Source organism: Pecten maximus, chromosome 8 (assembly GCF_902652985.1).
Source record: "Pecten maximus chromosome 8, xPecMax1.1, whole genome shotgun sequence".
NCBI classification, from domain to species: domain Eukaryota; kingdom Metazoa; phylum Mollusca; class Bivalvia; order Pectinida; family Pectinidae; genus Pecten; species Pecten maximus.
In genome coordinates, this window is record NC_047022.1 from 16,517,613 (window position 1) to 16,589,701 (window position 72,089).

A 72,089-nucleotide genomic window follows, 5' to 3' on the forward strand; every position below is an offset into this window, starting at 1 on the left:
CATTTTAGTCCATGGAACTTGTTAATTGTATATAACGGATGTTACCATGATCTATTGCTATTTCTAAAAAAAAAATCATTTAAAGTTAAAATTTCTTTTCAGTGTAATACTTCCAAGGCTGAAAAGAAAATTAACTTTAAATGAAAATAGTCTGCTGTAAAAATCAGCTCCTTTCGATTTATAACAGTGTTTGCTTGGTTGTAAATTTATTACTCGATGGAAAACGGAATTTGACAATGTAATATTTCGTCAGATGATATGCTTTATAAACCGCCGAAATGAAACATGATGTACAGCAGGCTTAGTAAGTTACTTTAGTACGGAGAAATGTTAATTATCTCCCCTGAAAATTATTCATTCGGATTCCCTCTGGCACGTACATGTGTACAATATAAATTCTGTAGCACATGGAGGGAAATTGCGCTTTCCACCGATAACATAGAACTGTTGACAAATATAACTGTTCAATGAAAGTGTATTTGTTGAAGTTATAGGTAAGTGTTGAAACTTCGATGCGTACGTATATTTTTTCTTATTATTTTTCACAACTAAAATTCAGTTAAGCGTCAGTTCTTCAGTCAGGCTTAATAATATCGTATGACCCTCTCAAATTTTAGCATTTTTTTTCACAGCAAATTTAAACATTGAAGTCATCTTTGACAGCACATATCTTAATCCTTGACCTTATGTCTGCTTATAATTATAGTTGCAAATGAAAGGTGAATTAAGCGATATTGCAGCATTCTTATGTCATTTTCATTTAGACTCTTATTGGTTAGATATAACCAGAGACCTATATATTATAGCACGAGTTTCCTTTCGTTTTTGCGATCCAAACGGTTGGTCCATTGGACCGGTGTTGTTCTTTATGAAATGAAGACGGGCCTGGCGATTTTATATTGTTTTCAGACGAGTCTTTACAAAGACTCTCAAGGCATGTATTGATATTTGCAGGTCCGTCAAGATATATGTTTGAAATATTACATTTAATAAACGAACAGGCCCGGCATGTCTGGTGTAGGGCACCTAGAACGAATATTCATACCCGGCCTACACTGCTCTCCGGCAGTTGATGACGACCATCTGTCAGAAATTGTCCGTCCGTCATCCAGAGCTACGTTATCGCAGCTATAGGGCCCCTACACCAGCCATGGTGTCAGGGCCAGAGGAAACTCGGGCTATATAACTGAGTATATATCAATGCAAGTTTTTTTGACGATTTTGATAATATAGCCAGCAATATATTCAACTTTAACATTCATGAAGTATATTGATTTTTTTTTTATTATTTTTTTTAGTAAAATTACAAGAATTAAGGTATTTTTGTGGCGTTTGGTTTTAAATTATCTTTGTCAGAGAGAATTTAAGGAGACATGCAATTTTTATGTAAAGAAAAAAATATCATTTGATAATATTCCACAAGAACACAGACTTTATTGGAGTACAGTAAATGAAGTGAAATGAGATATCTTATATTATTTATTAATTGCATATAATAGTGCTTAAAAGTTCCTAGCCTGAGTTTCCTCTGGCCCTGACACCATGAAATGTCTGGAGTAGGCCAGATTGCACTACTAAAACGTAAAATTCTCTGACACCGTTTGGTGTCGCTTAGATTTTGGTGCAAACACAATAAAATTGGACGTGACATAACACGTACCTTACATATATGGATAAATGATATATTTACTTCAAAATACCCATTTAGTTCCATATCAGTGTTATATTCCGTCCGTGAGAGACCCTTGATTTATGCTGGTCAAAATTTCACACTTGACTTGATGCCATAAGGTCGCAGGTGGCCAAATCAGCCTTAACAGTTCACAATGGAGCAAAAAGAAAAAAAATACTACATTTATTTCTATTTAGTTTACCGCTTATAACTTGTAACTATATGGACAGAATTTGGGACTAAATGGGGTTTTTGGGGTAAATAAATATCTCATTTATTTGCTCCTTCCTCTCATAATATTTGTATAATTGTCCATAGCCATTTTCAAAAAATATTGCAGGTTACATTTTAAAAAATGTAGCAATGTCATTAAAAAATAAGAAAAATTTCTCTCGTTCTTCTTACAGATCAGGTTGAATTGAGGAAAAGAGTTATGATGACTAAGTAATATCATCCAAAAATAGCTATGAAGAAGAACTACAAACTTTCTTGGTTTTATCAAAACTCTACCGCTTTATCAAAAGGTGTGGTACAGCCTGAAGAAGTACATGTACGGCCTTCAGCTTTTACAGTTTTGAATAAAAGTAAAGAAGATGGGTTATCAGTTCCTTCAAGATATTGTGTTTTGGGGTCAAAAAACAGGACTACAACATCTCCTGTCACTAGTAGAACAGATTTAGGACAATTTAATCCACTATCACAGTTTTCTCCAGCTAAGTTGCCACCGACTTGGTCAATCCTCCGATACTATCTTCTGAAGTACAGAAAATATGCACAGAATGGCCATCATGATCAGTTCCAGAATATTTCAAAAAGTTTGTGTCCATATGTATTTGCCAATGTGAACTCAGAAATCCAAGTCTACAGTGATGTATATGCAAGTGTTGGGAGGAGAATTTCAAATTTCAAATGGCGATGTATTTCTTCAGCACAGACAGGTTATAGAGAAAGAGGTTTACTTGATCTGGTGCCCTACAACAGACCATCAGTATCTGTTAATTCATCCATGTGTTTCCACACATCTTGCCACTTAACCAAATCTGATGATGCTGACATTGCTACTTGCACAGTGGACCATGTGACTAGTGAAGGCGATTATACCTGTACGTCGGAACATATGGATAGCTCTGTTCCAGGAAACACAGAAGCGATGGGATGTAGATGCATCAACTTCGTCCAGACAGGAACGGAAGCATACTTTAACAGACAGAATAAGTCCAGCGGAAAGTCTCATGTCTACAGGACATGAGTTCGATCATCCTAAAAACCAATCATCTAATCTAGTCTCGGAGATGTCTCATCCGTTGAACAAACCATTGCACGAAGTACAAAATGAAACAGTAAAAGAAATAATTGATGTTTCCTCTGTGTTGCCTGAAAGTGAAAATACCGATATTGGAAAAGGAAGGAGTGAACCAGCATCAAATTTAGAATGGAGTGAGATTGGGACTGTTGAAAAAGAGAAGAAAAACATTGGCAAGGTATTGGAAGATATAGACAAAGTGAACACAGAAAATGGCAGGAGCAAATCAATATGGGGGAAATCAGCCTTTTTACCACCAGGAAATAAGAAAACAGCATTTCACAAAAATGAAGATAGTAGTCTACTGACAGAAAGAATAAGGAAAAGAAACAAACAAAACATTGAACAAATTTCAGAATTTGAAAAAAATAATGATCTTCCAAACCTAGATGAGAACTTAGGTGAGATGGAAGTGAAGAAACAGCAGAAGTGTATGGATGAAAATGAAGTGAATTATGATGGCCGTGTTAAAGGCCAGCCATATGATAATGGTTCAGATGTATTTAAGATGGTGGAGAAAATACCATCCAATGTTGCTGAGACCATAGCTAAATACGGTATTAAATCTGTGATTGAAGGCTACACTTGTCTTGTTGCCCGCTGTCCCAAGCTGCCAAGGTCAAGGTCAAAGAAAGGCAACAGCAGCCAAACATATGGTAGCCTGTACATCAATGCTACTTCAGGTTAGTATTACCAAACATGTACAGTACAGACATGATGAAGTTCAAGTTAATCAAAACCAGACAAGAAGACACCTTAACCTCATAAACCTGTTAGGTCAAAGGTCAAGGTGCAAGTGAAAGGTAAAGGTCAATTTGGTTTCTTCAACTGATCATGATCATATATATACAGGCTATTATTTAATGACATGGTTTGGATGACTTTGTCAAAATCGACAGAATAATCATAAAAAATATCAAGGTAATCAGACCAGAGTTCAAGGTAGTATAAATTAGTTTTTAACCCCAAATTAAATTTAAAGATGGTTGTGTAGTTTCTGGTTGATGATTATGGGCATTGGGGGATCAATTATAAGTACAGGGTCGCTAAATAGAGTTAAAATATATAGCGAAAACGCTTGGGAGGGATTGAAATGGTTTCTTAGAACAGAGTCGTTTATATTAATAGAGATGGTCGTTTGGACAGATTTGACTATTACAAATTAAAACGAACCATGTTATGGTGACAGGATATATGACCTACATAATTTTGTTATGCTTGATTGATCATATATCACAACCCAGCGTTTAATTCCAATGTTGTGGCCATGCATGTGAGCTACAATATCTTTGTAACTTCTCCCAATTCACAACAATATCATATGTATAGCAGTAAATCCACAAATTTTGTATTTAAACCTTTTTTTTCTCTACTTTCTCACTATAATGATATTGAGATAAAAAAATATTTTTGATTAGAAGTATATAGTACTTGTGTTGAATCACAAGTCAGAGTACATATATGTACACCACTATATGTGTATTTTAAATGGCACCTGCTTTGTTTTATAAGAATTCATGAAGATACAAATGTTTAAGAATCCATTTATCACAAGCTTTGGATATTTTCTTCTTTCTAAGATCATCAATGTACATATAGGTACATATTGGCCCTCAAAGTTTTAATATAAATTCTTTAGTGTTTATTTTCTTGTACATGTGCTGATCATGAAATGCTCTGGGAAAACAACAGAGTCAGGAACCAGTGTTGTAAACATATATATTTTAGCATTAATCTTATTTGAGCTCTGGAAGCCTTGGTTTTAATTAGGATAGTGCTAATTAATCATTGTATATTGTTACCATGGCCAATAATATTGGTTTGCTTTCATCATGGCACTATTTCTGAGTATAATCTGTTTAAATTTGATAGCAAAAATTGAGTGTGCCACAAAAACATAGTACGTTTACAAATCTAATAATATGCTAGCTACCAGACAGACATATTAACTTATCTGAATAGAATTGAGAAATATACATGTCTGTTTTTTCTTCAAATTTTTCAGGTCATTTTCAGTGTGACGAATGTCAGCGATATGGCACATGGACTGCTCTCCAACTCAACGTTGAAAACATACGTGCTATCAAGAAACCTTCCAAGTACAGTATATACTATATATTTCCAGCTTGACATCCCATCTGGAACAGGGAACATGGGCTCACCTACAGGGTGGTGTGTCATGTGTCAAATATTAGTCACTCTGACCTACATTTTGACCTTTGACCTACATCTGAGAAACTATTTTTCCGGGCTCTATCTCCTACATTGGAGCTTCATATTTGGGGCCTGGGTTCATCTTTCTATTACAAATTTATCGTCTATGCATTCTTAGATTCATTTCACATCTGTAGAGGGATTAATTCACCCACTTGTCTTGTTAAAAGTTAACATAAATAAAATTAGCATTGTTATCTGAGAATGATCTATGACTGGTATATATTAGGCCCACCCATATCTATTGCAGTTAAACAAAAATTTGAAATGGTAGCAAATGGTTTTTCATTGTCATGGAATTTGAAGTAGCTGCACTATACAATGTGCTTATTTATTGAGTCTTAAGTTTGTGTTGGCCCCGTATATGCATATAAATGATTATCAGATTAATATATATTTATGAACAACTTGCTACTTATATAAACAATTACATTTCTGTCAGATGTATTACAGGCAGTTGGCCAGGATACATTAACTTTTACCTTAAAGATAAAAGTTCAAGATATATTTTTCTCTTCCCAAGTTGGAGTTTTACATGTTTAATAAACTCCTGCATATCCAAAACAACAAGGCTTTTTAAAATCAATTTCACTGTACAGCTGTATTTAATGGTTGCAGACTCATAATTGAAGATTAATTGTGAAAACCTTTTTCCTTTGAATTGCTCTAGATCTGGATGATGGCCTATGATAATAGTATAAGGGCTGGTCACACAGGAATTAATCTATAGTGGATATATAAACCTAACCATTTTAGGAATTTACCACCTGGCAGAGATTGGGAAATTTTATGCAACGAAAGTGTGTGTAAAATAAGGAGAAAATGGGGAACACAAATTGCTTGATTTCGTGTTCTCACATAAGGAACTCCAATCTATATCAGACCCAAACATATAGGCAAGAAAAATTATCCAATTCCCAATTAATAGAAGCAATAAGGGATTAATGAGGTGTCAATACTGTATGTATGAAATCAGTGGTTTGTCATGAATTTATAGAAATATTTCCTCCGAAAGACTAGACCTTACACTCAATCTTATGATGCAAGTTAGGTTGAAAATGAACTCCGATGGAAAACTGCCAATTATAGTTACGAAATTAAGCATAGTCAGTTTGCTTATTTCCAGGCTTGATTATCTGTGTATGGCAGAAGTGCGAGGGGCATCACTCCTAACACAGGGAGCCGATGAGGCGGAGATCTACATGAAGGAAGGGATACAACTGAATCAGGTGGACACAAACGATCTGCAATTGGTTCTAGAGAAGTTTGAATGTGATGTAAGTTGTCCTGATTTTCTGAGGAATTTTTGGGTGAATCGCTGCAATCCTAAAGTAATGTGAAATATTCACCCAAAATTTGCAGTTTACTTCCCAAATGTCACAATTCCCTAATTTCCTTTCCAAAACTGAGGAAAAAAAGCCTCATTGTGTAGAAATTCAAATTTGTTCTTGTATGCACAAATATTCTGGTAATAAGCTTTAAGCCCATGCCTGGTAATACGTTCATGCCAAGTAATAAGCTCTTGTCCCGTAAAAAGCTCTTGTCCAGTGATGAGTCCATGTCTGGTAATAAGCCCATGATCAATGATGAGTCCCAAGTCTGGCAATGAGTCCATGTCCAGTATTGAGGCCATGTTTGGTAATGATTCCATGTCTGGTTATAAGCCCACGTTCTGTAAGAAGTTCATGCCTGATTGATTAATGATTGATGTTGCTTTCTTTTGTAGAATCTGTCTTTGTCAACTTTGATGAAGTATAATGTACGATACCATAGTGAGGATGATGCCCTTTTGTTGCCATTCTACCTGCCAGATGAGACCCTGATCAGTACAAAAAAACTCACCTGTCAGTCCCAGGATTACTCGGACAGCTGTGATGTTTTAAAGGAATTTATATCCCCGTAAGAATATCTTGTTTTCGCCAAAATTGACAAAAATTCTACATTTTTAGTTTTTGTGGAATTAGGTATTCAGCTCTGCCCATTTATGGTGAGACATGATGGTATGGGATGGTGTAACTATTTACTGGTTGAAATATGTAAATCAGATTGAGTCAAGACCTTATTTCATATTACATATCAAGATTTATCTGAAGCAAAATTTGATAGCTGTATCACCTGTGTTTACCATTGGTTCTTGAGGGATTAAGTTAGACCTATTTTACTCCCTATATAGGATAGTATTCCCCATGGCTGTTATCCTCCTGTGCTTCAAAAATATTTTGCATTGAAGAAAAATTTCAAAACAGAAGAATATTTTTCAAAGTAGGAAAAAGGAAATGCTGTTGTAAAAAAACTAAAATAATATTTTATGTTATGTTATTTTATGTAGTAACAAATTCTGCAAGACAAGAAGAAATACCCAGGTTGCTTGTTTGTCATTGATCCAAAATTTGTTAGAGTTTTCAAATATATTGTATATAAGATTGAGCCAAATTTGGTGATTTTATTTTTAGCTCACCCGGTCCGAAGGACCAAGGTGAGCTTATGCCATACTGTGGCGTCTGTCATCCGTCGTCCGTTGTCCGGCCGTCTGGCGTCAACTTTTTCATTGAAACAACTTCTTCTCAATAACCAAGAGGCCCAGGGAATTCATATTAGGCCTGTAGCATTCTGGGCTAAAGGGCTACAAAGTTTATTAAAATGAATGACCTTGACCTTCATTCAAGGGCACTTGGGTCAAATAGGCTATGATCTTCAAACAACTTCTTCTCAATAACCAAGAGGCCAAGGGATTTTATATTGGGCCTGTAGCATGCTGAGGGGAAGGGCTACCACGTTTGTTCAAATGAATGACCTTGACCTTCATTCAAGGTCACATGGGTCAAATAGGCTATTATCTTCAAATGACTTCTTCTCAATAACCAAGAGGCCCAGTGACTTGATATTGGGCCTGTAGCATGCTGAGGAGAAGGGCTACCAAGTTTGTTCAAATAAATGACCTTGACCTTCATTCAAGGTCACTTGGGTCAAATAGGCTATGATCTTCAAACAACTTCTTTTCAATAACCAAGAGGCCCAGTGACTTGATATTGGGCCTGTAGCATGCTGGGGAGAAGGGCTACCAAGTTTGTCCAAATACATGACCTTGACCTTCATTCAAGGTCACATGGGTCAAATAGGCTATCATCTTCAAACAACTTCTTCTCAATAACCAAGAGGTCCAGGGACTTGATATTGGGCCTGTAGCATGCTGGGGTGAAGGGATACAAAGTTTGTTCAAATGAATGACCTTGACTTACATTCAAGGTCACAGAGGTGAAATTAGCTTAAATCTGTAAACAATAATTTTGCGATAGCCAAGAGTGTTTGAGACCTGATACTGTAATATGCCACCAGTATGCTGGAATGAAGGACTAGAAAATTTATTGATATGAATAAACCTAGCCTACTCTAATATTTGAATAAAGAGGTAATCAGTATAGGTTCTGTAGAAATGACCTCAATAAACTTCAAAGTTGCTGTAGAGCCAGGTGAGCGATACAGGCCCATTGGGCCTCTTGTTATACTTACAATAAAACCAATGTACATGTATCCATATGAAATGCTTATGATATATTAACATAGCAATACCAGCGACAAATATACTTTAGCATTATTCTTGTTTCATATCTCATGAAACCAGGTGAGCAATACAGGCCCCCTGGGCCTCTTGTTCAATAAGTAAAAATTTATATTGACTTGTCTTCAATAAGGACGTTTTGCTGTATATATGCTCTCCCTGGATGTTGCCATCATGATCAGCTGTCATTTAGAGGCCTATGACTGCCTTGTCAAGGTTTTATTCCAAAACTCACCTAATTTCACAAAATAAGAAACCTCTAGCTGTTTAGTGTATGGTGAAGAGTGGGCAGTGGTGCATTCTGAACAGTTTCATGCAAATGGCAAGTGTATATTATTGTATCCTTACTATTTGTGCTCATTTTATAATTAACTATTATAAAACTAGATGTTTCCATCTTCAGAATCGGAAAGTCTCACCTGTTTGGTTGGGATCAGATTTCAAAGGACGACGATTCAATAATTCTCACTGCCAGTGAATTTGATGCCATGGCAATAGCAGAGGCCACAAATTATAAAGCTTTGTCTCTCCCTATGGGAACTTCCTCTATACCTATTCAGGTAAGACAAATGTATTGTTTTTCATCACAATCACAAAAAAAACCCCATTTATATCTATCTACATAGATAAACGCTGTTACAGTAAAATACCTACCAGTGAGAGAACTCCAGGTTAATCTAACAAGGATCACAAAAAATGAATTATTTTCAGTGATTCAATTTAATAAAACAATGTCGTATAATCAGACATTTTTTCTTATGTGCAAGATATATAGAATTTCCTTGTTTCTGGAGTCGTTCCAAAGGATATATTTCACTGGAATAGCTCTAGAGTTCTCAGAATAATCTGAGAATATACTTCAGATGTTACTATGAATATTTCCTAGTGGTGTATCGATGAATAATAATTGAAAATTAGTTGAAAAAGAATAAAACCGATTATCGATGACGATTTTGAAAAAGCAATTAATTGGAAATTTCTGAAAGTGTTTATAAGTCTTTGGCTTCACATATTTCTGTAATGTTAGTGAACCAAGAAGTGGTTGATCTTATAGTTTACTAATATGTTCATTAGTTGTTAACAAGTGATTAAGGATATTTAAATATATCAACAACCATTAAATGCTTTGCTTTCAGTATTAAAACTATTGTTAAGAAAAGCTTAGATGTGTAATAAATGTACTTTAGGAGTACATACATTTTCCACAAACGGGCATTTCTGTGCTAAATTTAGAAAACTGATTATAATTGATAATTGATCAATTTCAACTTCTAAATTCTGAAAGTGAAAGTGATTCCCATCACTAATATTTCTTATACAGTTTTAAAATAACTATTGCTACTGGATTAACAAAGTATTTGTATCTGTAGTCCTTACCTGCCCTCGAAAGGTTCAAGAAGATCCTGTTGTGGTTTGAAAATGACCTGTTATCTTGGAAAGCTGCAAAAGCATTTGCCAGGAAGCTGAATGATTCTAGATGCTTCGTAATCAGGTATGTATATAGATTACAGGGCTAAAAGTGGCATCTATTTTGGTGGCCATATTAAATTCACCATTGGTACTCATGTGCCCTATTACCATGCCATAAACACTTCTCTGATCACAATCAAAAACATGCTTTGCCAAATGGCTTTTATTATGTTGTGATTTCATCAAACTGTGATAGAAAAACCAAATCGCAAACTGCATAAATGTGTTTACATTTGCAATTCGGTTATTATTCTTTCAAAGGTTGCCATCAATGCTTGAATGACATTTACAATCGAAAAGTTACAATTGGACATTTGGATGGGCAACCCAACTTTTCCGACTGGCACTTGGATTTAATGACCTGGCAGTCTAATAGGCAAAGATATCCACTTTGAGCTCTGACTTACGAACATCATTCATTTATTTTATGGCCCCAATTTTATGAAACAAGGGAGATAACTGTAAATATTAATCTGTATCAGATTCCAAAGTTATTTGATTACCATACAGACATATTAGCCAAAGTTTACTGGTTTATTAGACAACAATTACTCATACAATGTATATTCACCTTGACTGTAAGTTTTAAAGAACCGAGGTATGTTTGACACTCTCTACCCATGGCAGTTTGTGTTTCTCGGGAAGCTGTGAAACGGACCTGACTGTGCTGACTTGGTTATGTCCTTGGGTTAGACACTTTACCCTGATTGCTCTGGATTGCATGTAACAGGCCTCCCATATTTTGTTCTAAGAGGTAGTCACCAGCTACTACAAAATTAGCATGAACAAACAAAAAAAACTTCTTAAATATGTCTTCACTCTGTATCACTCTTCGCTTCAAATCTGAAATGAACTTTTGTGTCTACAGGCCAAGTGTTGATAACCCTGGTCCATATAGAGCACTACAACAGGGCCTGTCTTTGAAGAAGATTATCAAGAATGCTCACCAGATCATACATGAATCCATCGTTGGATATTCCCATATGAAAAGCGAGGTTTACTCTGAGCTGGCGAATCTTAAGTTGGTAGCTGGAACAGAGGTATTTAAAAGACAAAAAACTTGTTAATATAATATTTAGCTCACCTGCCCAAAGGGCAAGTGAGCTTATGTCGTGGTGTGGCGTCCGTCGTCCATCCATCCAGCGTCAACTTTTTCATTTAAACAACTTCTTCTCAATAACCAAGAGACCCAGGGACTTGATATTGGTCCTGTAGCATGCTGGGACGAAGGGCTACCAAGTTTGTTCAAATGAATGACATTGACCTTCATTCAAGGTCACATGAGTCAAATAGGCTATTATCTTCAACAACTTCTTTTCAAAAACCAAGAGGCTCAGGTACTTGAGGTTGGGCCTGTCTGTAGCATGCTGGGATGTAGGGCTACCAAGTTTGTTCAAATGAATGACATTGACCTACATTCAAGGTCACAGGGGTGAACTATTTTTAAATCTTGCGATAGTCAAGAGTCACCAAGACTCGATATTAGGCCAATAGTATGCTGGAATGAAGGACTAGAAAATTTATTGACATTAATAAACCTAGCTTACTCTGATATTTGAATAAATTGGTTATCAGCATAGTATCTATAGAAATGACCTCAATCAACTGCAAATTTGCTGTAGAGCCAGGTGAGCGATATAGTCCCATTGGGCCTCTTGTTTAGATTTGGTTTACATACCTGTTTCACAATTCTCAATTTGGAATAATCAGGATGACCTAGAGTCTTGTGTGAACTTTTCACATTTCAAACTTCTTCTCAAGTTCCTCCAGTGAGACTCAGGTATGTTAAGGAAGCTGACAAAGTGTTTATTTTTGGCCTTGTCAAAAGATCAATGTGGCAGCCATGACAGCCATTTTGTCACATGATTGTGCAGTCATGGTTTTCTTGAACAACACATATTTTAAACTTCTCAAATTCCATCAGTTGCTACACTAGTACATGGTGTTTTATAGTTAGATGACCAGTGAGCCTCTTGTTTCTTCTTTGGGTCAAGTTGAATATAAGAGTAAAACTTGCATTATCACACTTTGGTCAAGCCAGTTACAGTACAAACTACCAAAATTATCCTACAATAAGTCATGGAGCAAATACATAATAATCCTCACTTGATATCAGAAATATATCGCTAAAATAGAGGCAATCATATCTTAAACAGGTAAGGTTTGTTTGACCTCCAGGTACTAAGAGAAGGGGCCATGAAAGAAGTAATTAGCTCAACTTCAGTTTTAAATGCTTGTCAATTGCTATACTGATAAGTAATTGCCCACTCTTGACCAAAACTGTTGTCATGGAAACAGAATTTTTGTGTGATTTTAAAGAAAGTTGTAAGAATAATAGTTTATCATTGCTGTAAGTCTTTGTATTCAGGTGACTGTTTTGGCCATTGGACCTCTTGTTTCAAAATCGCCATGGTGTTTTTGAAGAGACTATATTCTACAACACTCTGGTTTAATTGGTTGACTATGTTTTCTGTTGTGTTTCAGTGGAAGAGGTACACACCTCTTAATAACATATTGAAAGGTCATCGCCGTGGGGAACTGACTGTAGTCACAGGCCCAACAGGATCTGGCAAGACGACTTTCATGAGCGAGTATTCACTTGACCTTTGTGAATCAGGGGTGAGAAACTGTTATGTGGTTGTTCTGGCTATTTCTTGTACATATGTACTGATAAACTATCTTGAAGTAGACTGGCCAAGTAAACTGAATCATTGAGGTCATTAAAAGACTTAAAGATATCCCGACTATTCAAGGTAACCGAATATATCATATAAAATTGTTCCTGTCAGAACTGAATTTTTACTTCCAAGTTAAACAGAATCTTTGAGGTATCATAGTATGAGATAGTAAAGTTTGACTGTACCATGATGGGCCCTTGAAATGTGTGTAATTATCTTGAATACATTTGATTGCTTTCTCTATTCGAAGGTGAGGACATTGTGGGGAAGTTTTGAGATACCGAATGTAAAACTGGCCAAAGTGATGCTCACACAGTTTGCAAAGTAAGTTTGGTTCAAATGTTCACTTGAATATATATCACAGCAAGCAACTTTTGTAAGAAATTGATTCCTGAAGCAACTTTGTGGAAAAGAAACTGTTGCATACAGTTATGTAAGATTGTATGTTCAATATTTTTTCTCTAAAAGGACATCTTCATTTGCATATTAAGATATACATATCAGTATTACCCAGATGTCTGCAATAGTTCTTTACAACTAAGCTTCTGCAGATTGTTTGACATATTTTCATTTGTGTGCAGGGATTTTTCTGGGTTTATTGTATACCAATTGGAAATAATTTCATGTTTAAGCCAAATTTCTAAAATCTCCTGAAAATTTTCCTTTCTTGAAACAGTTTTAATCAAATGCTGTTTGATAACAGTTTTGTATGTAAAATGTAATGGGCAACAACAGAAAATGCTGAAATTGTGATGCGTTGCTTATTTGAAATGGCACGTCATTAGGATACCACATAAACTTTATGCTATGTTTTTCTTGTTTTTGTGTTTAAAGAAAGAGAAACAAATGGAAAGTTTCTTGTTAAGTATATTTTCAATTTTTGAGAAAATATGCTGAGCTGTACTCATTGATTACTGATTTATTGTAGAAAGAACCTGTCAAGCCATTTAGATGAGTTTGACTTTTGGTCCAAACGGTTTGAACATCTGCCACTGTTTTTTATGACGTTTCATGGTCACCAGGCAATTCAGAGCGTCGTTGATGTGAGTTTATATTCTAGTGTTGATTTGGATGCAGTACAGTTAAGTTATAGCCGTATTTGTTGATTTTGTTAGCTCACCTGGCCCGAAGGGCCGGTGAGCTTATGCCATGGTGCAGCGTCCGGCGTCCGGCTTCCGGCGTCCGGCGTCCGTCAACTTTTTCTTTAAATCGCTACTAGTCATAAAGTATTGAATGGATTTTCACCAAATTTGGTCAGGAACATCCTTGGGGGAAGGGGAACAGAGTTTGTATACAGTTTTACTCTGAACCCCCAGGGGCCTGAGGGGCGGGGCCAAATAGGGGAAATAGGGTTAATCCTTTAAATCGCTACTTGTCATAAAGTTATGAATGAATTTGAACCAAATTTGGTCAGGAACATCCTTGGCAGAAGGTGAACAGAGTTTGTATAAATTTTTACTCTGAACCCCCAGGGGCCTGAGGGGCGGGGCCAAATAGGGGAAATAGGGTTACTCCTTTAAATCTCTACTAGTCATAAAGTTATGAATGAATTTGAACCAAATTTGGTCAGTAACATCCTTGGCAGAAAGGGAACAGAGTTTGTATAAATTTTTACTCTGAACCCCCAGGGGCCTGAGGGGCGGGGCCAAATAGGGGAAATAGGGTTACCCCTTTAAATCGCTACTAGTCATAAAGTTATGAATGAATTTGAACCAAATTTGGTCAGGAACATCCTTGGCAGAAGGGGAACAGAGTTTGTATAAATTTTTACTCTGAACCCCTAGGGACCTGAGAGGCGGGGCCAAATAGGGGAAATAGGGTTACTCCTTTAAATCGCTACTAGTCATAAAGTTATGAATGAATTTGAACCAAATTTGGTCAGGAACATCCTTGGCAGAAGGGGAACAGAGTTTGCATAAATTTTTACTCTGAACCCCTAGGGACCTGAGGGGCGGGGCCAAATAGGGGAAATAGGGTTACTCCTTTAAATCGCTACAAGTCATAAAGTTATGAATGAATTTGAACCAAATTTGGTCAGGAACATCCTTGGTAGAAGGGGAACCTAGTTTGTATAAATTTTTACTCTTAACCCCTAGGGACCTGAGGGGCGGGGCCAAATAGGGAAATAGGGGTTTATCCTTTAAATCGCTATTATTCATAAAGTTATTAATGGATTTGAACCAAATTTGGTCTGGAATATTCTTAGGGGAAGGGGGAAAGAGAGTTTATATAAATATTGACTCTGACCACCAAGGGGCCTGAAGGGAGGGGCCAAATAGGGGAAATAGAGATTTGAGTTTTAAATGGATTTGAACCCAATTTGGTCAGAAACATCCGTGGTGATGGGGGAACAGATTTTGCATAAATGGTTACTGTGACCCTCAATCCCATAACTATGTATAGTAACGCTGGACATTAAGGGATAAACACAATTCTTATGTAAACATAGGCCAAAGGGTTTTCCCCACCCTAAGGGACTTAGTTTCTTTAAACACCATTATGTTGTAAAAAATAATCCATATGGTCTTTCAGAGAGTACATTTTTGTATAATGTATTAACAAATTGAACATGAACATTATTTTGACATTTTGTCAAATCCAACCAGGTGAGCGATGCAGGCCCCATGGGCCTCTTGTTAAGTTTCACTGGTGGGATTTACTTGAAACTTGACAGCAAATATCCTGAGATAGTTTCAACCAAGCATATTTACTTTAAAGTTATCAGTCCCCTACTGGTGAAACCAAGGAAACCATAAGTTTCTTCCCTATTCGTCCATCCGTCTGTCCATTCAGTTTTTCTCACTTTCCTCAGCCATGCTTCCAAGGTATTATGGTAAAATTTGGTTTGTAACTTCAGTATAAGTAGCTACAGATCAAGTTTGAGTTTCGGGTTTTTTTGGTCAAGGTCAAGATCAGTGTTACTATTTTTAGCGGGGGCCGGTAGGGGTCATATATATTGCTTTAGCAAGACCATCGTCTTAAAAAAAATTTGATCTTCTCTGGTGGGATTTAGTGAAAAATTACCTAAGATAGTTGTGATGAAGTGTCTCTCAGAAAACTATGATGGATGCCATGGCTGGCATCATAAAATGACATTTTGAGACTTCCAGTGAATTTGCTGGGAAGATCCTGAGATGGTCTTGATCAAATGTTGTTTCTCACACTGGTTCAAAATCCACCATTTTAAATATATTGCAGTCATTTTCTACCATAGTTGTGCAATCATGATTTTCGTAAATAACATATATTTTGAACTTTTGATTTTGATCAACAGCTTTGGATTTTATTAGCTTAAGCAATGATATTGTGATCCCTGCTGAAATTATTGGACAGTGTACACACTCGTGTATTTACCAGATATTTTGCAAAAATCTGTGTTCCAGTGACTCTTCAGTTCCAGATGCCTGAATGGTCTATTTCTATATTTTTGGGGGAATTTCTACCCAATTTCTCTTGTCCGAACTGACCGGAGGATAGATATTTTGGTGCTAAAAAGTTTTAAAAGTCATTTGACAGAGTTCTCAAAATGTGCAGAACAGCCAGAAATTTTCCAATTTATGCAGATTATACCTTATAATACATACAGTTTGTAATAAATCATTCAGAGGTTTTACTAATGAGTTAATTCCTTTACAGGCAATGACCCATGCTGTGTATGTCCACGATATTGAACACATCATTGTGGACAACCTCCAGTTCATGATGGGAGCAATGGATGCCGACAAGTTTTATGTGCAAGATCGTATTATCAGCAGTTTCAGAAACTTTGCCACCACTTTGAACTGTCATATCACTGTCGTTATCCACCCACGAAAGGTCAGTGTTCTGAATCGTGATGTTTCCTTTTGTGTTATGTCAGATTCCTGATCTAAACATGAATCAGTTGTTTGTTTGGTTGATACGTACTCCTTTAAACTTTCAGGGTTATTTGGAGGTGGATGTTTAGTGAGGTAGCACTATAAAGTTGAAATCGGTTTTGCAGTATCAAAAGGAGAATACATGCACATACCATAGCCTACCAAATTTAAAACACACACACGCAACCTACATGCATGCATTTTTAGGTCACCTGAGACAAAGTCTCAAGTGACCTAATCTAATCGCCATTTGGTGGTCGTCTGGCGTCCGTCCGTAAACAATTTACATTTTCAACTTCTTCTCCAAAACTGCTGAACCAAATTCAATGAAATTTGGGAGGGAGTTTCTATGGCTAAAGGTCAACTAAAATTGTGAATGATAATGGTCCCCACCCCACAGGGGCCTGAGGGGCGGGGCCAAAAATGGTCAAATTGACTAAAACTTCAAAAATCTTCTTCTCTACTCTCAGATATTGTGGAATCAAATGCTTTTCATAGATGGAGTGGTCTTGGGTGCTTTACTAAAATTGTGAATTTCATGACCCTGAGGTCTCATGTTTGCCCCTGGGGAGGTGGTAAACTTTACTATAGTTTATATAGGGAAATAACATTTGTGACTTTTATTTGTTGGATTTGTATTGGAATTCATTCTAATTTGGTTAATATTATCAGCTTGGGATGACAGTTTGATGGTATGTACATGTTGGCCCTGATTGGCCCCCATGGGCTGATGGGCCAGGCCAAAAAGGGTCAAATTGACTAATTTCAAAAATCTTCTTCTCTACTCTCGGGGCTAAAAAGGGTCAAATTGACTGAAATTTCAAAAATCTTCTTCTCTACTCTCATATTTGGTAGAATCAAAAACTTTCCATAGATGGAAGGGTCTTATGGTGCTTTACTTAAACTGTGAATTTAATGACCCTTGGGTCTCACGTTTGCCCCTGGGGAGGGGGTAAACTTTAGCATAGTTCATATAGGGAAATCACATTTTTGACCATTATTTGTTGGATTTGTACTGGAACTCATTCTAACCTGGTCAACATTATCAGCATTGGATAACAGTTTGATGGTATGCATATTTTGGCCCTGACTGACCCCCAGGGGCTGAAAGGCGTGGCTAAAAAGGGTCAAATCGACTGAAATTTCAAAAATCTTCTTCTCAATACCTATATAAAATAGAATCAAATACTTTTCATAGAAGGAAGGGTTTCATGGTGTTTTATTTAAATTGTGAATTTCATGACCCTGGGGTCTCACGTTTGCCCCTAGGGAGAGGGTAAACTTTCCTATAGTTTATATAGGGAATTCATATTTTTGACAATCATTTGTTTTATTTCTATTGGAATTCATTCTAACTTTCTTAAAATTATCAGCATGGGATGACTGCTTAATGATATGCACATATTGGCCCTGACTGACCCCAAGGACTAATGGGTGGGGCCAAAAAGGGTCAATTAAATTAACTGAAATATTTCAAATCTCAGGTGACCGTTAAGGCCCTTTGGGCCTCTTGTTGACAATTATTTGTTTGATTTCTATTGGAATTCATTCTAACTTGGTTAACATTATCAGCATGGGATAAAAGCTTAATGGTTTGTACATGTTGGCCCTGACTGACCCCTTAAGCTGATGGGTTGGGCCAAAAAGTGTGAATTAAATTAACTGAAATATTTCAAATCTCAGGTGACCGTTAAGGTCCATGCCCATGGGCCTCTTGTGTAAACAATGGATGCTATCCTTAAATGATCAAAACTGTTGATAGAATGTTAGACAATTCAAACCCATATCAAATCCAAATCATTGGGAGGTTAGGGTTTGTAGTAGCTGGTGGTTACCTCAGCAGATCACTTATGTAAACTTGTCAGTACTGTATATCTCGCTGTGTAAATCTCCGACATTGTTGGAATATCTTAATGCTTTATTTTCACTCTCAGGAGAAGGAAGAAGAACTCTCTACAGCATCAGTGTTTGGTTCAGCGAAGGCCACTCAAGAGGCTGATAACATACTTATCCTTCAGGACCGAAGGAAGACCAATCCACGAGCTGGTAAATATATACAGGTAAGAACTACAACAATTTCTCCAGGATTTTATATATAGATTTTTTCGGGATCATATTTATCAGCTTATTTTATGGTTAAAGTACAACATAAATATTTTCATATAGGTCACTCCCTTGAATTTTTGCTATAGCTCCAAGTAGGGAGGGAATTAGATGTACTTTCATTTTCACTGACTCATTAATTATATTGCAACTCTTAATTGATGTTGATCATATTGGACATGAACAGGATGTAATGGTATGTCAAGGAATTCTTGGAAGGGGACAATATTCATATACATATAGACTTTGAAAATGCGGAAATTATGTCTATAGATATTGAGGGCGAGATAGGGATACAATGGAAATACTTTAAGTGTTTTTAATTTCAGGTTGTGAAGAACAGATTTGATGGAGACTTGGGAAAGATGTTGCTGAAGTTTGATAAAGAAAGTTACACCTTTGCTAACAAGGAGCTGGATTCAGTGATGACAAAGAAACTGTCCCGTCGTCAGGATCCTGTTGTTGAAGAGGTCAGGGAGATAGGTGATGACCGCAGTTTCCAAACTAGACATTCACAGGATGGAAATGATACTGAACAAAGAAGGACAAATTTTCCTTCTGATCCCGAGGTGAAAATGTTCGAATATGTTTCATTAAATCAGTTACAAGATCGGGATGAACAAGAGATGGAATTGGCGGAGGATAATGATACTGCAGAGCGTTTATTGTATTGATAAGGAACAATTCTACTATGTGGAATGTTTTCGTAGAAATATGGAGAATTCTCTATTGATTATGTTTAGGTCGAGTGGTAACCATCGAGTGGTAACCCCAAAAATGGAAATGAATGTAGAATTGTTACATGAAAGTGAAGGTCAGAGTGTTTTAAATATCATTTTTCAGCATTAAACTTTTTTTATTAACTTTACCATATGAAATCTCAAGTGAGGCCTAAAAAGAAAATAAATGTTTTCGCTAACACTACCAACCCTGTATTTTTGTGCTTACCCTGAAGTTTTTTTGACCATTTTTAAGGAAGGACTATTTAAGCTGTCTATATAACCTTAGTAAAAACTATTAAAAAATGAAAAGATTCCTGCACCAACCTTCCTACCCTATTTTCTTGCATGTTAGCAGAAACACATATTATTTTTATAAGCCTGACCTGTTCTCATCACCTTTTTGTCCATTATTGTGTCTATAAACAGTTTACATTTATCGACACATATCCATTTGAAATCAATTTTGATGAAACCTTTGGCCTAAGATGAATCAAAATTGTAAATTTGAATCTAGATAATTGGTTAGATTGTTCAAATGTTTTTTGACAGTTGACAATAATGTGTTTGGCATTTATAATATGAGAGATCTTGCTATGTTTACATATTTGTCGGACCATGTTTTTTGACAGTTGACAATAATGTGTTTGGCATTTATAATATGAGAGATCTTGCTATGGTTACATATTTGTCGGACCATGTTTTTTGACAGTTGACAATAATGTGTTTGGCATTTATAATATGAGAGATCTTGCTATGTTTACATATTTGTGGGACCAAAACAAAAAATGAAAATTATTAACAGGTTTACCAGAATTAAGGTGACTGTTAAGGCTTCAGGGCCTTTTATTAGTCCTCTACTGGTGAATTCCAGAGGACTATAGGTTTCCTCTGTCTGTCTTGTTTGTACATATGCTTGTCAGCACTTTGGTGGATTTGTCCCATCGATCTTCACACAGGGATAAAGGACCACAAATCTCGCACAAGTTTGAGTTTCAGGGTTTTTTGGGTCAAGGTCAAAGTCATTGTTACTATTTTTAGTGAGGGCCAGTAGTGGATATGTATTGCTTTACAAATATCCAATATGCTTGTTTATGCCATAATTGAAAGAATGGAAACCTACCAGGAAACACAGCTAAGCTAGTTATTACACGTGTGCATAACATTATATTTGTAACCATATGGTATTGATAATAGTGTACTCTTTGATAGCCTTTTTGATTGATGCATGTTATTGATACACTTGCCTTGTTTGAACGGTGGAAATTATTTTCAGACTGACATCTGCTACCTACTGTAAATTGAGCAGATAGATGGATAGAGTCACTGGTTGTTAAATAGGTTTCATGTCTCCTATTATTGCCATCAGGGTGGGTCCGAGTCATTTGGACAGATACTCCTATAACTTATAAGGTCGCTGGTAGGCCAATTTATCATAAGATTTTATGATGCTGAATGTGACTTCTTATTAGGTCATTCGAAGTCTTAATTGACCTATTGCGATCACTTTTTGTCCGGCGTCGTCTGGCGTGCGTCGTAAACAATTTACATTTTCAACTTCTTCTCAATTACCAAAAGGCCCAGAGACCTGATATTGGGTCTGTAGCATGCTGGGATGAAGGGCTACCAAGTTTATTTAATGGATGACCTTGATCTTCATTCAAGGTCACAGGGCTAAATATGCTAAAATATATCAAAACTCAGGTGACAGCTAAGGCCCATGAGCCTCTTGTTTCCAAAGCACTATGCCTTTGATACATATTCTGCCTGAAGTCTGGGTGGGAAGAAAGTTTTGATCGTTTAGCTCTAAATTTGAAGACAAAGATGTGTTCTTGCAGTTTATATATTCGGGCATTATATCTAATTTGAATATTTCAGTCACTAATACACAATGTTTAGCTGTTCTGACACAACCAGTAAGAGTTTACATGACCTCTGTTATACACAGGGACTTGACATGTTATGTTGACCCAGAATGAAAAATTAAAGCCGGATTCTGACCCCTAGATGACTTATTTATGACAATAGTAAGTGATCTGGGGGTTAGATTGTGGGATTAATTAAAAAAAATAATGTAAGTGAACAAGGGGTTAGATCCTGGGGTTAATTTTTCATTTAGGATCATAGGAACGTGTCAAGTTCCTGTGCTGTTACAAGTTTGTTGTTGTGTAGTCACTGAACATTGTTTGGAGTAATAAGAGCGTGGTTATACAATAAATGCTGTTATTTGGTTGTCTTAATTGTTATCTGACTTAGGCTGTTAAGTTTAGAATTCTGTTAGTTTGACCTATGAAAGGCAAACAAAAAAATTTATGTTGCATGTTTGAGAATGGAATAGGTAGGAAAGTTTTTGGAAAGTTGTTTATAAAGTTTTTATAGACAGATGATCATGACTTCAAGATTATTCTTGGAAAGCTATTGTAAATGATTGTACCTGATAAGATAGGTAGATCAGAAGTATATGTGTTTGGCCAAATATCTTTAATGAATATAAATATTTTAGTTGCAAAAGAAGTGTTAATATTCATTTCTTTACCAATTTGTATTCAGGGGAAAAGCATTGAAAATATATGTAAGTTTTTAGCCCACCATCATCAGATGGTGGGCTATTCAAATCGCCCTGCGTCCGTGGTCCGTGGTCCGTCCCTCCGTCCGTCCGTCCGTCCGTAAACAATTCTTGTTATCGCTAATCCTCAGAAAGTACTGAAGGGAACTTTCTCAAATTTCATTTGTAGGTTCCCCTTGGTGCCTAGTTATGCATATTGCATTTTGAGACCAATCGGAAAACAACATGGCCGACAGGCAGCCATCTTGGATTTTGACAATTGAAGTTTGTTATCGCTATTTCTCAGAAAGTACTGAAGGGATCTTTCTCAAATTTCGTATGTAGGTTCCCCTTGGTGCCTAGTTATGCATATTTCATTTTGAGACCAATCGGAAAACAACATGGCCGACAGGCAGCCATCTTGGATTTTGACAATTGAAGTTTGTTATCGCTATTTCTGTGAACGTACTGAAGGGATCGTTTTCAAATTTCATATGTAGGTTCCCCTTGATGCCTTGTTATGCATATTGCATTTTGAGACCAATCAGAAAACAACATGGATGACAGGCAGCCATCTTGGATTTTGACAATTGAAGTTTGTTATCGCTATTTCTCAGAAAGCACTGAAGGGATCTTTCTGAAATTTCATATGTAGGTTTCCCTCAGTGCCTACTTATGCATATTGCATTTTGAGACCAATCGGAAAACAACATGGCCGACAGGCAGCCATCTTGGATTTTGACAATTAAAGTTTGTTATCGCTATTTCTCAGAAAGGAATGAAGGGATCTTTCTGTAATTTCATATGCAGGTTCCCCTCGGTGCCTAGTTATGCATATTGTATTTTGAGACTAATCAGAAAACAACATGGCCGACAGGCAACCATCTTGGATTTTGACGATTGAAGTTTGTTATCGCTATTTCTGTGAAAGTACTGAAGGGATCTTTTTCAAATTTCATATGTAGGTTCCCCTCAGTGCCTAGTTTTGCATATTGGGAACCAATTGAAAACAACATGGCTGACAGACAGCCATTATCGCTAAATCTTAAATTTCATATATAGGTTCCCCTTGTTTGAAAAGTACTAGAGGGCTGTTTCTGAATTTACACAGATTAGTAAGACTTAGAGGAAGGGAAAAGTAGAGAAAAGATCAATCTGACATGGAACCTATAAAGATCATTCAATGGTGGGCGCCAAGATCCCTCTGGGATCTCTTGTTTCTTGAGTTATGTGTACGAATTGATAAGAACATAACACTTGTAATACATCTAGTATTGATTTGATGAGAGACCTATTTAGTTTTGTGAATTTATGAAACTTGTGTACAATTTCTCATGAACATAGCTGAAGTTGAAGATGAGATCAATAAGTTCACGATAAGACATGACGTCTCAGGTGACCTATTCTAAATCACCTTTTGTCTGTCATCGTCCGTTCGTAAATATTTTTACATTTTCGACTTCTTCCAAATAACCTAGAGGCCTGATATTCGGTCTATATATATAATATGCAGATCATGAGGTGAAGAGCTGTCCAGATTGTGGAGATGAATTATTTTGACCTTCATTCAAGGTAAAGCAGTTAAAATGTGCTAAAATATTTCAAATGTCTTTATGAAAACCAACATACATAGCTGATATTTACCTTTCTGCAGGCCTAAGTAACAGTACTAGCCAATCTAGGTCACAGACCATACTGTGATACAGTAAAGGCCCAAGTTCCTGCCTTTATAAAATTACATTTGAGGCACAAAATGTCAACCAAATAACTTTGCAGATATCTCATTGAACCATTGAATTAATAGAAGATTTTATAAGCACAAAATGTAGAGAGAAAACACCTGACATTTGATAAGCATAAGTCTATCATGGTCTAACCACGTGCACGCAACATGGTGGACACCCTAAGGTCAGGCCTGTTTTTTATTGTTGACCGATAGATAACCTACATGGTGAAATAAACATGAATTTAAGACAATACATAAGAAATATAGTATAGCTGACAACAACATTTAAATAGACAAACACTTATCATGTTTTAAAACAATCTGCTTCTGCGTACAGCTGTAGACTAGCACATGTATACCTCCAAATATACAACTTATTAAAAGATATCTGAATAACACCCATCTTATCGACGACTTGTTTCTGATCATAACATTAGTTTTTGCAGTAATTTTATTGTTCTATGGGAACTAGTGACATGTCCTAGATTTATTACTAAGCAGGTTATTTTGGGAGGGGAGGGGTCCTATACATGTGTATTTTCAAAATTTCATGATTAGTGCAAACATTTTTGAAATAAAAAAAAAAAATCTCAAGTTGCATTTCATGTAGATATTCCTACTGTACAACATTAACATTTCTTCAGCACTTCAAATCTGTGCTAGCAAGAGTTGTCAATATATATATTTATATAAAACTTGTTTCATGAGTGTTGTAAGAAAAATAAAATTTGATTTTTCAACAATTTGTGTTAATTTAGAGCACCTTTGTAACTGGATACATATATTTTCACATGTTTTGTTTCGAGACCATGTTTTTGAAAATTCCCAGAGACGTTTTACCTGTACTCTGTAATTGACATCAATCAACAAACATCAACTGTCATAGGCATGGCAATCTGGTGTATATTACAACACTAAAACTTTAGGTTGAATTTTGATTTTGTTTTTATTTTTATTTTTCATACTTTTAAAGATTATAATATAATTTATACCCGAGTAAGACAAAGTTAAATTGATCCAATAATATTCGTTATGAACATGCAAAAGATTTAAAATAAGTTGACAGATACAGCAGACTTGTGTGAAGTTTTTCTATAACAGTGTTGTGTAATATGAAAAACGACTCCGGATAAAATATCAAAGCATGTTTGTAAAAGATATGTTTGCTTTTTTTTTTTTTTTTTTAATAGCGAATAAATGTATTGAGGTTAAGTATGTCACATTTCTAATAAACTTACAATTTAATCAAAATATTGATATTTTAAAGTTGTTTTTGATAAATTTAAATGACTATTTCTATTGAATCCGTAGTGACTTCAGATAAGAGGTAATATTTCACCTAGTGCTATGTTCAGTCGTTTGTAAGAAACATTATTTTTGATGAGTCAAATTGTCGATAAATACCGGTAAACACAATAGAATTTTTAAAAATGCAGAAACCTGATATTTGGCCTGTAACATATCTGGAATAAATGATATTGTCTTCAAATTCAAGGTAACTGGAATCAAATCTGCCAAATTATATATATATATATATATGTATATCAAAACTCGTGTGACTGGTTATGGTCCTCAAATTATATATATATATATATATACATGTATATCAAAACTCGTGTGACTGGTTATGGTCCTCTTGTTTGGTGCTGTTTTATATCCTATTCTATGATAGGTATATCATATTTACATATACGTATATTATACATATTAGTAAAACCTTCCCACCTCTCTTTTAGTAGCCTTACCTACAGGGGCTAGACACATTTCTATAAAGTTCTAGGTCATTGGAATAAATCAAACCTGATAGCTTTACCTTGGTCCATGTTTTTTTGCCATTGAATCCTTGAAAACTAATTATCTGATCTCAAAAATTATGTTAATGGACATTTTTAAACAAAAATATGTTTTAGGATAAAAATCTATTCTCTGTATAATACATGTATAGATATCAACATCGTCACCAGTTTGATTTCAAACTGTTTGTAATGAACCAGAATAATATTTGCATTATGATCATATCTAGATCTGGCCTTTGTTATGTTTGAATAAAGATTACTTAACAAAATGTCTGAAGATATTTTTATCATTTATACACTTTTCTTCTTGTTTTCATTTGAAGTAAAGCTAGACTACTGAAGTCCAGAATAGGGGAATGTATTTTGACCTAATTTGAAATGAACCAGAGCTGTCCTGACCTGTCCTAGATCTGTAAGCAACATGAACATGAACTGTAGGGACCCTGTGTCAAGGTCCCTATGATTCCAAGTTGTGCCCTGATCAATTTTGAGATCGATAGAAAAAAACAAAATGGCCGACAGACGACTATCTTTCGATTTTGACAGGTTAAGAGTTTTTCATTATTTCTGAGGAAGTGTTTCAATCATCTTATGCAGTTCTACTTGGTCACCTGATAAGGGAAAAACGAAGTTTATTATAGCTATTTCTCTTTAGATCTTGAATTTATTTTATTAGCCTTCCTTTGTAGTACATGTATTTGGGTCAGAGGTTATATGTTTTCATTTCCTTACACACCTATTAATTATTATCGATGAATTATTGAAACAAAGGGATACAAATCTACTGAAAAAAGAAGCAATGGTATGGCGCGGGAAGGATGTCATAATTAAATATTTTTGCCTAGGCAAAAATCGAATATTGCTTAGGCAAAAATATTTCAGCCTAGGCAATATTCGATTTATGCTTAGGCAAAATTATTTCTGCCGAGGCAAAAATCGAATTTTGCCTAGGCAATATTATTTTTGCCTAGGCAATATTATTTTTGCCTAGGCAAAAATATTTAATTATGACATCATTCCCGCGCCATACAATGGTGCATAGCATAATTTCTCTCGGGTCTCAGCTCTCTTCATCACCGTTCTCTTAACTAGTCCAGAACGGCACTGAAGGATTTAAAGAAAATTAAATCCGGCACATGCTGTTACAGTGTCTGCTGTGGCTGTATAGGCCAATCCTTGAGCAGCAAGATCTGCCGAAGATGAACATGTGAATGTTGGCAACATTTGACACTGACTGCATTATTTGCTGCCTCATTAGCCGCTGTTCTTTCCACCTAGTTTGTCTATTCAGCTCTGCTTCGTTGGTGCCAGACCTCGCGATTGTTGTTGCGGTTGGATATTGCTGCTTCCAGCTCTCGATCTCGATTGATAACGTGGTACAGAGCGTCCTAAACGTCGAGGTCTCAGCCAATTCACGGTACAGAACACCTTTGTAATCTGGCAATCATCGTTGCTAAACACATGGCCAAGCCCGCGCATGCAGGTGTCTCCGGGCGAGCATGGTGGCCATGCCGGACAGTCAGAACCAGGTATCATCATTAATGATGGTGCGATTTTGCCATGTAATACCAGGAAGTCTTCTATGGCAGCGCAGGTGGAAGCATTCAGACTGCGTTCTTGACTAAAGTACAAACTATTTTACTGTCGTAGAGAAGGATATTCATCACACAAGCTTGGTACACCTTCATGTAAGTATTGGTTGTCAGCTTGGTGTTATTCCATACTCTCTTTGACATAAGTCATGTTCAGTTCGGCATCTAGGGAGAGGTTGCTGGATATTGTGGAGCCCATGCAGATCAAGTTTGCGACAACTTCAATGATGGAAATATTTTGGGTGCGGCCAAGCATGTTGGTGTTTTTCGGGCTGATGGTGAAGCGGGTGATGAGACTATGTTGAGCTTCCTCAGTTTGAGCGATGGAGTTCCAATCACACCATAATTTCACCAATTCATTAAGTGAACATGAAATACACGTGTATATTCTGAACCGGTTTCACTCTTGGCATGCAGGGTAAAATATATTGAAAAAACGTCAAATGTCCATGCACATTCAAATTAAGGGTTTAGTTATCGGGAACAAATGAAATCAAACAGAAAAGAGAAAATAAAATATCTTTTCTTTGTTTTGAAGGTAAATCTACTAAATTGCATCTTTTTAACATGTTTGAAATTATGCAAAAGATTAATTTTAAACAGATTCAAAATCTTCAACATTTTTAGCGTACTCAATGATAATCAACAAAATTGCACTGCATGCCATGAGTACAGCCAGGCCTTGGAGGACCGATACAGCAAATTATTGCATGTTCAAAAGTTAGATAGGAAGTCTCCTCGTGTGTTCATGACGTTTATTTTGTTCATGTTATAAAACTTTTTGTCTTTGACTCTGGTATACTGTTTGTTCTTTTGAGTTGACACGTACATATATTTTTTTCTAGTAAGTGGCCACACGTATTTCTTCACCGTAGTGTTTACATTATAATAGATTCCCTTCTCGAGAAAGAAGCACCGAACACTTTGCAACATATCATCATTATTTAGATATAGGGTTACTGATCTCGCCTTCTACATTCTTATATCTATCTAGCAGGCTATATACCTGACTTCCCTGCTCGGGTTCAATATCTTTTTCCATACCATCACTGCCAAGATGGTCATTTGCAGAAAGACAATGTAACTGTATGATAAAAACAGTAGCGTTTACTGTACAAAATTATGATTATAAAAGTATTAATCAGTCATAACGTTATTGTGATATATATACACGATACAGTAATTTTATCGAGTAAGCATTTTATAGATGGAGCGTTAAAAAGTTCTCACGAATCTGTTTGAAATCGGAGTACTGAATTAGAAAAATACGTGTGCGTCTTTCGCATAAGCCTTAGTACCAAACAAACAAAAACAATAATTTGCAAAAGGTTTATTTACTCGCTTTGATACACAAAAAGAGTCAAAGATGGTCTTCATTTGCGTTTCAGTGGGGATGTCGACCTAAAACAGTAATAAGGTAACAAGCGCGTTATGAACCGATATACAATATGGAAACAAGATACAACAGAAGGGAATTGATAATAGACTGAAATAAAATCCTTAAATTGAGAACTGATAAAGATATAGACTCAAAGCTTGGCCAGTACAGAATAACTATTATGGCTTAACACTACTTCGATACAAAGTGTACGGAGAGCGAAAGTGAACGCAAAATCTTGAAATATGCTGAAAAAGTGCTAAAAACATACCAGCTTCAACTTCAGAGTCCTTAATTACCGAGATTGTAGGTATTTCTACTAAATAAATTACCTTCTAAGACACTATTTCTTTTATTCGCAAAGTTGTTGTCAGTCAATGAATAGAATAACAATTAATTTGTATTTATCTACATAAACAAATTAAGATGTTTACAGTATTACTCTTAAAGTTTAAGATAATATCAAAATTAATTGACATTTAAACTTACAGTGGCAGTGGCTGTGTTTGCAGATTCCTTCAAATCCCGAGTCGCATTGACAGTCGCTGCTAGCAGAACAGGAATGGTCGGTACGGCAGTGACAATTACCTTCATGACAGATATTCACGGATGGTAAGTGACCGTGGCTATGGCATGAGTCGGTACAATCAGCCTCGGTAGTACAAGCCACGTCTTGGGTAGTAGCTGTATAGACTATAATGTAATACAAATTCGATTCTATTAATAATCACCCTTTATTGTTCACAGGAAATATATGGTCATCCAAAATATGAATATATTGAAATGTTTTACATTAAAAGCAAAGCATATAATTATGTACTGTATATCTATAGCATATCTTAATTGAACTGTTGTCCTGTATGTAGTCATAATTTGTTAAATTGAAATTATATATGTTTTGTCGCAAGAATAGCACTGCAGTGCTAATGTTATTATGTGACATAAATTCGACGTTTAAGAAAGCTTCCTGACTCTTTACTCTTTACTTTTGAAATCAAACACAATGTAAGCTAACACCCTATATACTGTAACCCTTTACATATATGTTGTGATATAGGCTGTTAATGTTAGTTTATAATTCGTAATTTCTCTAATCTGTGTAGATTAAATTAAAATAAGTAATTTTACAGTAATTCTAACGTCGTAAATGATACACGTGATTCACGTAACGATAGTGTCATCTATTGTGTTTTTAAAACCTATTGTGTATCGGAGAAATTAACCAGAAGAACCGAGAGAATAAAATCTAGATGTACAGCCGTCATAAAGTATCTCAAGAACCTTTCAATCTGTGAAGAACACGTTAGCATGGAGCAAATGTTAAGCAAAACGTATGTTTTGTAATTTCTACAACACTTTGAAAAATAAAATATCATCGTTTCATCAATACCTTTTTATAATGACGATGCGTCTCCGTTTAAACAATACAACCCTTTTATAACGATGATGCTGACTCCGTATAAAGAATTCGACTTTTTAAAATTATGATGACTCCCTTTTATCAATACACCATTTTAATGATAATGATAATTTCGTTTATAAGCATACAACCTTTTCATAATGATGATGACTCCGTTTGGAAGAATACAACCATTTTTTCATGATTATGACTCCTTTTGGAAGAATACAACATTTTTTTAATGATTATGACTCCCTTTGGAAGAATACAACCTTTTTTTAATGATTGTGACTCCTTTTGGAAGAATACAACCTTTTTTTTAATGATTATGACTCCTTTTGGAAGAATACAACCTTTTGATAATGGTGATAACGACTCCGTTTCAAGAATTTGACTTCTTTATAATGATTATGACTCCATTTCAAGCACTCCATTATCAAATAAACTTAAACGTATATAAATGCATTGTGATATATCTGTATGCACTTTCTATTGTTTAAGGAAAACAGTACTTACATGTTGATATGACCAGGGCGCAAGCGACAAGGATAAGAGCGGTCTTCATGGTGAGTGATAGTTAGTCAAACAGCCACAGATTAGTGAAGACACATGGGCTTTCTTGTCTTTTAAATATTATTTGAAGCAAGCAAGGTCGTCTGTTTCGTGTCTGACTGATTATTTAATAACAATATACTCTATCCATGTATATATTTATATCTTTGTTTCATGATGACCGTGTCCTTCAAACATCATGAACGCTATTCCGATTAGAGCTATGACCCAAATTCAGACACGCTCTTCACTAGCAGGTGCCGAGAAGGCATGTCAGTGGAACAGGAGAGGTTTTCTAGTCGTTCATATCAATTTTTTTTAAATTTTTATAATTATGATTATAGTAAAATTTGAAATAATAAGATAAAGAGTAGCTGTATTCTGTATACAAGATACTTTTAGCGTAATGAAATGCCAATTAGCCCAGCGGTAAAGAATAAAAAGGACACGTAGGGTTTTATTTAAAGAATGAAATTAATTTTTTCAACATTCATGAGGTCATAACAACATTGACTTTCTGATATATTTACCATGAATCGCTTATCAGTAACTCTGTACATTATGAATATTTTTTATTTTATCTGTTCAAGCACACAATAATGATAATAACGCATTTTTTCATGTTTATACCTTGAAGTGACGTCAATGAGAGAACAGCCGTTTTCGGGGTAAAGTAACAGACACTTATTTGCACGGTCTTAGCAACCGTCTTAACACAAACAAAATGCAGTTCTATCTACAGCATTTATTCTGTGAGATTTTCGGGGTGATTTTTATGTTTTTAACATTTAGGAGACCGTAGCAACATAGGATGTACATATGTACATATAACATGAAAATATAAAATTAATTAATTAATTAATTAAAAAATAAAAAAATATATAAAAAAATCCGATAGCTTTATGGCGGAGAGTACTGGCCGTGGTAACGCGGAAGCTAGCGCTGTTATGAAAAATGAGTACAATTTTCGCTAATGCTTTCAAACATACTGAATATAAATATCTAAACATAAATTCCATTGTCTCATAAAACAAACGGTTTGGGCACACGTTTTTCAACACTATGAATATCCCCTCCACAATATATTTACATGTTTATATAGATCAAGAGATAGCACAATATTATCACAGCGAAAACTATTTTACACAATAGGGTATATTGATACGAAAATTCACGATGACAAGCTGAATTAGATGAACTATTTTAACCATTTAAGCATATTTCTGAAAATTATCATGTTTATGTCTACTGACAGATTTTCATTTCCAAGAAGCAAAAAATGTGTATCAATAACAACTTCCAGATTAAAAGCATTATCATATGAGCGTCTAAATATTAAAAATTATAACAAGGATATATGAAACAAAAGAAGGAGTTCTACAAAGGTCTCTAGAATCCTTACCAAGGTTTACCTGCGAAGGTACTAATTCAAAGATATGGCAAGCCAACTTAGCCTCTATTCAAGGGGCACTGTCGATCCCTATTTTCATATAGCGATATGGGATATCTTATGCAGTATATGATATATATACTATATGAGATATCTGACATAATATATGAAACATATTATATAGTATATATATATGTTATATATAAGATATATAATTTGAGCATACAGGCTAGTTCCGTCTTCATATAAATGTGTTATACGAACTTTGAGAAATAAATGCATAGTTAAATATATATGTATAAAAAGTATATTTAACAGTTAATTTGGAATGGTTTAGCTTCTTATTTAAAAAACAAGTATTAGATAAAAACTATTAAGCAATTAACCACTTACCCTGCAGCTATGGCGCAGAGGTTCCCTAAACATGGGTCATACCATATCATTGTGTAGTGCTCATATATACGTACTAACTCTTGGAAGTCTCGGTTAGAAGTGCCCAGGTAAATTTGCCGGGTACCCAGGTAAGAAACAGTCAAAGGTCATATCCTACGACTAGTCATTGGTCAGTCTACAGTCATGTGTCATAACATGCATACTAATTACATTTACGTAACACACAACACACAAATACAGAACGTAAACCACGTTATACATACATTAAGGTGGCTTGACTCAAAAATATAAAAGAATTTAAAACAATTACATTTATCCTAACCTTATTTAATATCGACAGGATATATTATTCTTATATTACTAAATAACATATATAAGAGCATAAAGTATACCCTGTAACATATATACATGTTATATATAAGATATAAAATTTGAGTTATTTTATATACTACCGATATATGATACATAAGTATCTTACATAGAAAATTAAATGATTTCTATATAAGATATCTTCTTTGTTATGCTACATATCTCGTACGCTATATATATACATATACGATATTTCCTTTAGGTAGCATTGTAGAGTAAAAATGCTTAATCCTGAAAAATAGGGCACAAGTTTTAGATATGTAAACATTGCCAGTTGTACATTAAGTTTTTCCGCAATCTTGCTTCCACCGTGAGTCACCATTTTTCGCTGTAGGCAAAACTAAATTTCCTGTGAAAACACACTTTCGGAAAATCTGGAAATTTAAAATCCGGAACAAATTGATCTATTTTAGTTTTAACAAATGTGAAGCCTGTATGTACTACTTCATAATGAATATACCAAATATAGTGTACATTCATTTCTTCATTTTTTATGCATCATAATACAGGAGTTATTTGTTTAACAAAAAATCACCCATGGCCAGGCAGTCCTTTTTTTTTTTTTTTTTTTTACTATAGATTATGTCTAATATATCATATAAGATACATCTCCAATACGAATATAATGTCTTATTCGCTATATAAGATATCTTCTATACTATAAAATATGTTTTACGATTTTAAACGTGATGTCCCCTTCTGCATCTTTTATATAACCCTTATCAACACGAAATATTTCATGTACTTGCATACTTTAGATGTCGTTGAAAACCATTGTAGAACCAGAGTAGGTTTATTCTATATTAAAGCAATAAGATTAGACTCTGCAACAAGTACCTGATTTCCAGCTACATTGACTGTGGTATCCTTGCTCTATGTAATACAAGGTGCAAAGGTACTGGCCATTCCTACATACCGTTTTTATAGCTACCAGTATAAATCGTGTCAACTTATTGTCAAGTGAACTCGATCGCAAGAAAATGGAAATAAGTATTGTCCTTGTTTGTATCTTATTATTGTTTGAGTTTTACAGCCATGTATTTGCTATTGGTGTTATGTGGAGATGTCGAAATTAACCTGGTCCATTTTTAACGTCAGAATGCCTTTGGTACCTGCCGTTTTTAACAGCAATTATTGACCCGATTTAACAGACGGTTCCCAGTGTTTACTGTAGTTATGTAAAATGAAATATGAATGTTTGGTGTTCTAGACTAAGATTGTAAATATAAGGTAGCAGAGTACAGTAAAAATATGGCACATGTTTTAGATATGTAAACATTGCCAGTTAACCCTACACATTACCTCTAATAAAGTATATATATTTTTAATCTGTACAACATTTGCAATTTTAATACAGCTCTGAAGGATAAGCAAACTTATATTTCTGTGATTTTTAGAGCTGTGAATACCATGGTAACAGCTTAAAAAATGCTCAAAAATTGCAAAATATTATGTTATTTGACCCAAAATGACACAATTCTCTACACAATTTTTTTTCTGAAACCTATTTGAAATTAAATATCTCTATCCCAAATACAGAATTAATCAGATATTACACCATTTGATTGTAACTTTCAAGTGAACGCCTACACTCTAGCCAGAACTTTACCACTGTCTGACATCTTGCGCACTATAAAAACCAATTCTATTTGCGTCAGAAACATAACCATTTTACCGGACAAATCCAGCTTTCTTCTGCCTTACGTTTTCCAAAACTGATCCATTTGGGAGAGGAACAATTTTCATTTCCGTTTTTGAAATCATTATTAAACTCCTTTGCCAACTATGGGCAAGTATTTGGACTCTCGTCATTCTAAACGAGACACTTACACGTCCAGGTGTTGATAGTCAAGCTTTTAACGTATCTTGCAAACTTTTGATATATGTTCCTCTGTTACATCCGCTATATTCGTACAGATCCTTCTACCATTTCCAGAGCTCAAAATAACATGTCTTTCTGTACATGAATACTAGATATAAGCCCCAGAGTTTGCTTCTGTCTTGTATGATTTTTTCATTTTTACATAATCATGTATAATATGCAACTTTTACACATTGTTAGTATTGGGGTCTCTCACTCATAGTAATTGTTATTGTTCTTTCATTAAAGTTTTGCCTTTATTCCTAGGAAATAACCCATAATGCTTAAAATTAATATTGCAGATCAATATTCACTTACTATTATATTTTATCTTGTTGTGAATTGACATTTTTTATTCGAACTTTCCGTTCTTGAATTATTCAACGAATCTTGTGTCTATTTAGGTCACCTGAGACGTCAGTGACCTAGCTATTCTAATCGCCTTTTGTCCGTCGTCATGCGTCGTGCGTCTGTAAACAGATTACATTTTCGACTTCTTCTCCAAAACCGCTGAACAAAATTCACTGAAATTTGGCAGGGAGCTTCTATGACTAAAGGTCAACCAAAATTATGAAGTATATACCAGGGCCTGAGGGGCGGGGCAAAAAACGGTCAAATTGACTAAAACTTCAAAAATCCTCTTCTCTACTCTCAGATATGGTGGAATCAAACACTCTTCATAGATGGAAGGGTATTAAGGTGCTTTATCAAAATTGTGAATTTCATGACCCTGGGGTCTCACGTTTACCCCTGGGGAGGGGTAAACTTTACAATAGTTCATATAAGAAATCACAATTTATGACAATTGTAACTTTCCGTTCTTGAATTATTCAACGAATTTTGTGTCCTTTCAAATCTATTGGCTTTCTTGAATCACTCGAGGGGCAAGCTAGTCTTCTTATAGTTCTTCATTTTCAATCGCTTGAGAGACCTTCTAGCCTTCTCTTAAATTGCTCAAGAGTGTCTCTCGTGAATCGATAAAGGGTCTCGTCTAGCCTGCTCTTAAATCGCTGAAGAACTGATCTCTTAAATCACGTAAGAATACCTTAATTTTTTTTATCAAACAACTTGCTTCTCATACGCCAAATGTGTTTGTGTACTTAATGCAATTTAAATGTTTTGTAATAAACATGGAAACTGTTTCGCATGTGTGTGTTGTGTATAAGCTGAATGATTATAGAGCCTTATCCCAATTACCATATCGGAAGGTCATCTTTTTAAAAGTCATTTCTACTAAATCATATTTTGACAAGATACAGACTAACACTGGAACCCACAGGGCCGCGGTGGCCGAGTGGTTAAAGGTGTCCCTACACTTTATCACTGGCCCTCCACATCTGGGTTGCGAGTTCGAAACCTACGTGGGGCAGTTGCCAGGTACTGACTGTAGGCCGGTGGTTTTCTTCGGGTACTCCGGCTTTCATCCACCTCAAAAACCTGACACGTCCTTAAAGGACGTTACACAAAAACACACAAGATGCCAAATGTAACACGAACGACTACAGACGGGGTTTAGCTCCTTAAATGTTCATTCTTAAAAATGTCGTTCAATCTCCATTATGAATACGTTTGCCCTGTAATATTACATTGCACTATCTGGAGATGATTGGCTGAAATTAGATGAATATACATGTAGAACATAATATATTGTAGACTGGTGATGTTACTGTAATACAAAGTGTAACGTATCATATCACACATGTTAAACTTCTGTTGATTGAGTTAATAGGTCAACATTGATTAATAGGAATTCAAATGAGTGATTGCGCAACATATATCATGTCTAATTTGTATCATTGTTATCAGGGTGTGGGGGTTGGGGGGGTTAAAAAAAAATTTGTCAAGACAAGGCTACCACAATGATGAATGGGAGTCCCGACCTTACTCTCCGTAGAAGTAGTAGATATGGAACGTGTAATTAGCTCAATCATATTTCAGCGCAGTGCTTCTAGTGACACGTAAAATTACAGTAAATTCCCATCAAAGCCGGATAATTAAAAGAATAACATTAAGAACCACCGATATTGGTTGTCTTTATAACCCTTGGAAATGCAAGTTATGAAGATTGAAGATTGTAAATGTAATCAGTTTTTTTTACAAACAATAACTTCTCGAAGAAAGAGGTCGAGTGTAGAAATATCCAAAAATGCACCCATTTGGCTCTAGGCCAAACTCAGGCTTTATTACCGACCGACACAAAGCCTGCATTATAGTAATACATCTAAAACGGCAATTAGGTTGACAGATGAAATGGTTAATTCTCTATTTTGACAATAGTAATATGCCCGCAGAGGAAAGGTAATTTAGTATGCAACGCAGATAGACGATTATTTAGAGTGGTCTCCCTTTAATCACAGCGTAAATATCATTAAAATTATATAACTAGCAATGGTTCTTATGCTGTCATTGTTTTCTGGAGGAAGGGGGAAAGTTAGACTTCCACTTTATGGAATCTTTTGTCAAAGACGAAGTCATTATGTGTATAGAATAGTCATTAATTTTTCCATAAAACATTAAGCCGTGAACATGTCGATATTATTATATAAGAATTGATATGTTTACTGAACAGGAAATACAAACATTCTTAACGTTTTTTGTCACAATTATCCCAAATACCAAAATCGTATACATTGGAATCATATCGGTGTGCAAACATTATGGAAAATCTCAAAAATACTGAACAGAAAAGTTTCGCTGTGTAGGTTTACTTCATTTATTTTTATAGATGTTATTATGGGAAGACTGTTATGTATTGAGTTTTGTTATCTTATAGTCAAGCTGAATATAGTTTCTGCACTAAGTCCAGGAATAAGTCAGATTTGTTGTTAAAATCATGTTTACTTTCGGAGGCATATTTGCGTATGGTGTAGACAAATGTACCTGTATTGATATCAAAGATTGGGACATGTGGTTCTAAAGATGTGAAATGTTTGCTGGTAAGAATCATCATGTCTGCAGTAACATATATAGTACATCAAGAAAGGCTAGCCTTTTGATGCAAAATAAATGTTATGTGCATCTCAAAAAGTTCAGAAATACAGTGTATTCTTACATGCAAGAATAGTTTAATATGACATTTACTTATTTAAAACATATCCTCTTCTGTAATATTATCACGAAGAATTTTATGATAAAAGTACTAAAGAAACATTGATAGAACATTTTGCTATTTTAATTTCGACCAGCTGTTTTCCATCGTACGAACTGTTGTCAGCCTAACTAATATCATCATTCAAAATGTTACCATTTGAGATAATTGTCATTTTTAAAAAACCCACTTCTGATGTAGTCCTACGTTGTTGATCAAATTCAGTTCAATTACGACAATTGTAAATAGTATCTATATATAACAAAGCCAAGTGCATTCATTGTATTCAGATAAAAAATACTTACATTATAATTCACCCAGGGCATGCTTTGCTGAAATAAAGTGCATAGCGTAATTCGAGATGTCATTAGACACTTTTTGAGAAAAGTGGGTAGTCCTGAAAAGGACTTTTAGGGTTGGGGGTCAGTTACGACCAAACACTGAAAAGTGTTTACTTCTTGGCGGGCTTCTTGGCTGCTTTCTTAGCTGCGGGCTTTTTTGCTGCTGGTTTCTTAGCTGCTGGCTTCTTGGCTGCCTTTTTGGGGGTCTTGGCCTTTGGCTTGGATGCAGGTTTCTTAGCTGCGGGCTTCTTGGCTTTCTTTGGACTCTTTGCTTTCTTTTCGCCGGAGGCTTTCTTTGGTTTAGCTGCTGCAGCCTTTGGTTTCTTTACTTTCTTGGCTGCTGGTTTCTTGACTGCCTTGGGCTTTTCTCCAAGTTTGAATGAGCCAGAAGCTCCGGTGCCTTTGACTTGCTTCAGTGCACCCTTAGCAACGCTTCTCTTGAGAGCAGCTTTGATGAGGGCACTGGATTTGTTGTCATCAGCGACCTTGTAGTTGCCAAGAATGTACTTTTTGATGGCGATTTTTGATGAACCACCTTTCTCCTTCAGTGCTGCGATAGCTGCAGCTATCATAACTTCATATTTAGGATGAGCTGCTGGAGCCTTTGGCTTGCTTGCCTTCTTTACTTTCTTCGATGGAGATGCTGCTGCGGCGCTCATGGTGACGAGTTGGATATTCTTCCTGTACCGAGGTATAAGCGAGAATGACAAAAATTTTCAAAATCCGCCTATTTACTCATTTTGCTCGAACGTCGTCGAAGACACCACGCAGTCGCTGGCTTTCATCTCACCGTATTTTGTTAGTTGCACAGATTATGTGTTTCCTATTCCAACTTTCATTGTATATAGTTCATTGAATTAAATTTCCATGATATACGTCTCAGGACGAATGGAAAGAATTTTGTTTGGAGATTTGAGACATTTCAAGCAAAATTGTTTGATTTCCAGGAGAATCATGTTTATAAACCATTTTCTGACGATATTGCCATTTGTTCGCAACAAATTTCCAATTCAGATATGAATTTATCAAATTAAACATGCTATAAGTATTATTTTTATTTCATTTTTATGCAAAATAAATATCTTTCTTTTGAATAATATATCATAGAGATATAGATATCTTCTTTAATATTGACAAATCTGTAATTCAATCGGGGTATAGAAGCACAAACATCGAACAAGCGCCATATTGCTAGTTACGAACGGTATAAGTTATGACACATAGACTACGATTCATCAATTAACACACTTTTTAATTATATATAATAATGAAATTACAATAGTATATATAATGTTAATGTGTGAAATACTTATCTTACAAAGAAGTTAGATATATATTTTAATCATAGCTGTGAAATGTTGGTGTTTACAACGGCCTATATGATGTCATCAAATTCACTCTCCTGTACTATCTCAATGATTGTACAAAGGTGATGAGATGTTTTAGTAACTCCCAAAAGAAATTAAGAGTTATATACAATGGAGGAAGAATAAATTTAACTGTATCTTACAGCTGTTCGTCCTTCAATGACTCGTCGATAATGCTGTTTAATGAATTAAGGGTCTAATTAAGTGATAGGAGGCGACCAAAAACAAAACCCGAAATAGATAAAATACAAATAATAAAAGGTCAACATCTTGATTATCCAAAGTGGCAATATACCCATAATTCAAGAAATTGAATTACTTTAAATACATTTACTAATTTAAATAATGCATTTCAAAGGAAACTACAAATATATATGTCTGTTCTAAACGTGTCACAATTAACTATTGGAATATAAATTTAAACACGTCAATGTCATTTGGGTGAGAATTATGGCAAGCCAAATGTCATTTATTCACGACGTTAATTCAGGAATTTTCCAAAATATATAAGATATCTTATCTTATTTATCATATAAGATATCTTATCGAGTTTGTTTTGATCGGGTGCGTCATTTGTTGTATCACACAGTGAATTTTCTATTTTTAGACTTTTAGAAAACGCAGATAAAACACTGACTTCAGTCGGTAAGACGAAAACTAGAAGTTGGCGATGTCGCTTAGAAAATAAACATGAAACTAACAATAAATCATTAAAAGATACTACATGTATATTTTATTTGGTAAAGAAAATATCGCTTTATCGGATAAATTAAGTTTTATAATGGGGAAAAGTAGAATTTCCATTATGTTTTTTTAGTTAAAGAGGCTTACCCGCAGACGGACCGGTAAACGGCACGTCTCCGATCACTAAATAAACTTCAGTACACGTTTCTATGTGACAAAATTAGAGGCTTTCCGACTTTATTTCTTGAAAACAATTACAGAATATGTATTTAAAAGACGTTTTAAAACTCAACCTGAGAGGGAAATGTATGGAATATAACGGCAAATATTCTTTGTAAATCGCCGCTGCCTTTGAAGTTATCACTGTGCGGCACTGTGCACGTGCTTGTTTCTTTGATGTGTCAATCAAATTAGACTCCATTTTATAGCGGGGACTTATTGCGGGTTGCGATTAAATAAATAATATTTAAAAAATGAGGTTTTAATATCACTTTTCAGCGTTTTATAAGGAAAATAAAATGAAAAACTCAACAATTCCAACAATCTGTCATGTGTAAAAAATCTTTTTCTATTAGCCAATTTTTCTGATCTCTCTGCGGGCAAGCCTCTTTAAAAAAAACCTTCTCATTGCATGAATACTTTTTTTTTACAATTAGTGTAACAAAATATAATGCGAAAAGAAATTATTTGCGTACAGGTAAAATACTTTCACTTAACTGAATATATTTTAACCATAATACAAAACGACAGTAATATTCAATAATTATATGTACATACATAACTTATTTCAGTATCTGATCAGATATGATAATGTCTGTTCTATAAATTCTGAAAAATACTTAATTACCAGTGTATACACTTAAAATGTTGAGTTTAAATAATCCAATCCGATGAATATGTAATTTTCATATTGCCCGAGTTAAAATGCAAAATATGTATAGAAAACATTGACAAAGGACATAGTTATCTTTATAAATTATATATTTTCTGACTGGAACAGTTTTGTTGTGCCGTCATTGTTGATTGTTGCTATGTTAATGACGTCATAATATATGACATCATAATGAGTTCAAAATAAACAAACCTCTCTGAAGAACTCCCAAGATGGAGAGAAAGCGCTAAGAGAACGTTGTTAAGTTTTTTGTTTTAAAAATATATTTATATATACTTAGCAACACAAATGATGAAGGAAGACAACTTTTTGAGTCGTGCACTGAGCGGGCCTCGAACTCACGATCTACGGCACCCAATCGCCTAGCCAAAAATACCCTCAGCTTATACCGCTAGCGCCACATCGGCGTTCTTAAAAAAGAACGTTTCAATGGCGCAGTGATGGTCGGCCCGATACCCTGACATGATCATTGTGGAAGTCGTCTATAAGATGATATGAATACCTGGATCGCAATGTATTTACATACATGGATACGAATTGTACATATATTATATATATTTCTCTCGGTACAACTACGACAGGTAATTCAAATCTATATCTTCGGATCACCAACACATATTGTATATGATACATTGTGCTAATAAATAGATATATAACTTCGCAACACAAATGACGAAGGAAGACAACTTTTTGACTCGTCATAAACATATATTTAGATTTTCATATTTTAATCAGAACTCCAACACACTTATTGCCTGTAACAAGAGGCCATAGTATAATGTAAGAATCGCACATGCCTGAGATAAACTACTTTATTATAATAATACGTAAATGCTAGAGAAATGTAGTATGAAATAATACAGAAATATTATATTGAATAAATTAGGCTGTTGAAATACAAACATTGCTCAATCATTTAATAATGAGTTCATTTCTTTCTAGAAATTTACAAACAGTTCAATGAAAATCGTAAATCTTTTTATTGATACAGAATTGATAATCCGGAATGAATGTATCTCTAATTTAAGTAGGTGTAGTTGTACATGAAATAATACATTTCTAGAGCCAATGGAATTTTCTCCGGCTTCAATAACACAAAACTATTTTTCAGCTTACCTTTTCTCAGTATAACACCATACAATTTATAACCATTAGATTTCCCAATATCTGTGTTTCCTCTTTCCTCAGCCTGTTGCTCAATATACTGCGTATTAGTATTTAAACAGATTTGTCAATGACGGACGAATGTTATAAGTATCAAAAACAGTAAAATACAAGTGCAATTATGGGCTTTTATTTCTCAGAGAAATCATATACATAATATAATTTGAAATTAATGATTAGACAAAAAATAATGTATGTTACCCGACCACCTTACAATAAAATAGAAATAAAAAAAATAAACTACTTTTATTTCCATAAATCATTGGATATACATATGCGTGAGCTGTGTGTATGGGTGGTATTATCACCGATTATATCATTCACTGTTTGATACACGATGATAGGTATACAACAGTGACTGTGTGACACTTGTTCCTATTTCCATATGTCGTTACTGTTCATTGTAATCGCATGTATGAATTGAAATAAAAGAAAGTGTGAACTAACATGAACAAAAACAATAATTTGCAGTCATTTATTCAATTGTTTTGACATTTTGATACACGAAAATAGGTCACAACGAGTCTTCATTGTTTGCATATCAGTGGTGATGATGGCTACCTGGAAACAGAATATACAAGATGAAGATGTAGGTAAATACACATTGAATGAATGAGATACAACAGAAGACAAATTGATTGATAATAATATACTGAAATAAAAACTAATCATGATACGGACTCAAATCTTGGCCAGTACAGAATAACCTAATATACCTTAACACTACTTCGATATAAAGTGCATGGAAAGCAAAAGTGAACGCAAAATCTTGAAATATCTAACAACGCGCTAAATGCATACCAGCAAACTTAGTTTGAGAGTTCCTTGATTAAAAAATCCGGGCGATATTATGTAATTGAATAGCAAATTGTTTCAGAGTACCCCGACAGTTTATGGGACAGGCGAAACATACAGTTCACATTTTGTGAAACATATAGTTATGTGGAATCCTAATATAACGTGCACGTGAACCAATCAAAATTAAGCATAACTAACGAAAGATTACATAAAAATTGATAATAATGTTTTTGCACAAAATGAAAAATCTCATAAATAACATTAATAACATTAACAGAAAACGAACTTGTTGTAACGTATAAAAGTGTTATAAAATACCACTAATTTCCGTGTGTGTGCGACTTCTATCGTTAACATTCTTTTGTTGTATGTGCGACTTGCGATGTCACAGAATTTATTTTCTCATATGTGTGACTTATGTCATAGGATTCGACCTTTCGTAGGAGTGAATTATGTCATACGACCTCATTTTTTCGTATTGGCGCCCACCATTTCGTACTTATCATTATCTTTTTCGTACGACATATTAAGCCATTGGAAGGCGCTCATATATACGAAATGAATTAGATTTCACTGGATATGTGACAATAAAGTAACGAATTCAAACAAGAAAATGGGGAACATATTTGTCTAATGCTTACAATGACAGTGGCCGTGGGAGCAAGCTCCAACAAATCCATCGGTACAGCTACAGTCGGCGTCACCGTTACAGCCATGCTCCGTGTGACAATGGCAGTGGTTATGTTGACACACGTTCACGGTTGGCAAATGGCCATGACCGTGGCATGCGGTGTTATCACAATCATCGTCATCATTGCATGCGATGTTTTGTGAACTCACGGTGTATACTATAATAATGAAAAAAAAGAATATGTATGCATAGTTGTTTGTTATTTTGTAGGAATTACACGGAAAACAGCGAAATTCATCCTAGTAATGAAAAATCTGAATATCTGGGGTACATTTGAAAAAAAATCAATAAGATGATGAAAGTGCCGAAGAAGCGGTAAAAAAGGTACAAATACCTATAAAATTTCATAAGTAACATCCTCATGCTTACTGTTTATTGCCCACTGCTAACTGTCTTCAGCTGAAAGCTTACATAAAACTACCTACTGCTTACTCTAATGACAGTAAACTGAAACAGTTAGGCAGCATGCAGTTAACTGCAACAGTTAGACAGTAGGCAGCAGGCACTAATATTACAAGCAGTAAGCGATTTCGAGAATACCCATTTCGCGAACTTACCTCTTCAGACATACGCGAACACATGATTTGGCGACCTCTGGTCCAGAAATGACTTTTTATTCGGGAATGATGAGATATTAGTCATTGACTCTGCAAAATTCTTATATCGGTAACCAATAGCTTGGTCACCATCCAAAGGTTTTACTTTGTACAAATAATCATGAAGGATTTTCAATTCACGATTGACTCTCCTCGCGAATTAACGCGAAAATACATCTCACGCGAAATATAAGCGATTTGATGTACTTAAGAGCTCCCAATGTAAGCTGTGTATATCAACAATTCCCAAAGAAAATAAAGATGTTACTAACCTAACACGACAAGGCAGGCGAGGATGAGAGTAGTCTTCATGGTGTATGATGACTTGGTCAAAACAGGTCTGTTCCGAAAGAAGATCTGTCGCCTTATAAAGTCCTTAGAAACTAGGTCGTTTTTATCAGTCACGTTTTCACCAAGATTAGAAAAGCAAAAGGTGTTAAGTTTACATCATATGATCTATCAGTACATGCTGCATTGATAAATTATTTGAATAACAACTTAACTGCTACACGATTTGTTTATCTATTTTTCATTTTGCCCGACAAGGACCGTTGAAACCGACACCGTCACGGACTTCGACGTTTGAAGGATATCTCGAGATATAAACTAAGCAAATCTTGATTATGGCAAGCCAAGTTGTCATTTATTCACGGTGCAACGTTCATCCAGAATTTTACCAAATCATATAAGATATGTTATATAATTATATGATATATAATAAACACATACAATATCTTACGTATGTTATTTGGTAAAATACCGGATCAGCATTGCTCTGCTATAAAGGACAACTTGGGTTGCCATACTTGATCATAACTAAATTTTATTTATAAAGACAGGTTTTGATTTTTGCAAATCTGGTGTACCTGCATGATAGCACAGGGACTTGGCATATATTCACAATTCATATGTGCGCGCGTGTGATTTATATAATAAAAAAGAAGCAATGGTGCATAGCATAATTTCTCTCGGGTCTCTTAGCTCTCTTCATCACCGTTCTCTTAACTAGTCCAGAACGGCACTGAAGGATTTAAAGAAAATTAAATCCGGCACATGCTGTTACAGTGTCTGCTGTGGGTATATAAGCCAATCCTTGAGCAGCAAGATCTGCAGAAGATGAACATGTGAATGTTGGCAACATTTGACACTGACTGCATTATTTGCTGCCTCATTAGCCGCTGTTCTTTCCACCTAGTTTGTCTATTCAGCTCTGCTTCGTTGGTGCAAGACGTCGCGATTGTTGTTGCGGTCGGATATTGCTGCTTCCAGCTCTCGATCTCGATTGATAACGTGGTACAGAGCGTCCTAAACGTCGAGGTCTCGGCCAATTCACGGTACAGAACACCTTTGTAATCTGGCAATCATCGTTGCTAAACACATGGCCAAGCCCGCGCATGCAGGTGTCTCCGGGCGAGCATGGTGGCCATGCCTGACAGTCAGAACCAGGTATCATCATTAATGATGGTGCGATCTTGCCATGTAATACCAGGAAGTCTTCTATGGTAGCGCAGGTGGAAGCATTCAGACTGCGTTCTTGACTAAAGTATAAACTGTTTTATTGTCGTAGAGAAGGATATTCATCACACAAGCTTGGTACACCTTCATGTAAGTATTGGTTGTCAGCTTTGTGTTATTCCATACTCTCTTTGACATAAGTCATGTTCAGTTCGGCATCTAGGGAGAGGTTGCTGGATATTGTGGAGCCCATGCAGATCAAGTTTGCGACAACTTCAATGATGGAAATATTTTGGGTGCGGCCAAGCATGTTGGTGTTTTTCGGGCTGATGATGAAGAAGCGGGTGATGAGACTATGTTGAGCTTCCTCAGTTTGAGCGATGGAGTTCCAATCACACCATAATTTCACCAATTCATTAAGTGAACATGAAATACACGTGTATATTCTGAACCGGTTTCACTCTTGGCATGCAGGGTAAAATATATTGAAAAAACGTCAAATGTCCATGCACATTCAAATTAAGGTTTTAGTTATCGGGACAAATGAAATCAAACAGAAAAGAGAAAATAAAATATCTTTTCTTTGTTTTGAAGGTAAATCTACTAAATTGCATCTTTTTAACATGTTTGAAATTATGCAAAAGATTAATTTTAAACAGATTCAAAATCTTCAACATTTTTAGCGTACTCAATGATAATCAACAAAATTGCACTGCATGCCATGAGTACAGCCAGGCCTTGGAGGACCGATACAGCAAATTATTGCATGTTCAAAAGTTAGATAGGAAGTCTCCTCGTGTGTTCATGACGTTTATTTTGTTCATGTTATAAAACTTTTTGTCTTTGACTCTGGTATACTGTTTGTTCTTTTGAGTTGACACGTACATATATTTTTTTCTAGTAAGTGGCCACACGTATTTCTTCACCGTAGTGTTTACATTATAATAGATTCCCTTCTCGAGAAAGAAGCACCGAACACTTTGCAACATATCATCATTATTTAGATATAGGGTTACTGATCTCGCCTTCTACATTCTTATATCTATCTAGCAGGCTATATACCTGACTTCCCTGCTCGGGTTCAATATCTTTTTCCATACCATCACTGCCAAGATGGTCATTTGCAGAAAGACAATGTAACTGTATGATAAAAACAGTAGCGTTTACTGTACAAAATTATGATTATAAAAGTATTAATCAGTCATAACGTTATTGTGATATATATACACGATACAGTAATTTTATCGAGTAAGCATTTTATAGATGGAGCGTTAAAAAGTTCTCACGAATCTGTTTGAAATCGGAGTACTGAATTAGAAAAATACGTGTGCGTCTTTCGCATAAGCCTTAGTACCAAACAAACAAAAACAATAATTTGCAAAAGGTTTATTTACTCGCTTTGATACACAAAAAGAGTCAAAGATGGTCTTCATTTGCGTTTCAGTGGGGATGTCGACCTAAAACAGTAATAAGGTAACAAGCGCGTTATGAACCGATATACAATATGGAAACAAGATACAACAGAAGGGAATTGATAATAGACTGAAATAAAATCCTTAAATTGAGAACTGATAAAGATACAGATTCAAAGCTTGGCCAGTACAGAATAACTATTATGGCTTAACACCACTTCGATACAAAGTGTACGGAGAGCGAAAGTGAACGCAAAATCTTGAAATATGCTGAAAAAGTGCTAAAAACATACCAGCTTCAACTTCAGAGTCCTTAATTACCGAGATTGTAGGTATTTCTACTAAATAAATTACCTTCTAAGACACTATTTCTTTTATTCGCAAAGTTGTCAGCCAATGAATAGAATAACAGGCAAAGCCTAATATAGATTATTAATTTGTATTTATCTACATAAACAAATGAATACGTTTACAGTATTAGTCTTAAAGTTTAAGATAATATCAAAATTAATTGACATTTAAACTTACAGTGGCAGTGGCTGTGTTTGCAGATTCCTTCAAATCCAGAGTCACATTGGCAGTCGCTGCTAACAGAACAGGAATGGTCGGTACGGCAGTGACAATTACCTTCATGACAGATATTCACGGATGGTAAGTGACCGTGACTATTGCATGGGTCGGTACAATTAGCATCGGTAGTACAAGCCACGTCTTGGGTAGTAGCTGTATAGACTATAATGTAATACAAATTCGATTCTATTAATAATCACCCTTTATGGTTCACAGGAAATATATGGTCATCCAGAATATGAATATATTGAAATGTTTTACATTAAAAGCAAGGCATATAATTATGTACTGTATATCTATAGCATATCTTAATTGAACTGTTGTCCTGTATGTAGTCATAATTTGTTAAATTGAAATTATATATGTTTTGTCGCAAGAATAGCACTGCAGTGCTAATGTTATTATGTGACATAAATTCGACGTTTAAGAAAGCTTCCTGACTCTTTACTCTTTACTTTTGAAATCAAACACAATGTAAGCTAACACCCTATATACTGTAACCCTTTACATATATGTTGTGATATAGGCTGTTAATGTTAGTTTATAATTCGTAATTTCTCTAATCTGTGTAGATTAAATTATGCGCTAGAATTTGTGTGCGCGAAAATAAGTAATTTTACAGTAATTCTAACGTCGTAAATGATACACGTGATTCACGTAACGATAGTGTCATCTATTGTGTTTTTAAAACCTATTGTGTATCGGGTAAGAACATTTCCATCTGTGAAGAACACGTTAGCATGGAGCAAATGTTAAGAAAAACGTATGTTATGTAATTTCTACAACACTTTGAAAAATAAAATATCATCGTTTCATCAATACCTTTTTATAATGACGACGCGTCTCCGTTTAAACAATACAACTGTATTATAACGACGATGCTGACTCCGTATAAAGAATTCGTATTTTTAAAATTATGATGACTCCCTTTTATCAATACACCATTTTAATGATAATGATAATTTCGTTTATAAGCATACAACCTTTTCATAATGATGATGACTCCGTTTGGAAGAATACAACATTTTCATAATGATTATGACTCCTTTTGGAAGAATACAACATTTTTTTAATGATTATGACTCCTTTTGGAAGAATACAACCATTTTTTAATGATGATGACTCCTTTTGGAAGAATACAACCATTTTTTAATTATTATGACTCCTTTTGGAAGAATACAACCTTTTGATAATGGTGATAACGACTCCGTTTCAAGAATTTGACTTCTTTATAATGATTATGACTCCATTTCAAGCACTCCATTATCAAATAAACTTAAACGTATATAAATGCATTGTGATATATCTGTATGCACTTTCTATTGTTTAAGGAGAACAGTACTTACATGTTGATATGACCAGGGCGCAAGCGACAAGGATAAGAGCGGTCTTCATGGTGAGTGATAGTTAGTCAAGCAGCCACAGATTAGTGAAGACACATGGGCTTACTTGTCTTTTAAATATTATTTGAAGCAAGCAAGGTCGTCTGTTTCGTGTCTGACTGATTATTTAATAACAATATACTCTATCCATGTATATATTTATATCTTTGTTTCATGATGACCGTGTCCTTCAAACATCATGAACGCTATTCCGATTAGAGCTATGACCCAAATTCAGACACGCTCTTCACTAGCAGGTGCCGAGAAGGCATGTCAGTGGAACAGGAGAGGTTTTCTAGTCGTTCATATCAATTTTTTTTAAATTTTTATAATTATGATTATAGTAAAATTTGAAATAATAAGATAAAGAGTAGCTGTATTCTGTATACAAGATACTTTTAGCGTAATGAAATGCCAATTAGCCCAGCGGTAAAGAATAAAAAGGACACGTAGGGTTTTATTTAAAGAATGAAATAATTTTTTTCAACATTCATGAGGTTATAACAACATTGACTTTCTGATATATTTACCATGAATCGCTAATCAGTAACTATGTACATTATGAATATTTTTTATTTTATCTGTTCAAGCACACAATAATGATAATAACGCATTTTTTCATATTTATACCTTGAAGTGACGTCAATGAGAGAACAGCCGTTTTCGGGGTAAAGTATCAGACACTTCGTTGCACGGTCTTAGCAACCGTCTTAACACAAACAAAATGCAGTTCTATCTACAGCATTTATTCTGTGAGATTTTCGGGGTGATTTTTATGTTTTAAACATTTAGGAGACCTTAGCAACATAGGATGTACATATGTACATATAACATGAAAATATAAAATTAATTAATTAATTAAAAAATAAAAAATATATAAAAAAAATCCGATGGCTTTATGGCGGAGAGTACTGGCCGTGGTAACGCGGAAGCTAGCGCTGTTATGAAAAATGAGTACAATTTTCGCCAATGCTTTCAAACATACTGAATATAAATATCTAAACATATATTCCATTGTCTCAATAAAACAAACGCAGATTGGGCACACGTTTTTCAACATTATGAATATCCCCTCCACAATATATTTACATGTTATATAGATCAAGAGATAGCACAATATTATCACAGCGAAAACTATTTTACACAATAAGGTATAATGATACGAAAATTCACGATGACAAGCTGAATTAGATGAACTATTTTAACCATTTAAGAATATTTCTGAAAATTATCATGTTTATGTCTACTGACAGATTTTCATTTCCAAGAAGCAAAAAATGTGTATCAATAACAACTTCCAGATTAAAAGCATTATCATATGAGCGTCTAAATATTAAAAAAATTATAACAAGGATATATGAAACAAAAGAAGGAGTTCTACAAAGGTCTCTAGAATCCTTACCAAGGTTTACCTGCGAAGGTACTAATTCAAAGATATGGCAAGCCAACTTAGCCTCTATTGAAGGGGCACTGTCGATCCCTATTTTCATATAGCGATATGGGATATCTTATGCAGTATATGATATATATACTATATGAGATATCTGACATAATATATGAAACATATTATATAGTATATAATATATGTTATATATAAGATATATAATTTGAGTTATTTTATATACTACCGATATACGATACATAAGTATCTTACATAGAAAATTAAATGATTTCTATATAAGATATCTTCTTTGTTATGCTACATATCTCGTACGCTATATACATATAAGATATTTCCTTTAGGTAGCAGTGTACAGTAAAAATGCTTAATCCTGAAAAAAAGGGCACAAGTTTTAGATATGTAAACATTGCCAGTTGTACATTAAGTTTTTCCGCAATCTTGCTTCCACCGTGAGTCACCATTTTTCGCTGTAGGCAAAACTAAATTTCCTGTGTAAACACACTTTCGGAAAATCTGGAAATTTTAAATCCGGAACAAATTGATCTATTTTAGTTTTAACAAATGTGAAGCCTGTATGTACTACTTCATAATGAATATACCAAATATAGTGTACATTCATTTCTTCATTTTTTATGCATCATAATACAGGAGTTATTTGTTTAACAAAAAATCACCCATGGCCAGGCAGTCCTTCTTAATTTTTTTTTCTTTTTACTATAGATTATGTCTAATATATCATATAAGATACATCTCCAATACGAATATAATGTCTTATTCGCTATATAAGATATCTTCTAAACTATAAAATATGTTTTACGATTTTAAACGTGATGTCCCCTTCTGCATGTTTTATATAACCCTTATCAACACGAAATATTTCATGTACTTGCATACTTTAGATGTCGTTGAAAACCATTGTAGAACCAGAGTAGGTTTATTCTATATTAAAGCAATAAGATTAGACTCTGCAACAAGTACCTGATTTCCAGCTACATTGACTGTGGTATCATTTTCCTATGTAATAAAAGGTGTAATGGTACTGGCCATTCCTACATACCGTTTTTATAGCTACCAGTATAAATCGTGTCAACTTACTGTCAAGTGAACTCGATCGCAAGAAAATGGAAATAAGTATTGTCCTTGTTTGTATCTTATTATTGTTTGAGTTTTACAGCCATGTATTTGCTATTGGTGTTATGTGGAGATGTCGAAATTAACCTGGTCCATTTTTAACGTCAGAATGCCTTTGGTACCTGCCGTTTTTAACAGCAATTATTGACCCGATTTAACAGATGGTTCCCGTGTTTACTGCAGTTATGTAAAAGGAAATATGAATGTTTGGTGTTCTAGACTAAGATTGTAAATATAAGGTAGCAGAGTACAGTAAAAATATGGCACATGTTTTAGATATGTAAACATTGCCAGTTAACCCTACACATTACCTCTAATAAAGTATATATATTTGTAATCTGTACAACATTTGCAATTTTAATACAGCTCTGAAGGATAAGCAAACTTATATTTCTGTGATTTTTAGAGCTGTGAATACCATGGTAACAGCTTAAAAAATGCTCAAAAATTGCAAAATATTATGTTATTTGACCCAAAATGACACAATTCTCTACACAATTTTTTTCTGAAACCTATTTGAAATTAAATATCTCTATCCCAAATACAGAATTAATCAGATATGACACCATTTGATTGTAACTTTCAAGTGAACGCCTACACTCTAGCCAGAACTTTACCACTGTCTGACATCTTGCGCACTATAAAAACCAATTCTATTTGCGTCAGAAACATAACCATTTTACCGGACAAATCCAGCTTTCTTCTGCCTTACGTTTTCCAAAACTGATCCATTTGGGAGAGGAACAATTTTCATTTCTGTTTTTGAAATCATTATTAAACTCCTTTGCCAACTATGGGCAAGTATTTGAACTCTCGTCATTCTAAACGAGACACTTACACGTCCAGGTGTTGATAGTCAAGCTTTTAACGTATCTTGCAAACTTTTGATATATGTTCCTCTGTTACATCCGCTATATTCGTACAGATCCTTCTACCATTTCCAGAGCTCAAAATAACATGTCTTTCTGTACATGAATACTAGATATAAGCCCCAGAGTTTGCTTCTGTCTTGTATGATTTTTTCATTTTTACATAATCATGTATAATATGCAACTTTTACACATTGTTAGTATTGGGGTCTCTCACTCATAGTAATTGTTATTGTTCTTTCATTAAAGTTTTGCCTTTATTCCTAGGAAATAACCCATAATGCTTAAAATTAATATTGCAGATCAATATTTACTTACTATTATATTTTATCTTGTTGTGAATTGACATTTTTTTATTCGAACTTTCCGTTCTTGAATTATTCAACGAATCTTGTGTCTATTTAGGTCACCTGAGACGTCAGTGACCTAGCTATTCTAATCGCCTTTTGTCCGTCGTCATGCGTCGTGCGTCTGTAAACAGATTACATTTTCGACTTCTTCTCCAAAACCGCTGAACAAAATTCACTGAAATTTGGCAGGGAGCTTCTATGACTAAAGGTCAACCAAAATTATGATGTATATACCAGGGCCTGAGGGGCGGGGCAAAAAAACGGTCAAATTGACTAAAACTTCAAAAATCCTCTTCTCTACTCTCAGATATGGTGGAATCAAACACTCTTCATAGATGGAAGGGTATTAAGGTGCTTTATCAAAATTGTGAATTTCATGACCCTGGGGTCTCACGTTTACCCCTGGGGAGGGGTAAACTTTACAATAGTTCATATAAGAAATCAGAATTTATGACAATTGTAACTTTCCGTTCTTGAATTATTCAACGAATTTTGTGTCCTTTCAAATCTATTGGCTTTCTTGAATCACTCGAGGGGCAAGCTAGTCTTCTTATAGTTCTTCATTTTCAATCGCTTGAGAGACCTTCTAGCCTTCTCTTAAATTGCTCAAGAGTATCTCTCGTGAATCGATAAAGGGTCTCGTCTAGCCTGCTCTTAAATCGCTGAAGAACTGATCTCTTAAATCACGTAAGAATACCTTAATTTTTTTTTATCAAACAACTTGGTTCTCATACGCCAAGTGTGTTTGTGTACTTAATGCAATTTAAATGTTTTGTAATAAACATGGAAACTGTCTCGCATGTGTGTGGTGTGTATAAGCTGAATGATTATAGAGCCTTATCCCAATTACCATATCGGAAGGTCATCTTTTTAAAAGTCATTTCTACTAAATCATATTTTGACAAGATACAGACTAACACTGGAACCCACAGGGCCGCGGTGGCCGAGTAGTTAAAGGTGTTCCTACACTTTATCACTGGCCCTCCACATCTGGGTTGCGAGTTCGAAACCTACGTGGGGCAGTTGCCAGGTACTGACTGTAGGCCGGTGGTTTTCTTTCGGGTACTCCGGCTTTCCTCCACCTCAAAAACCTGACACGTCCTTAAAGGACGTTACACAAAAACACACAAGATGCCAAATGTAACACGAACCACTACAGACGGGGTTTAGCTCCTTAAATGTTCATTCTTAAAAATGTCGTTCAATCTCAATTATGAATATGTTTGCCCTGTAATAGTGCATTGCACTATCTGGAGATGATTGGCTGAAATTAGATGAATATACATGTATAACATAATATATTGTAGACTGGTGATGTTACTGTAATACAAAGTGTAACGTATCATATCACACATGTTAAACTTCTGTTGATTGAGTTAATATGTCAACATTGATTAATAGGAATGCAAATGAGTGATTGCGCAACATATATCATGTCTAATTTGTATCATTGTTATCAGGGTGTGTTGGGGGGGTTAATAAAATTGGTCAAGACAAGGCTACCACAATGATGAATGGGAGTCCCGACCTTGCTCTCCGTAGAAGTAGTAGATATGGAACGTGTAATTAGCTCAATCATATTTCAGCGCAGTGCTTCTAGTGAAACGTAAAATTACAGTAAATTCCCATCAAAGCCGGATAATTAAAAGAATAACATTAAGAATCACCGATATTTGTTGTCTTTATAACCCTTGGAAGTGCAAGTTATGAAGATTGAAGATGGTAAATGTAATCAGATTTTTACAAACAATAACTTCTCGAAGATAGAGGTCGAGTTTAGAAATATCCAAAAATGCACCCATTTGGCTCTAGGCCAAACTCAGGCTTTATTACCGACCGACACAAAGCCTGCATTATAGTAATACATCTAAAACGGCAATTAGGTTGACAGATGAAATAGTTAATTCTCTATTTTGACAATAGTAATATGCCCGCAGAGGAAAGGTAATTTAGTATGCAACGCAGATAGACGATTATTTAGAGTGGTCTCCCTTTAATCACAGCGTAAATATCATTAAAATTATATAACTAGCAATGGTTCTTATGCTGTCATTGTTTTCTGGAGGAAGGGGGAAAGTTAGACTTCCACTTTATTGAATCTTTTGTCAAAGACGAAGTCATTATGTGTATAGAATAGTCATTAATTTTTCCATAAAACATTAAGCCGTGAACATGTCGATATTATTATATAAGAATTGATATGTTTACTGAACAGGAAATACAAACATTCTTAACGTTTTTTGTCACAATTATCCCAAATACCAAAATCGTATACATTGGAATCATATCGGTGTGCAAACATTATGGAAAATCTCAAAAATACTGAACAAAAAAGTTTCGCTATGTAGGTTTACTTCATTTATTTTTATAGATGTTATTATGGGAAGACTGTTATGTATTGAGTTTTGTTATCTTATAGTCAAGCTGAATATAGTTTCTGCACTAAGTCCAGGAAAAAGTCAGATTTGTTGTTAAAATCATGTTTACTTTCGGAGGCATATTTGCGTATGGTGTAGACAAATGTACCTGTATTGATATCAAAGATTGGGACATGTGGTTCTAAAGACGTTCTCATTTGAAATGTTTGCTGGTAAGAATCATCATGTCTGCAGTAACATATATAGTACATCAAGAAAGGCTAGCCTTTTGATGTAAAATAAATATTATGTGCATCTCAAAAAATTCAGAAATACAGTGTATTCTTACATGCAAGAATAGTTTAATATGACATTTACATATTTAAAACATATCCTCTTCTGTGATATTATCACGAAGAATTTTATGATGAAAGTACTAAAGGAACATTGATAGAACATTATTTCCGATTTTCAACTTGAAAACCTTTGCTATTTTAATTTCGACCAGCTGTTTTCCATCGTACGAACTGTTGTCAGCCTAACTAATATCATCATTCAAAATTTTACCATTTGAGATAATTGTCATTTTTAAAAACCCCACTTCTGATGTAGTCCTACGTTGTTGATCAAATTCAGTTCAATTACGACAATTGTAAATAGTATGTATATATAAGAAAGCCAAGTGCATTCATTGTATTCAGATAAAAAATACTTACATTATAATTCACCCAGGGCATGCTTTGCTGAAATAAAGTGCATAGCGTAATTCGAGATGTCATTAGACACTTTTTGAGAAAAGTGGGTAGTCCTGAAAAGGACTTTTAGGGTTGGGGGTCAGTTACGACCAAACACTGAAAAGTGTTTACTTCTTGGCGGGCTTCTTGGCTGCTTTCTTAGCTGCGGGCTTTTTTGCTGCTGGTTTCTTAGCTGCTGGCTTCTTGGCTGCCTTTTTGGGGGTCTTGGCCTTTGGCTTGGATGCAGGTTTCTTAGCTGCGGGCTTCTTGGCTTTCTTTGGACTCTTTGCTTTCTTTTCGCCGGAGGCTTTCTTTGGTTTAGCTGCTGCAGCCTTTGGTTTCTTTACTTTCTTGGCTGCTGGTTTCTTGGCTGCCTTGGGCTTTTCTCCAAGTTTGAATGAGCCAGAAGCTCCGGTGCCTTTGACTTGCTTCAGTGCACCCTTAGCAACGCTTCTCTTTAGAGCAGCTTTGATGAGGGCGCTGGATTTGTTGTCATCGGCGACCTTGTAGTTGCCAAGAATGTACTTTTTGATGGCGATTTTAGATGAACCACCTTTCTCCTTCAGTGCTGCGATAGCTGCAGCTATCATAACTTCATATTTAGGATGAGCTGCTGGAGCCTTTGGCTTGCTTGCCTTCTTTACTTTCTTCGATGGAGATGCTGCTGCGGCGCTCATGGTGACGAGTTGGATATTCTTCCTGTACCGAGGTATAAGCGAGAATGACAAAAATTTTCAAAATCCGCCTATTTACTCATTTTGCTCGAACGTCGTCGAAGACACCACGCAGTCGCTGGCTTTCATCTCGCCGTATTTTGTTAGTTGCACAGATTATGTGTTTCTTATTCCAACTTTCATTGTATATAGTTCATTGAATTAAATTTCCATGATCTACGTCTCAGGACGAATGGAAAGAATTTTGTTTGGAGATTTTAGACATTTCAAGCAAAATTGTTCGATTTCCAGGAGAATCATGTTTATAAACCATTTTCTGACGATATTGCCATTTGTTCGCAACAAATTTCCAATTCAGATATGAATTTATCAAATTAAACATGCTATAAGTATTATTTTTATTTCATTTTTATGCAAAATAAATATCTTTCTTTTGAATAATATATCATAGAGATATAGATATCTTCTTTAATATTGACAAATCTGTAATTCAATCGGAGTATAGAAGCACAAACATCGAACAAGCGCCATATTGCTAGTTACGAACGGTATAAGTTATGACACATATACTACGATTCATCAATTAACACACTTTTTAATTATATATAATAATGAAATTACAATAGTATATATAATGTTAATGTGTGAAATACTTATCTTACAAAGAAGTTAGATATATATTTTAATCATAGCTGTGAAATGTTGGTGTTTATGATGTCATCCAATTCACTCTCCTGTACTATCTCAATGATTGTACAAAGGTGATGAGATGTTTTAGTAACTCCCAAAAGAAATTAAGAGTTAGATACAATGGAGGAAGAATAAATTTAACTGTATCTTACAGCTGTTCGTCCTTCAATGACTCGTCGATAATGCTGTTTAATGAATTAAGGGTCTAATTAAGTGATAGGAGGCGACCAAAAACAAAACCCGAAATAGATAAAATACAAATAATAAAAGGCCAACATCTTGATTATCCAAAGGGGCAATATACCCATAATTCAAGAAATTGAATTACTTTAAATACATTTACTAATTTAAATAATGCATTTCAAAGGAAACTACAAATATATATTGTCTGTTCTAAACGTGTCACAATTTACTATTGGAATATAAATTTAAACACGTCAATGTTATTTGGGTGAGAATTATGGCAAGCCAAATGTCATTTATTCACGACGTTAATTCAGGCATTTTCCAAAATATAATATCTTATCGAGTTTGTTTTGATCGGGTGCGTCATTTGTTGTATCACACAGTGAATTTTCTATTTTTAGACTTTTAGAAAACGTAGATAAAACACTGACTTCAGTCGGTAAGACGAAAACTAGAAGTTGGCGATGTCGCTTAGAAAATAAACATGAAACTAACAATAAATCATTAAAAAATACTACATGTATATTTTATTTGGTAACGAAAATATCGCTTTATCGGATAAATTAAGTTTTATAATGGGGAAAAGTAGAATTTCCATTATGTTTTTTTAGTTAAAGAGGCTTACCCGCAGACGGACCGGTAAACGGCACATCTCCGATCACTAAATAAACTTCAGTACACGTTTCTATGTGACAAAATTAGAGGCTTTCCGACTTTATTTCTTGAAAACAATTACAGAATATGTATTTAAAAGACGTTTTAAAACTCAACCTGAGAGGGAAATGTATGGAATATAACGGCAAATATTCTTTGTAAATCGCCGCTGCCTTTGAAGTTATCACTGTGCGGCACTGTGCGGCACTGTGCACGTGCTTGTTTCTTTGATGTGTCAATCAAATTAGACTCCATTTTATAGCGGGGACTTATTGCGGGTTGCGATTAAATAAATAATATTTAAAAAATGAGGTTTTAATATCACTTTTCAGCGTTTTATAAGGAAAATAAAATGAAAAACTCAACAATTCCAACAATCTGTCATGTGTAAAAAATCTTTTTCTATTAGCCAATTTTTCTGATCTCTCTGCGGGCAAACCTCACGAGTTATGTGCCACGGGGCCGATTGGCGGCCGATTATAGTACTACGTTGAGTGCCAGCGAGCCGATTTTAGGCCGATACAGGACAGTAAAAAATGAACATATTATTTTCTTAATTTATTTATTACAGATTGATAGGGGAATATCTTACCTTCACATTGAAATAAATTTTGACGTCATATCATGATAAATGACGTCATTACAGGTAAATAATGACGTCATTAGTGCCGAGCTGTGAACAAGGTCACGACGTTGTTCAAGGGAACGTCATTTCTACCTATACATGGTACATCAGCGTTTTCGGGGTTTATTTTATGGGCCAAACGATCACCTGTATTTTACATTAAACAGCCGATTAACATCTTGGGTTTCTTTTTCTGAATCAAATTAATATATTTTGTTTCCCTGTGAGTTGTATTTGGTAATTAGGCTAGTTCAACGAACGAAGATTATTTCTGTCTGATAACATTGTGTTCATCATTACATAATTCACGTTATATGCCTACATGTAGATCGATGATCTCGTTGAAATCGGTTTATTATAAACTACCCAGTGTAAATATTATGCATATATTGTCGTTTCGGTATTTATATTTAGGAAAGTCATACAGTATTTACAATTTAGAAAACATAAGATTTGATAAAAAAAAAGTTTTTTTCTAATAACCAATAAAAAAATCAATATTATGGAATAGGCCATAATTTTCCGGAGCGGGGATGAGACAGCGTTCAGATTTAATGGATGATATAATATGATGTCACATTTAATTACACATATTTATGTAGTGTTATACCAGTATATATAAATTTAGATCCTTTATTGGAAAATAAACTAAAATAAATCAAAATTCCATACAGGACACTGCGCAAGAACATTTGTAGACCCGCTCTTGACAAAACTACCCCATTGAAAACAGCCCATTCGATCACATTATACTGACAGGGTATACCAGTCGCCCTACCCCAAAAATGTACATGTACCATCAGTACAGACTCTGGCTTGTCTCCACCAGGGAAAGGCCATAAGTGAGTCATTATCAAGAGATATCATAAAGAAGATAGCTGAGAGAAAGAAAAGAAAAGATATGATCCGAAATTAAGTCGCTTCTTACCATAATGGAACGGGGACAGCAGATATATTTTTACGCCCTACCTGCAGAGCAGTGGCAAGTATAGTAGATGACAATGTAGTCATTACTGTTGCTGTAATATTGACCGGGGATGGAGAAACTGTATAGCTTTTATGCATGACTATATGTTGCTAAAATGCATGTGACATTATATACTTTAGCAACTTTTTACTCAAAACACAGGATGTTACATTTTATGTCGGAAAAGCTATAGAATTTTAAACAGAGCAACGACAGTCTCGACAGAGTTGTGAAAACTAAACTCCAGATTGTGTTTCTTGTTTGACAGCTGTACCATAACACTGACATACACTGCCATATAAGAAAAATAAAAAAATCACATTTTCTATACAAGCGCCTGTGGCATACATTAACATTAGCTTGTCCTACCACGGTACATGTACGTCTTCACTCCACTACTTCCAACAATACAACTCAAAAGCAAATATAAATTTGCCGTACTAGTGTGTCCGTGTAATAGCAGTCGGCGTTTAATCAAAATTACACATGTTTAATTTATATACACCAATCTTTTGTACAAATATTCCGTACTCAAACGAAATCGCTCCTCTGAAACAACATGATACAGATGTACATGAAACTTTGGAAAACTATTTGAATAGTAAAATACAATATCCCCGTCATCAGTATGCACCTGGCGCCCAGCAAAAACCGGAGATAGCCCCCGGAAACCTGTATCCGAGGTGGCGGGAAAACGATTATACCCTTACAGGTGTACCTAGGGGTAACGCTGGACCTGCGTTATCCAGGAAATATATACAATTGATATATTGTATTACATGTACACTACATATTTGTCAAAAACAGGAAAAATCAAATGAAAATTTAGCTGTGTCCGCCCTACTGAGATGGCAGCTAGAAAGTGACCTCACGACCACGTGTACCCGAGTATGTACACGTGTACCCGCTCCCGCGGAGCGTGCGCCTAGCACGAGTAATACGATGTCGTTAAAGACAAATTATTCCCGCTATACTGACGAAACGCGGGAATATTTAAATACTGTGGATTCAAACACAGGGACTTGAAAATTTGTTTCAATGTACAGGTAATTGGAACTTCCCTATTGTGTATAGCTCATTTTCAGACATTTGTGTTGGTGTGTGTGGGTTTTTGAAATGACACCCCCATTATAAGGTAAGGAACTCCTTATAATGTACACCACGGGTCATTTTTACCGAAGATATATTTTACTATACATACTAGGGTTGATTGCATTGATCTACAACTTACAAGAGAGTTTTTCTATTCGAGTATGTTAGTATATACAACATTTTGAACTATCTGACAGTTATTGGTCTTTATCACAAGATTTGAGTAACCATAGCCGCTTTTTTATTTCAAACTTGTCGTGAGTGTACCAATATGTATCTACATTTTTACACGTTTCGTTTTTTATGCCATTTTGTCTCTTGCTCTTTTTGTCCATATTTTTAATCACTTTATTAGGCCCTTATGACCTTTACAGTGTTGATGGGCCGTTAAGCACTTTAACTAACTAGGGAATGTCCCATTTCTTGAAGACTGTAACAAATTCCCAGGTCCCTGTTTGTGGTTCAAATACGGTCATACATATTTCACGTACTCACATTTCGGACGTGAAAACACATGGGGTAACAGTTGATTATCAGGCCGGAGCCCAATGTTAGAATCATTTCAGGATTTCGTTTTTCATTATTGGAAATACCCGGCACTTTACTGTTACAGTTGCCGTATACATGCCATACTACCGTTTTATGTCACCCACAACGCAACTTCGCAAGCCAAAGGTGTCATACTGTATTACACACCCTTGGCTAGTGAAGTTGCCCACAACTGTGACGGAAACAGGCTTCGAAAACATGAAGTCAAAGAAAAAAACAGAAACATAGGCCACAGTGACATCATTTTAGTACATGGCAGGTCACCTTTTCCTTCTATGTTGTTGCCAAAGATAAAATTTATAGAGGTCGCAATGACCTCGTTCAGTTTAAATCACGTCTCCTTATTTTGTGCTCGTCTCCCAAGCTTTATATCCGTTTTTTTAATATTAACCGAGATATTTTACTGGACGAAAACTTTGTCATCTTGGACAGACGGATCATATGGCCAGATTTGATTAATTTGTGTGTACAGGTTGATAGGAGTGCTATAGATTAAAACACTTTTCAGTGGCGTAGGAAGTCGTCAAAAAGTGGGGGGGCAAAATTTTTTTTAACCTTAAATGTTACGCACTAAACAAATCGTATGCCATCTCCGCAAAATTAGCCAATAATTATCATTTCAACATCCCATGATAATTTTGATAATTTATGTAGTACAAAATAAGTTATTTACGCAAATCAGGATATATTATTTATGTCAAAACATGAATCACCAGGCCCGGCCAGGATATTCGAAAGGGCGGGGGGTCCAGTAATTTACTAATAATGCGAGCGCCGTAGGCGCGAGCCGATTTTTTTTAACGAGGGGTCTGAGGGGCCGCCCAGCGGGTCCAGGGCAGCGCCCTGATAGGGGGTTCAAGGGGGTCTAAGCCCTCCACGGAAAATGAAATATAGCACATTTCCAATAATTCGGGATCAGGCGCGGATCCAGGAGTTTTCGAAAGGGGGGTCCAGTAATTAAGTGATCATTCGAGCGCCGTAGGCGCGAGCCGATATTTTTCCCCTTTTTGCGAGAGGTCTGGGGGCCGCCAAGTTGGTACCAGGGTGGCAAAGCCCGCCTGTGGATCTGCAATCGAAAGGGGTGGCAGTAATTTAGTGATAAAGCGAGCGCCGTAGGCGCGAGCCGATTTTTTTTGTATTTCCCCGTACCTGTTGGTAAATAGTATCACTCGATTCACGTTGAAACCGCGCATTCTTATTCATGTTGTGTTTCTGTCTTGTTCTCATTATGAACTCAATTAACTTCACAAATTAACATCAACTTATTGAATCTATGTGATGAAGTTAAGCAAAATTTCGTATTAAGATATAAATATTGACTTACCAGGCTAGTGCAGACGACCGACAAACAGGTCTGAGGATTGATATACTAGTATAAAAGTCGGAATGTTCCGGATGTACAAGATAAAGTTTTTATCGATGCCTTCAAGAAAACATTATCGGTTCGAAAATATACAGATATTTATCGAAATGAATATATAAATTCGTGTTTTTTCCCCTTTCTTAGATTTTGGATGTCAAAAAGTGGGGCGGGGGGGGGGGGGGGGGGGGGGGGGGGGGGCAAAAGATATGTTTGCCCCCCCACTGTAAAAAGTGGGGGGGGGGGGGGGGGGCAATTGTCCCCCCCGCCCCCCCCGCTTCCTACGCCACTGCTTTTGATAAATAAATATAAGCAAACAAACTGTTAACTCATCCCCACAAGAATGTGGAGCGAGTATGGACACACGCACGCACAGACACACGAGAATATGAAGACCACGTTTGATTTGTTGTATTTATTTTCTTTATCACATGCCGTGCCTTGATTTGCTCTCTCCTTATCCTTCATTATCCGCTTCTCTTTTTCCACGAACTTAACACAATTTATCGTAATTATTTATTACACAAACGTAGAAAATAAGAAATAAGCGCCCGTCTGTATACAAACTATGGCTTCCTTGTCTATAACATATGCGGAGACGGAGGAACCTACTATTTCTATAATCTATTCACAGATATGAGCCTCACAGTTTGTGCACGTGTGCTGACATTTCAAAATATTTACAACTTTATTTGAACAATCAATATTTAAAATAATTCCGTACTGCTTCAATGTTACATGTCTCAACCATTAGTAAAGTACAGCTGTAAAGAAAGAAAGGTATCTCAATTTCAAAACGAAAAATACACAGATTAGCAGAACACATTCATTAGTTGGTCTAGAGATTATGATATGTTGTGTATAAAAGTAGAAATCACTCGTCAAAAAGATGTAGTAGTTGAGGAGCTAAGCAATGGTAAATTACTGTAATATTTGCATTACATCCTGTAATTATTATTGCTGTTTTGCTAGGTACAGATTATCATTATCGAAATGGTACATTGGTTTTTGCCTAATAGTATCAGTTTCTAGAAAAAGCAAAGTAATAGGCCTTTTGTATGTTATGTAACGGAATATTGGAGTTTACTTAGTTTACTTTAATCGGGCAGATCTGTGTCATTATCCGATATCGTGTGTAAAGTAACAAGTGTACATACACATTTAGATGTTTTTTCTTCAAGTATAATATACTTTGGTTACATGTTTGGCTATATTAATCATAAATGAGCAGACCGCATTGTTAATTATTCCTGTTTATGATCATGGCTTTTTTTGGAATGCTCTTTTCTGACAATACAAAACAATACCATACATTTGATATAGACGTATGTACATATTTTGCTTAATAATTTTAAATGCCATCCAATGGAATATTCAATAGAATACAAGCAAAAATGCTAGAGCTGCGGTCGATTTTACGATGATTGCCCGAGAAACGTCGTCAGAAATTGACATTGAAAATACGTAGAAAATCTGCGTTTGATAGGATTCCTGACGTAAAAAATCATCAGCGTAAGGGCTATCTTTGTTTGACGTCATGTGACGACGTCATAATTACGGTGACGTTGGCAACTTTGAAATTCGGCGTGGCAGCGAAAACCCTTCTCATTGCATGAATACTTTTTTTTTACAATTAGTGTAACAAAATATAATGCGAAAAGAAATTATTTGCGTACAGGTAAAATACTTTCACTTAACTGAATATATTTTAACCATAATACAAAACGACAGTAATATTCAATAATTATATGTACATACATAACTTATTTCAGTATCTGATCAGATATGATAATGTCTGTTCTATAAATTCTGAAAAATACTTAATTACCAGTGTATACACTTAAAATGTTGAGTTTAAATAATCCAATCCGATGAATATGTAATTTTCATATTGCCCGAGTTAAAATGCAAAATATGTATAGAAAACAATGACAAAGGACATAGTTATCTTTATAAATTATATATTTTCTGACTGGAACAGTTTTGTTGTGCCGTCATTATTGATTGTTGCTATGTTAATGACGTCATAATATATGACATCATAATGAGTTCAAAATAAACAAACCTCTCTGAAGAACTCCCAAGATGGAGAGAAAGCGCTATAAGAGAACGTTGTTAAGTTTTTTGTTTTAAAAATATATTATATATACTTAGCAACACAAATGACGAAGGAAGACAACTTTTTGACTCGTGCCCTAACCGGGCCTCGAACTCACGATCTACGGCACCCAATCGCCTAGCCAGAAATACCCCCAGCTTATACCGCTGCGCCACATCGGCGTTCTTAAAAAAGAAGGTTTCAATGGCGCAGTGATGGTCGGCCCGATACCCTGACATGATCATTGTGGAAGTCGTCTATAAGATGATATGAATACCTGGATCGCAATGTATTTACATACATGGATACGAATTGTACATATATTATATATATTTCTCTCGTTACAACTACGACAGGAAATTCAAATCTGTATCTTCGGATCACCAACACATAGTGTATATGATACATTGTGCTAATAAATAGATATATAACTCCGCAACACAAATAACGAAGGAAGACAACTTTTTGACTCGTCATAAACATATATTTAGATTTTCATATTTTAATCAGAACTCCAACACACTTATTGCCTGTAACAAGAGGCCATAGTATAATGTAAGAATCGCACATGCCTGAGATAAACTACTTTATTATAATAATACGTAAATGCTAGAGAAATGTAGTATGAAATAATACAGAAATATTATATTGAATAAATTAGGCTGTTGAAATACAAACATTGCTCAATCATTTAATAATGAGTTCATTTCTTTCTAGAAATTTACAAACAGTTCAATGAAAATCGTAAATCTTTTTATTGATACAGAATTGATAATCCGGAATGAATGTATCTCTAATTTAAGTAGGTGTAGTTGTACATGAAATAATACATTTCTAGAGCCAATGGAATTTTCTCCGGCTTCAATAACACAAAACTATTTTTCAGCTTACCTTTTCTCAGTATAACACCATACAATTTATAACCATTAGATTTCCCAATATCTGTGTTTCCTCTTTCCTCAGCTTGTTGCTCAATATACTGCGTATTAGTATTTAAACAGATTTGTCAATGACGGACGAATGTTATAAGTATCAAAAACAGTAAAATACAAGTGCAATTATGGGCTTTTATTTCTCAGAGAAAATACAAGTGCAATTATGGGCTTTTATTTCTCAGAGAAATAATATAATTTGAAATTAATGATTAGACAAAAAATAATGTATGTTACCCGACCACCTTACAATAAAATAGAAATAAAAAAAAAACTACTGTTATTTCCATAAATCATTGGATATACATATGCGTGAGCTGTGTGTATGGGTGGTATTATCACCGATTATATCATTCACTGTTTGATACACGATGATAGGTAAACATCAGTGTCTGTTTGACACTTGTTCCTATTTCCATATGTCGTTACTGTTGATTGTAATCACATGCATGAATTGAAATATAAAAGAAAGTTAAAACTAACATGAACAAAAGCAATAATTTGCAGTCATTTATTCAAATGTTTTGACATTTTGATACACGAAAATAGGTCCCAACGAGTCTTCATTGTTTGCATATCAGTGGTGATGATGGCTACCTGGAAACAGAATATACAAGATGAAAGTTGTAGGTAAATACACATTGAATGAATGAGATACAACAGAAGACAAATTGATTGATAATAATATACTGAAATAAAAACTAATCATGATACGGACTCAAATCTTGGCCAGTACAGAATAACCTAATATACCTTACGACTACTTCGATATAAAGTGCATGGAAAGCAAAAGTGAACGCAAAATCTTGAAATATCTAACAACGCGCTAAATGCATACCAGCAAACTTAGTTTGAGAGTTCCTTGATTAAAAAATCCGGGCGATATTATGTAATTGAATAGCAAATTGTTTCAGAGTACCCCGACAGTTTATGGGACAGGCGAAACATACAGTTCACATTTTGTGAAACATATAGTTATGTGGAATCCTAATATAACGTGCACGTGAACCAATCAAAATTAAGCATAACTAACGAAAGATTACATAAAAATTGATAATAATGTTTTTGCACAAAATGAAAAATCCCATTAATAACATTAATAAGAAAACGAACTTGTCGTAACGTATAAAAGTGTTATAAAATACCACTAATTTCCGTGTGTGTGCGACTTCTATCGTTAACATTCTTTTGTTGTATGTACGACTTGCGATGTCACAGACTTTATTTTCTCATATGTGTGACTTATGTCATAGGATTCGACCTTTCGTAGGAGTGAAATATGTCATACGACCTCATTTTTTCGTATTGCCGCCCAACATTTCGTACTTATCATTATCTTTTTCGTACGACATATTAAGCCATTGGAAGGCGCTCATATATACGAAATGAATTAGATTTCACTGGATATGTGACAATAGAGTAACGAATTCAAACAAGAAAATGGGGAACATATTTGTCTAATGCTTACAATGACAGTGGCCGTGGGAGCAAGCTCCAACAAATCCATCGGTACAGCTACAGTCGGCGTCACTGTTACAGCCATGCTCCGTGTGACAATGGCAGTGGTTATGTTGACACACGTTCACGGTTGGCAAATGGCCATGACCGTGGCATGCAGTGTTATCACAATCATTGTCATCATTGCATTCGATGTTTTGTGAACTCACGGTGTATACTATAATAATGAAAAAAAAGAGAATATGTATGCATAGTTGTTTGTTATTTTGTAGGAATTCCACGGTAAACAGCGAAATTTATCCTAGTAATGAAAAATCTGAATATCTGGGGTACATTTGAAAAAAAATCAATAAGATGATGAAAGTGCCGAAGAAGCAGTAAAAAAGGTACAAATACCAATAAAATTTCATAAGTAACATCCTCATGCTTACTGTTTATTGCCCACTGCTAACTGTCTTCAGCTGAAAGCTTACATAAAACTGCCTACTGCTTACTCTAATGACAGTAAACTGAAACAGTTAGGCAGCATGCAGTTAACTGCAACAGTTAGGCAGTAGGCAGCAGGCACTAATATTACAAGCAGTAAGCGATTTCGCGAATACCCATTTCGCGAACTTACCTCTTCAGACATACGCGAACACATGATTTCGCGACCTCTGGTCTAGAAATGACTTTTTATTCGGGAATGATGAGATATTAGTCATTGACTCTGCAAAATTCTTATATCGGTAACCAATAGCTTGGTCACCATCCAAAGGTTTTACTTTGTCGTACAAATAATCATGAAGGATTTTCAATTCACGATTGACTCTCCTCGCGAATTAACGCGAAAATACATCTCACGCGAAATATAAGCGATTTGATGTACTTAAGAGCTCACAATGTAAGCTGTGTATATCAACAATTCCCAAAGAAAATAAAGATGTTACTAACCTAACACGACAAGGCAGGCGAGGATGAGAGTAGTCTTCATGGTGTATGATGACTTGGTCAAAACAGGTCTGTTCCGAAAGAAGATCTGTCGCCTTATAAAGTCCTTAGAAACTAGGTCGTTTTTATCAGTCACGTTTTCACCAAGATTAGAAAAGCAAAAGGTGTTAAGTTAACATCATATGATCTATCAGTACATGCTGCATTGATAAATAATTTGAATAACAACTTAACTGCTACACGATTTGTTTATCTATTTTTCATTTTGCCCGACAAGGACCGTTGAAATCGACACCGTCACGGACTTCGACGTTTGAAGGATATCTCGAGATATAAACTAAGCAAATCTTGATTATGGCAAGCCAAGTTGTCATTTATTCACGGTGCAACGTTCATCCAGAATTTTACCAAATCATATAAGATATGTCCAATTTTGATGTATATTTGCATACAAAAGTCACATTAATGCGTGTACACAAACAAATAAAAAATTAACTTATTTTTACTTCATATCTAAGTATTCATATTCCAATGGTTGCCATTATCCTGGAAAACTGGTTTGAATAATTTCGTGCCTGGTTCAATACTTTTTTTCAGAACAGATAAATCGATTTTCCCAATTGTCAATATACAATGTATAATTTTCAAATAGTAACACTCCTGCTTCCCCACTTGCAGTGTAAACATTCCCTAGTTGATGCGATATTCAAGTTCTCATTATTACGATTTCCATAACGAATGTCGACCTCTGATGGAAAAGTGACAACACAAGGTTTCGAGGGACGTATGTTTATGAAAAAAAAACATGGGAAAGAATTATGGTCGAAATCGTGATATCACTTGAATACATTCTATTCTTGTTGCAGTGACATGTTCGATATGGATTGATATACCTAGTGATTCCATGGTCACTACTCAAAGTCTTGTTTTTAAGAATGTGATATAACCAAGATGGCCGGTTCTGTCGATGAAGCAGAGGACATATTCTCCTTGTACTTTTTCTCAATAGACTCCGTTCAAATCTATCATTTGTGTACATACTTTACTCTCAATTTATCGAATTTGAAAAGGAATTACGATTTCGTAATTGCGTTGGTCTTCACTATTCACTATTGCTTTTAGACTGTCTCTATACCGTAACCAGGTCGATCAATTTTGATTGAATGACGTATCTTGGGTGTGGTTGTGATGATAATATTTTCGACCCGTTTCAACCTACGGTTACCAATCTACATAACATCTCCCTTCTCAAGTATCTTTACCATGGTAACCACCAAAAGCATAGCATATGTTGAGGAGTCATACCTCACACAACTCAGACAACCTCATCTCTTAAACGTATCTACTGTTTCATCATGTAACTCATTAAAAGGGGCCGCGGTGGCCGAGTGGTTAAGGTGTCCCGACACTTTATCACTAGCCCTCCACCTCTGGGTTGCGAGTTCGAAACCCACATGGGGCAGTTGCCTGGTACTGACCGTAGGTCGACGGTTTTTTCCCGGGTACTCCAGCTTTCCTCCACCTCCAAAACCTGGCACGTCCTTAAATGAACCTGGCTGTTAATAGGACGTTAAAGAAAATAAACCAAAACCACATTGAAATCGGAATATCGTACTCAACTAGCATAAATGCGAATATCCTAAACGCACAAATGTTGTTTTTTTTAGATAAAGGAAATCGTCTTTTACTCCAACCCCTTTTAACTGATGATCTGGAGCATTTCAGTCTCTCACGACATTCTATATCTCATTTAATGTATACTGAAACTTAGAACTTTTGATAAAGTATATCATTGTTATTCAGATGTTGTAAGTATTACATTTTGAACGATATTTTTACTTTTGTTTTCATATTAAGAAATGTGTCGAGAATTAAAGAGAATCAAAATATATATCAAAATATAAGATAGATATTATTTCCAGTTATTTGAAATATCTATATGTTATACATTTTCTAAAATTAGATAAATGCTTATATGTTGAATTATGTTTTGAAATATGTTATAGTTGTGAAGAAACATGTTTGTATTTTGTGATATATTTAAGCGATAATATTGACACCTGTTAATAAAAATTATATTCGTTTGTTTTATTATCTTTGAAATGACTATGTAACCAATTTTTAGATGTGATATTTGTATGACACGACTACAGTAAAAACGAGGTCAAGCGTGACCTTCATGGCGACTGGTAGTGAGTCGAGTATCAGGACTTACCGGTGTCTATCTAAACAGATATGGAAATAAGACTGTCTGTTGGTAGTCACGTTTTGTACGTTTATAGACGGACATAACACGATTTGATACACCGTAAGCATTTTTATTTTGGCTAGCTAGTCTTCCTATGACCTTCATGTATTTTTGGTACAATATGTGATTTTAAATGAAATGCTGTTTTGACCTTTTACAAGACGAATGCATACAATATCTTTCAAATGTGTTGCCAGATATATATTTATGCCTGCAGGACTGACAAAAATAGTATTTTCTTGAAATTTTGGAAATGATTATGTTATTAAAAATAGTATATCATGGGTGTCTGTACAATAGTTTAGAATATTTGACACGGGGTACTGGTAATCGACCGGTGTTCTATTGTTCCATTCCAGATTTTTGTTTTATTCGTTTTAAAATATTAGTTTGTACGTTATTCCGGATAAGCTGTCCGGTAGATGTATTTTGTATTAGTCATTGACGTAATAAAATGGCTGCATATAGCTGTAATTGAAACTGAAGGTTTCTGTTACTGTTTTGATAAGCTCTGTCCGGTAGATGTATTTCATATTAGTCATTGAAGTAATAAAATGGCTACATATAGCTGTAATCGAAACTGAAGGTTCATGTTACTGTTTTGATAAGCTCGTCAATATAATCAAGTTCATATGAAAAAAAGTTTGCCAAAAGAAGAGCACGTTCTGTAGTTATTTTTTCCTGCTTCTGTCTCCCTGCTAGTTTAATCATGCGTTCATGGTCTTCTTTGAGTGTGTTACGAAGTGCGGTTGGTTTGCGTCATGGGAGGTGTTTTACCGGTTCAAGGACTCACACAACTAAATCAGCCAATCAGCAAGTGTTTTACCCGTTTGTAGTTCCTATGTAAAAGTGAGTTCTGGTTAATTACTGAGCTACAGAGGAGTTTTAATGAGGAAATGTTGACAGATTATGGCATAATTGGAATGTGCAGGTATTTTACTCTTGAAAAATGTATACTTTTGATATATTTGCATGCCCGTGTGCGGATTTACACAGGGGCAAAAAGTCCGGGGTCAGGTCTGTTTTGGGTCACCGGTTTTATTTGTAAACTTCCGGCTGTCATCTACTAGAGGCTGTGACACTGAAATATGCCATTAAACCTGTCAAAAAAGTCAGGTTGTAGCCTCGGCAAGGTATGTATCTGTGAATGTAGGCAGTTGTCACAAGTGTTGAACTTCAAACATTAAAGTTATTAGCTAAAATGTTAAGTAATAACATATAGTAAATGATTTAGCTGTGCGAGTCATTTAAGGTAAACAACACGTGCTCAGGTGACCTTAATCTTTTTTTTCGAATGACAGTGCTGTTGTCAGGTCTATAAACACTTGGCTAGAACTTTGTCAGTCATAATTAGCAAAAAATGTGAAATTCTAGCTTGTACAGGCTGTATAATGTGGCTTGGTGCTAGGGGTGGCTTGACCATGTTAAGCTTCCTGGCTGACCAGGTATCCGACAATTCAGGTCAATCAATTACATTAGATGACTTGTCAAAGACAATTTACCTTGTCATATATATTGCAGGTGTCTCATATGTGCTACAATGGCCTGAGCACCAAGTTTACGCACCTGAATGTTGAATCAGGTAACATCAATGATAGCAGACATTCCTGCAAGCTGAGGCAGCCTCGGACTTGTGAAGGCCGGGGGCCTCACCCTAAATATATATATATTTTTTTACCAGAAAACATAAAATACAATTCAAATAAGTTTAAAAATGTAATGATCAAACAATTAATTACATTGAAATTCCAAAAAACTTGCACACAA

General features: G+C 35.2%; 3 protein-coding genes across 3 annotated transcripts; 1 reads left to right on the forward strand and 2 right to left on the reverse strand.

Moving 5' to 3' along the window:
- Window positions 1-386: 386 nt before the first annotated feature.
- LOC117333366 (twinkle protein, mitochondrial-like) lies at window positions 387-20,194 on the forward strand. Its single transcript, XM_033892631.1, has 14 exons — window positions 387-494; window positions 2,080-3,658; window positions 4,981-5,074; window positions 6,316-6,466; window positions 6,916-7,088; window positions 9,152-9,308; window positions 10,119-10,240; window positions 11,087-11,258; window positions 12,703-12,837; window positions 13,147-13,220; window positions 13,825-13,939; window positions 16,533-16,712; window positions 18,688-18,813; window positions 19,186-20,194. Exons 2-14 carry the CDS (start codon window positions 2,905-2,907, stop codon window positions 19,528-19,530), a joined length of 2,598 nt encoding a protein of 865 aa, XP_033748522.1. The 5' UTR covers window positions 387-494; window positions 2,080-2,904; the 3' UTR covers window positions 19,531-20,194.
- Window positions 20,195-37,619: 17,425 nt separating this feature from the next.
- On the reverse strand, window positions 37,620-38,697 carry LOC117333276 (histone H1-delta-like). Its single transcript, XM_033892497.1, has one exon. It carries the CDS (start codon window positions 38,662-38,664, stop codon window positions 38,116-38,118), a length of 549 nt encoding a protein of 182 aa, XP_033748388.1. The 5' UTR covers window positions 38,665-38,697; the 3' UTR covers window positions 37,620-38,115.
- A 17,110-nt stretch (window positions 38,698-55,807) lies between these two features.
- On the reverse strand, window positions 55,808-56,564 carry LOC117333277 (histone H1-delta-like). The gene has a single exon (XM_033892498.1). It carries the CDS (start codon window positions 56,534-56,536, stop codon window positions 55,988-55,990), a length of 549 nt encoding a protein of 182 aa, XP_033748389.1. The 5' UTR covers window positions 56,537-56,564; the 3' UTR covers window positions 55,808-55,987.
- Window positions 56,565-72,089: the final 15,525 nt, after the last annotated feature.

Excerpts from the sequence above, each read along its gene's own strand:
- LOC117333366 (XM_033892631.1), top strand. The coding sequence starts at position 2,905 with ATGTCTACAGGACATGAGTTCGATCATCCTAAAAACCAATCATCTAAT. Across the intron at positions 3,659-4,980 it reads GTACATCAATGCTACTTCAG|GTCATTTTCAGTGTGACGAA; the intron begins GTTAGTATTACC and ends CAAATTTTTCAG. Across the intron at positions 16,713-18,687 it reads TCGTTATCCACCCACGAAAG|GAGAAGGAAGAAGAACTCTC; the intron begins GTCAGTGTTCTG and ends TTTCACTCTCAG.
- LOC117333276 (XM_033892497.1), bottom strand. The coding sequence starts at position 38,664 with ATGAGCGCCGCAGCAGCATCTCCATCGAAGAAAGTAAAGAAGGCAAGC.
- LOC117333277 (XM_033892498.1), bottom strand. The coding sequence starts at position 56,536 with ATGAGCGCCGCAGCAGCATCTCCATCGAAGAAAGTAAAGAAGGCAAGC.